The 72,089-nt window shown below is 45.1% G+C and overlaps 2 protein-coding genes across 2 annotated transcripts; one reads left to right on the forward strand and one right to left on the reverse strand.

Moving 5' to 3' along the window:
• Nucleotides 1-8,799: 8,799 nt before the first annotated feature.
• Nucleotides 8,800-37,551, forward strand: SAE1 (SUMO1 activating enzyme subunit 1). The gene is made up of 9 exons (XM_072123293.1): nucleotides 8,800-8,980; nucleotides 14,115-14,226; nucleotides 15,384-15,557; nucleotides 18,523-18,665; nucleotides 24,258-24,357; nucleotides 32,079-32,184; nucleotides 34,224-34,368; nucleotides 37,043-37,112; nucleotides 37,204-37,551. Exons 1-9 carry the CDS (start codon nucleotides 8,889-8,891, stop codon nucleotides 37,294-37,296), a joined length of 1,035 nt encoding a protein of 344 aa, XP_071979394.1. The 5' UTR covers nucleotides 8,800-8,888; the 3' UTR covers nucleotides 37,297-37,551.
• An 11,530-nt stretch (nucleotides 37,552-49,081) lies between these two features.
• On the reverse strand, nucleotides 49,082-54,359 carry BBC3 (BCL2 binding component 3). The gene is made up of 4 exons (XM_072122923.1): nucleotides 54,173-54,359; nucleotides 52,056-52,401; nucleotides 50,769-50,941; nucleotides 49,082-49,663 (listed from the first exon to the last, which is right to left on the reverse strand). The coding sequence occupies exons 2-4, from the start codon at nucleotides 52,384-52,386 to the stop codon at nucleotides 49,547-49,549; spliced, it is 621 nt and encodes a 206-aa protein (XP_071979024.1). The 5' UTR covers nucleotides 52,387-52,401; nucleotides 54,173-54,359; the 3' UTR covers nucleotides 49,082-49,546.
• Nucleotides 54,360-72,089: the final 17,730 nt, after the last annotated feature.

The raw sequence follows: 72,089 nt of genomic DNA on the forward strand, positions 1-72,089 counted from the left end.
CAGGAAGCTTTTGATGTCCCGTACGGTGGATGGGGTAGGCCAGTCGTAGACAGCTGCAATCTTCTCTGGATCTGGCTCAATTCCATGAGCGCTCACCACATGTCCCAGGTACTTGACGCTAGGTTGTAGCAGGTGGCACTTGGATGGCTTGACCTTCAACCCATGTTGGGTCAGGATTTGGAAAACTTCAGCCAGATGGTGGAGGTGGTCTTCATAAGTCTTGGAGTAGATGATGATGTCGTCCAAATATAGCAGGACGGTCTCAAAGTTGCGATGACCCAAACATCTCTCCATCAGCCGTTGAAATGTGCCTGGGGCGTTGCATAGCCCGAACGGCATGTTGTTGAACTCGAACAGGCCCATTGGGGTGGTGAAAGCTGTCTTCTCTCGGTCTTCTGGTGCCATGGCCACTTGCCAGTAGCCACTGGTCAGGTCCAGGGTAGAGAAGTAGGCAGCTGACCCTAGGGCTGCGAGGGATTCCTCGATTCGAGGCAGAGGATAGGCGTCCTTGTGGGTGATATTGTTGATTTTCCTATAGTCAACACAGAATCGAAGGGTTCCATCCTTCTTCTTCACAAGGACCAGCGGGGCAGCCCATGGGCTGCGACTCTCCCGGATAACGTTGGCTGTCTTCATCTCTTGTACCAGCTTCTTCACCTCTTGGTAACGGGCTGGAGGTATGGGCCGATATCGTTCCTTGATAGGAGGATGAGAGCCAGTAGGGATGGTGTGTTGGATCAGAGTAGTCTGCCCAAAATCCAGTGGGTGTTTGCTGAAGGCCTGGTGGTGCTTCATAACGACATCCAGGACACCTTGTACTTGGTCTGCAGGAGTAAAATCGTCGTCTCCAATATTGAGCTCAAGCCACCAGGATTGCTCGGCAGGCTCATCTTCAGCACTTTGCTTCACTTCCAACTGTTGGGAGGCAGACAGAGAGGTTTCCACCAAGTCTTCAGGATGGACACTGAAGAGAGTGGCTACGGCTTGGTACTTTCTCAGATCCACTGGGGAGTCTCCCACATTTAGTAATCGAATGGGTACTTGTCCTCGGGATACAGTGACTAGGCTCCTGGCGGCTAGAATGGGCAGGTCTTCATCAGCTGGTAGAGGTTCTACTATCGCCTGGTAGTCTTGACCTTGGACGCCCATGCAGGCTCGACACCATACTAACGTCTCAGTCCCAGGTTGAAGGCGGACAGGTTGGGGATCCTTGATCCGGGCTCTGCAGATTTCTCCATTAGGGCCAGCAAACTTCTGTTGCGCCGCTAGAACCTGCATAGTCTCTTGAATTACCTTCCGGGAACCGTTGGGCACTGTTGGCAGGGAGTCGTGGAGAGCCTTCAGCACTTCAGGGTAGCAATTGCGGAGGACATTGGTACCCAGTACCAGGGAGAAGTTACCGTTTTCGGGCACACGTGTCACCACTACGCCCTGTCTGGTTAACTCAGTGTCTCCAATGGTTAGCGTGGGCTCCCAGTAGCCGCGGATGGGTACGGATTTTCCGTTCGTAGCAATAATGTTCAAGTAAGCCTTTGGAGGCTGGACTAGGGATGCTTTTCCTCGGCATTTCTCGAAGGCAGCACTCCGGAGGGTGGTCACTTGAGAGCCGGTATCAATTAAGGCCGGTAGGGTAACTCCATCGATGGTTACATGAACCATGGGGCGAGTCCCCACGAACCTGGGCATCCAGTTAGCATCTCGGGGACTTACAAGTTCATCCCTTGGAGGTCGTCCCTTAGCTCCAAGGGTTTGTCGTTTAACTGACGACAATCATTCTCTTCATGCCCATATTTATGGCAGTAGCTGCACCGCTGGCGGGGTTTCTTCTGACTCCAGGTGCTTAACGACTTCGCCTCTTTTGGGCGCTGCTTAGTCGGAGATTCACGAGGAGTAGCTGACCGTACCGGGTTCTCTGGAGGTTTCCTCCTCATAGCGGAGACAGTCACTTCCACCTGGGTCAACCGATCGAGGATTTTATGCAGGGTGTCCGCCAGATTAGAGACCTGTCCTGCTAAGTCAGCAACTTCCGTAGCCGCAGGAGTAGGTGATGTCGACTGCGTTGGATAGCAAGCTAGAGCAGATTCCTCCATTTCCACGGACTCAGGCTCTTTCTGCGGTCCAGTAGGCGGTCGGTCCCCTAATATGTCAATGGCAGTTTCCTTAAACTCAAGGAAGGAGGCCTGGGCATGTTGAGAAGAGATGATCTTTAGTTGACACCTTTGATTTCTATCAACAAGTCCATTAATAAATTGTTCCCTTAAGGTTTGATCAGAGGTTTCAGCGTCTTTGGGCTCAAGGCAGGTGATGGCCTTCCATGTCTCCTGTAGGGTGAGGGCAAAGTCTCGGAGGGACTCTTGGGGCTTCTGTCTTTTCCCGAAGAATTTCTGCTTCAACTCGGAGACAGTACACTTGTCAAAGGTGTTGCGTAGCCTATCAAGAATCTGGACCACATTCTGACACTGTTCTCGGGGCCAAGACTTGACTTCCCGGAGAGCGGGTCCTTTCAACTGCCCGATGAGGATGCCCACTTTCTGTTCCTCTGTGAACGGGAGCAAGGCGAAGGTGGCTAACAACTTGTCCCTGAATTCAGGGAGAGTATGTGCTTCTCCCTCGTAGTAGGGTAACCAGGGGGCCCCCAGATAGTAGGGCATAGTCAGCGGCATCATGGTGGGAGTCCCAGGGGCACTAGCTGTAGCAGGGCTGAAAGGACTCTCTGGAGGACTTAACATGCTCCGGTACCCTGAGGAGGGACCAGGGGACGGGACTTGCGCCAGTCCCGTATCTTCGTCCTGGGCGGACATGACTGGCCTAGCTGAGGGAAGTCTGTAGGGTTACACAATGTCCGTTGCTATGGGCGATGGCTAGAATGGGACGTGGGCACTTTAAGACACAGTCACTATTCCCTGGGAGGTGAGCCAATAACCTAGCGTCGGAAACAATCTCTACCCCCCTTTAACTTCCCCAGCGGTACTCACTCAGGATCAGCCGCGGTGACAGGACAGCTCCGGTACACGAAGGTCTCCGTTCCCGATGTCCGGCATGCAGCAGGGCTCAGTGATGCTCCGCGGTGTTCTCCAGTCGCAGGACACGTGCGCCGGAACTCCGGATGAGGCGCACACTGCTGGCAGGCTTCAGGCGCGGCCTGCGCCGAAATCCAGGATGGCCGATTAACCCTCTTCGTTGCCGGCCGCACACGCTCCAGCTCCTCCTCCACGGTGCTTCGCGCCACTCGCGCAGGGGGCGGAGCCTAGTGACGCCTCTGGAGTTCCCGCCAGTGAAGATTTGGCGGGCTTGAAATACTTGCTGCGCCACACGCCTCTGAGGTAAATGCTTCAGGCGCAGCAGTGCCGGATGTAGCAGAGCTGACACAGTTCTTGCAGGAATTAACCTCTTGAGTGCTGGAGCGGCGCTCGACAGCACATGGCAGCAGTATAAAGTTCAATGTAGAAACACACAAATACTTGGGCCTAAACCCGGATGGCAGCAGGGTTAGGCAGCATAGTCTTTTTCTTAATAAAGTACAGTCTTTAGTGCCAGGATAAGGCACAGAAGTATATATCCTGTGATTCGTGACGCCACTTGCAACATCCCCCACCGGGGCCTAGCCCTTGAGGTGCGGCCTGGAGACAGCCGGGGCCCGCGGTACCGGAGTGGCTGGCGGTTGCGGCCTAAGCACGCTATGGTCACGGTGCTTGGTACGGGGGGAACCGGAGGGCTGTCCTACAGCCTGGCAGGTCTCCAGCAGGGTGGTGTTGGCAAGAAAAGATGAGGGAGAGGCTGCTGTAGCGGATCTCCCTGGGGCAACCCCTTAATGTCCCGAGTGTGAGTCTCTGGGTGATGGACAGGGTGCCGGTGATGAAGGCAGCCGTATTAGCAGGGACCAGACGGAGACAGAAGTTGAAGAAAACAACTTACAGTTCTTTATTTGAACCGCAGGAACCGCAGCAAACGTGCCTTTAACAGGTAGGTATGGTGCCGAGATGTGAGTTGGAGGGAGCCTCAGGAGATAGTTCACCAGCCTGGATGTAGAGGGCAGGCTGGGAGGCAGCTGTGTCCTGGTAGGAAGCTTCAGCTTGTCCTGTAGGGCTTCAGGTATCACCTTCAAAGGTAAGATGATACCCCTTTTCCTCACTACACTAACTCTAGTCTAATGCTCCACTCTTCAGAGGCAGGGGCTAGGCTCTTCCTGCTCTGGTATGGGCTAGACAGAGATTACTCACTCACTCACTCACTGATTCTCCTAGGATTCCACACTAGAATAATCCTGAATCCTTACTAGAATAATCTAGTCTCTAGAACATTCCTGGCCAGAGGTTTTATTACCTCCCTTTGGTCAGGTGGTGGCTGCTCCTCCAATCACATCTCAGCTTACAGAGCACAGGATGTAACACATATCATTGGATAACAGCATCTGGCATTATACAAAATACTTAACTTCTGCCTTGCCAGGCAGGATTCACCACTGCAATACCCCTATGTCCTATCAGGACCATGTAGTGTAAGGTGATTACATGCAGGTGGGACGTATTCGCAAACCCTACCTCGCCATTGCATCGGCGAGGGTGTTGCACATCCCCATAGATTTATACGGCGCCCGGGCTCAGTACGGTGAGCACAATGTCTGCTCACCATTCCCTGCCTGCTAAAAAAGATAAGGCCTCCTCTATACTTAGCCAGAAGAACGGACATTAGAGCATGCGTGTGAGTGAATGTAGCCTGCGGGTAATGCCAGACATGGCGTTTTGAACCCGTTTTTGGTCCGTTTTTAAACAGTCCGCCCAAAAACGATAATTTCTTAATTAAGATAAATGGAAAAACCTGTCAAAAATGGATGCGTTTTCAAAAAATACATCCGTTTTTTGACGGACTGCTTAAAAACGGTCCAAAAATGAGTTCAAAACGCCACGTGTGGCATCACCCTAAGTGCAGTAGCAGGAACACGAATGTAGATGCACGTCACCTCCGGCCTCTAACTAAAAACAAAAGCCATAGGGGCGCATCATCTCCAACCTCTATATACAAACAGACGCCGGTAGTGACAAATGGCGGCGCGAGAGAACGGGAGCGGGGAGAGAGTTATGGGGACTCATCAATAACACATTTCTTTATTCCATTATGTCACGTTTTTGGTCCGTTTTAAAGCATCCGTTTTTGGTCTGTTTAAAAAAGCTTGCGTTTTTAAAACACATCCGTTTTTTGGCCATTTACCATGCATTTGGCTGCTTACGACCTGTTTATCTATTAACCCCTTAGGGCGCGTTCACACGTTGAGCTTTGGTTGCGTTTTCATTGTGTTTTAAAACGCATGACAACAGCTGAGGAGAGGTGATTTGCCTAATTACATTAATATTAAAATTTGTTAACACTATGTTAACGAATGCGTTAACATCATATTTACAGTGTGTTTTGTAAACACAAATGTTAACAGTAATGTAATTAGGCAAATCACCTCTCCTCATCTGTTGTCGTGCCAAACCGCAACTTGTGAACGCGCCCTTAAGGACGCAGGTTTTTTTTCGCTCATTTCTCGCTCTCCACCTTCAAAAATCCATAACTTTTTAATTTTTCCGTGTACAGAGCCCATTTTGATAGATCGAAAGCCACAAAAAGAACAGAGGCATGAAAAATAGATCAAGCAAATAATATCTTTATTAACCCCTTAACGCTCTGCGCCGTAGCTCTACGGCGCAGAGGTATAAGGGATGTATGAAGAGGGCTCACGGGCTGAGTCCTCTTCATACAGAGGTGGGGGTTTTTGCATTTTGCAAAAAACCCCCACCGCTAATAACCGCGGTCGGTGCTTGCACCGATCGCGGCTATTAACCCTCTCAACGGGCGCCGCCATCTTTTTTCCGATCGCTGCGCCCCGAACGTCATCGGGGGCCGGCGATCGGTTACCATGGTAGCCTCGGGTCTTCGTTTGACCCGAGGATACATGGCTTATGCAGGTTCGTTACAATGAGCCAGTGGCTCATTGTAATGTATGACCTGCAAAAATGCCATATATTGCAATACTGTAGTATAGCAGTATATGGTAGGAGCGATCTGACTATCTAGGGTTAATGTACCCTAGATGGTCTAAAAAATAGTGAAAAAAAAAAGAAAAAAAAGTTTAAATAATAAAAAAAATGTATAAAATATTAAAAGTTCAAATCACCCCCCTTTCCCTAGAACGGATATAAAACATAATAAACAGTAAAAATCACAAACATATTAGGTATCGCCGCGTCCCAAAATGCCCGATCTATCAAAATTTAAAAATGGTTACGGCCGGCGGTGACCTCCGAGGCGGGAAATGGCGCCCAAATGTCCGAAATGCGACTTTTACACCTTTTTACATAACATAAAAAATGAAATTAAAAAATGATCAAAATGTCACACAGACCTCAAAATGGTAGCAATTAAAACGTCGCCTCATTTCGCAAAAAACAGAGGCATCAAGCAAATAATATCTTTTTTAATAGAAAAATACACCACAAAACATGCTTAAAAACCTTTAAAAATTGTGAACGAAGTCAGAAATGAACGATATCCTCGGGAAAGTGCTGGACACATAATAATGTGCACTGTTCCCGGAACTTCAGCTCCCCCTACTGGCCACAATATAGTATACAACAATGTACAGAAACAAATATTATAAATGGTGAGCTATTATGTGTCCAGCACTTTCCCGAGGATGTCATTCATTTGTGACTTCGTTCACAATTTTTAAAGGTTTTTAAGCATGTTTTGTGGTGTATTTTTCTATTAATAAAGATATTATTTGCTTGATGCCTCTGTTCTTTTTGTGGCTTTTGATTACATATTTTGGCATGTTTTGATCAGTGGTTATTGTTGGGCAGTGCTGGTCCACCTCTTGTGTATATATTTTGATAGATCGGGCATTTTGGGATGCGATACTTAATGTGTTTGTGATTTTTACTGTTTATTATGTTTTATAACAGCTCTAGGGAAAGGGATTTTATAAATTTTTTATTTTAGAATTTCTTTTTTTCTCACCATTTCTTAGACCCTCTAGGGTACTTTAACCCTAGATGGTCCGATCGTTTGTATTGCAGTATATGGAGTTTTTGCATATGACTAATTATGAGCCACTGACGAATCTGCAGAAACCATGCAGCCTCGGGTCTGATGAAGACCCGAGGCTATTATGGCAACCGATCGCAACCCCCCCCCCCCCCGTGATGTTCGAGGGAGCGACGATTGGAAGAAACATGACACGCCCATGAGGCGCAATGTTGTAAGTGCCGCCGGTGAGCAAAGCGCATCTCTGTTATGAACGGACGCCTAGCGGTACGTGTGACCGCGGCCTAAGGGTGATGCCACACATGGTGTTTTGAAACCGTTTTTGGTCCATTTTTAAGCAATCCGTTTAAAAATGCATGTTTTTTTTTAAACCGCATTCGTTTTTGACAGGTTTTCCGAATTTGTGCAATAAAAAACGGACCAAAATGGTTTCAAAACGCCATGCGTGGGTACGTTCACATGATGCGTTATGTTGCATTTTTTGATGCGTTTTTGACAGCTTCAAAAGGGTTCAGGATTGATCACATGCTGAGGTTACATTGTCTTTCCGCTGCGTTTGAGGCCGCGGTCACACGATCCGCTAGGCGTCCGTTCATAACGCGACGCTAGCGCACAGGGGGCGGTCCTTGGCCCGACCGCACATGCGTTAACAGGGAAACGTATGCGATTGATAAGCCGATCGCATGCGTTTCCCTGTTAACGCATGTCCGTTCGGGCCCGAGGACCGCCCCCTGTGCGCTAGCGTCGCGTTATGAACGGACGCCTAGCGGATTGTGTGACCGCGGCCTGACATGTGATCAAGGCTTAAGCTTTAGGCTGCAGTCACACGTACCGCTAGGCGTCCGTTCCTCGGCCTGAACGCACATGTGTTTCCAGAGAAACGCCTGCGATCGGCTTATCAATCGCATGCGTTTCCCTGGAAACGCATGTGCGTTCGGGCCGAGGACCTCCCCCTGTGCGCTAGCGTCGCGTTATGACGGACGCCTAGCGGTATGTGTGACCGCGGCCTTAAATTAACGCAAAACACCGGCGGCCCGTTCCCGATCGCAGGTGTTTCCATAGAAACGCCGCTGCGATCGGGCCGAGGCCTGCCCCGATGGGCGCGACTTCATCTGCGTTTGCAAGCGCAGACAAAGCGCTACGTGTGGCGCCGGCCTTAGGGCGCATTCACACGTTGCGTTTTGGTTGCGTTTGAAACGCATTACAACAGCTGATGAGAGGTAATTTGCCTAATTACATTACCGTTTGTTAATGCAATGTTAACAAAACGCATGTGTTAACATATTGTTAACGCAGGCGTTAACATTGCGTTTACGATGCGTTTTGTAAATGTTAACAGTAACGTAATTAGGCAAATCACCTCTCCTCAGCTGTTGTATATGCGTTTCAAACTCAATGAAAACGTAGGTCAAAAAGCAATGGGTGAACGCGCCCTTAGGAATGCGTCGAAAACGCATAAAAAACGCGATGCAACGCGCCCTCAGTTATAATATAGACAGCGCAGTACCCAACACTACAGCCAGAGGGCGCCCCCTGCTACGCAGACCAATCAAGAGTAAAACGGGACTAGGCGAGGACTGAAAAAAACGTTGTTTTTTTTTAATACTTAATAGATTATTATAATGTGTGAAAACTGACAAAAATTACCGCTCCCCTGTAAATGAGTAAACTAAGTCATGAACACAGTGTCAGTCTCCGACGACTGTCCAATCCCAGCGCGGCAGCGTGTCACGTGACGCCGAGAGGAAAGGGCGGGAAGCGAAAAAAAAAAGGTCACGCGGTGCGGCCGGCGGGTAGTGACGTAGCTAAGCCCCGCCCTCTGTTGTCGTCCATTCATTCGGTGTGTGAGGACCGGGGAGAAGATGGTGGAGAAGGAGGAGGTGCTGATCAGTGAGGAGGAGGCCGCGCAGTATGACCGACAGATCCGCCTCTGGGGGCTGGAGGCTCAGAAGAGGTGATGCCACACCGGGGGGAGCTTTATCCATTACCATGTATCATGAAGTCAGCCATGATGGAACAGTGACTATGGGAGCAATCACACATCTCTAGAACAGGGGCTGCTCTCCCTTCTATAGGGGTTATGTCACGTGTCCCCCTGCCCCATACACATCTGGGATGAGGGAGGTCCCACTGCTTATTCTATAGAGTAATGGCTGCTGTTCTTCCTGGCCATATACGTTAAATATGATGACTGAGGGCACCCTTGTCCCGTATACAAATCGGTGACCAGCAGCGCCCTGTGAGTAATGTGACGTGGACACCTCTGTTGTATAATATCCATTCCCGTAAACCATGTTATCCATGGTCTCCCTCTTTCTAAAATCAACTTTCAAAATGATGCTAATGAGCCAAAGGGGCTGGGGGGGGGGGTTTGTTACAAAACCCCTCCAGTGAGAAACTTTACAGACTAGAGGGAGAGACAGCAATCCAAATCCTGCACGTTAGTTCATATAATTTGGTGCTCGCAGCCAGAGGTTCTGGTACATGAACCTGTAGTCCGGGACATCGATGGAGGAATTCATTGTGAATCGAAACATTGCGAATCTTATGCCTTCTATGTGAATAAAGCCTTCATTCTTTGGAATTCCTGGTGTGCTGTGGCTTCCTCCATCGATGTCCAAGCTTTACAGACTGTTACACTGTACAGGTGCCACCTCCACCCCCAACCACTGCTTGAGAGACAGTGTAAAAGCCTGTGAAGTTACAGCACAGAGGGGTTATGGTAACACTCCCAGAACCATTTTGGCTCTTTGGCATAAATTTAAAAGTTGATTTTAGAAGGAAGAAGGCCATGGATAATAAATGTAGGATTACCACAGTCACGGTGCCTGGATCTATGAGTGTCCTGGGTTATGATGCAGTTTGTTGCTAGATTTCCTTTAAAGGGGTTGGCCACATATAAGGGTCACTCTTGGTTTATAAAGTTGTCGACAAAACTTGTCGACATCCGCTTTTGGGACTTCCTGCACGTTCCTGTGGACTTAAGCCGGTGACACACGTGGTGCTTTTTTGCATTTTGGGTTTTTGGATAGTGTCTTAACTTTGCGTTTTCTCCCTTCTTTTATCTGCGTTTTCATGGCTCTTTTCAAAGCGGTTGCGTTTGTGGTCTGTGCTTTGAAACGTATGCGATTACATGCACAAGCAGCAGGGAGAACAAGATCAATGCGTTTTTACATAGGGGAGCCGGGGGAGTAGACACTGCACCTAGAGCCATTGCACAGGGGAGCCGGGGGATGTAGACACTGCACCTAGAGCCATTGCACAGGGGAGCCGGGGGATGTAGACACTGCACCTAGAGCCATTGCACAGGGGAGCCGGGGGATGTAGACACTGCACCTAGAGCCATTGCACAGGGGAGCGGGGGGAATAGACACTGCACCTAGAGCCATTGCACAGGGGAGCCGGGGGAGTACACCCTGCACCTAGAGCCATTGCACAGGGGAGCCGGGGGAGTACATCCTGCACCTAGAGCCATTGCACAGGGGAGCCGGGGGAGTAGACACTGCACCTAGAGCCATTGCACAGGGGAGCCGGGGGAGTAGACACTGCACCTAGAGCCATTGCACAGGGGAGCCGGGGGAGTACACCCTGCACCTAGAGCCATTGCACAGGGGAGCCGGGGGATGTAGACACTGCACCTAGAGCCATTGCACAGAGGAGCCGGGGGAGTACATCCTGCACCTAGAGCCATTGCACAGGGGAGCGGGGGGTGTAGACACTGCACCTAGAGCCATTGCACAGGGGAGCCGGGGGAGTAGACACTGCACCTAGAGCCATTGCACAGGGGAGCGGGGGGTGTAGACACTGCACCTAGAGCCATTGCACAGGGGAGCCGGGGGAGTAGACACTGCACCTAGAGCCATTGCACAGGGGAGCCGGGGGAGTAGACACTGCACCTAGAGCCATTGCACAGGGGAGCCGGGGGATGTAGACACTGCACCTAGAGCCATTGCACAGGGGAGCCGGGGGATGTAGACACTGCACCTAGAGCCATTGCACAGGGGAGCGGGGGGAATAGACACTGCACCTAGAGCCATTGCACAGGGGAGCCGGGGGAGTAGACACTGCACCTAGAGCCATTGCACAGGGGAGCCGGGGGAGTAGACACTGCACCTAGAGCCATTGCACAGGGGAGCCGGGGGAGTAGACACTGCACCTAGAGCCATTGCACAGGGGAGCCGGGGGAGTAGACACTGCACCTAGAGCCATTGCACAGGGGAGCCGGGGGAGTACATCCTGCACCTAGAGCCATTGCACAGGGGAGCCGGGGGAGTACATCCTGCACCTAGAGCCATTGCACAGGGGAGCCGGGGGAGTACATCCTGCACCTAGAGCCATTGCACAGGGGAGCCGGGGGAGTAGACACTGCACCTAGAGCCATTGCACAGGGGAGTCGGGGGAGTAGACACTGCACCTAGAGCCATTGCACAGGGGAGCCGGGGGAGTACATCCTGCACCTAGAGCCATTGCACAGGGGAGCCGGGGGAGTACACCCTGCACCTAGAGCCATTGCACAGGGGAGCCGGGGGAGTACATCCTGCACCTAGAGCCATTGCACAGGGGAGCCGGGGGAGTAGACACTGCACCTAGAGCCATTGCACAGGGGAGCCGGGGGAGTAGACACTGCACCTAGAGACATTGCACAGGGGAGCCGGGGGATGTAGACACTGCACCTAGAGCCATTGCACAGGGGAGCCGGGGGAGTACATCCTGCACCTAGAGCCATTGCACAGGGGAGCCGGGGGAGTACATCCTGCACCTAGAGCCATTGCACAGGGGAGCCGGGGGAGTAGACACTGCACCTAGAGCCATTGCACAGGGGAGCCGGGGGAGTAGACACTGCACCTAGAGCCATTGCACAGGGGAGCCGGGGGAGTACATCCTGCACCTAGAGCCATTGCACAGGGGAGCGGGGGGTGTAGACACTGCACCTAGAGCCATTGCACAGGGGAGCGGGGGGTGTAGACACTGCACCTAGAGCCATTGCACAGGGGAGCCGGGGGAGTAGACACTGCACCTAGAGCCATTGCACAGGGGAGCCGGGGGAGTACATCCTGCACCTAGAGCCATTGCACAGGGGAGCCGGGGGAGTACATCCTGCACCTAGAGCCATTGCACAGGGGAGCCGGGGGAGTAGACACTGCACCTAGAGCCATTGCACAGGGGAGCCGGGGGAGTAGACACTGCACCTAGAGCCATTGCACAGGGGAGCCGGGGGAGTACATCCTGCACCTAGAGCCATTGCACAGGGGAGCCGGGGGAGTACATCCTGCACCTAGAGCCATTGCACAGGGGAGCCGGGGGAGTACATCCTGCACCTAGAGCCATTGCACAGGGGAGCCGGGGGAGTAGACACTGCACCTAGAGCCATTGCACAGGGGAGCCGGGGGAGTAGACACTGCACCTAGAGCCATTGCACAGGGGAGCCGGGGGAGTACATCCTGCACCTAGAGCCATTGCACAGGGGAGCGGGGGGTGTAGACACTGCACCTAGAGCCATTGCACAGGGGAGCGGGGGGTGTAGACACTGCACCTAGAGCCATTGCACAGGGGAGCCGGGGGAGTAGACACTGCACCTAGAGCCATTGCACAGGGGAGCCGGGGGAGTACATCCTGCACCTAGAGCCATTGCACAGGGGAGCCGGGGGAGTACATCCTGCACCTAGAGCCATTGCACAGGGGAGCCGGGGGAGTAGACACTGCACCTAGAGCCATTGCACAGGGGAGCCGGGGGTGTAGACACTGCACCTAGAGCCATTGCACAGGGGAGCCGGGGGAGTAGACACTGCACCTAGAGCCATTGCACAGGGGAGCCGGGGGAGTAGACACTGCACCTAGAGCCATTGCACAGGGGAGCCGGGGGAGTAGACACTGCACCTAGAGCCATTGCACAGGGGAGCCGGGGGAGTAGACACTGCACCTAGAGCCATTGCACAGGGGAGCCGGGGGAGTAGACACTGCACCTAGAGCCATTGCACAGGGGAGCGGGGGGTGTAGACACTGCACCTAGAGCCCATGTGCATGGGAGGAGGCGGGGGAGTACATCCTGCACCTAGAGCCATTGCACAGGGGAGCCGGGGGAGTACACCCTGCACCTAGAGCCATTGCACAGGGGAGCGGGGGGTGTAGACACTGCACCTAGAGCCATTGCACAGGGGAGCCGGGGGAGTAGACACTGCACCTAGAGCCATTGCACAGGGGAGCCGGGGGAGTAGACACTGCACCTAGAGCCATTGCACAGGGGAGCCGGGGGAGTAGACACTGCACCTAGAGCCATTGCACAGGGGAGCCGGGGGAGTAGACACTGCACCTAGAGCCATTGCACAGGGGAGCCGGGGGAGTAGACACTGCACCTAGAGCCATTGCACAGGGGAGCCGGGGGAGTAGACACTGCACCTAGAGCCATTGCACAGGGGAGCCGGGGGAGTAGACACTGCACCTAGAGCCATTGCACAGGGGAGCCGGGGGAGTAGACACTGCACCTAGAGCCATTGCACAGGGGAGCGGGGGGTGTAGACACTGCACCTAGAGCCCATGTGCATGGGAGGAGGCGGGGGAGTACATCCTGCACCTAGAGCCATTGCACAGGGGAGCCGGGGGAGTACATCCTGCACCTAGAGCCATTGCACAGGGGAGCCGGGGGAGTACATCCTGCACCTGGAGCCATTGCACAGGGGAGCCGGGGGAGTACATCCTGCACCTAGAGCCATTGCACAGGGGAGCCGGGGGAGTAGACACTGCACCTAGAGCCATTGCACAGGGGAGCCGGGGGAGTAGACACTGCACCTACACCACATGAATGAATTGCTCATTGAATCACTTTGCAGACACTGAACCTGTGGACCACGTATTTATGTTTTCATATGCAGCAAAAATACAATTCGTATCTTTATCTCTCCGTTGCTTGCACTATGATACACTCATTTTTTCCCTTCCATTCTTACAGAAATCTTTTTTTCTTCGTAGTATTTTACAATAGATAACAAATAGTACAACTTCCCACCACCACAAAAAAGTGATCTCTAGCTTGTGGGAATACACTGTGGCATCTGTATTCTGAACCTTTTGTCTTCTCTTCTCCTCCGCAGACTTCGGCAATCTAAGGTTCTCCTGGTTGGGCTGGGAGGACTGGGCGCTGAGGTGGCTAAGAATCTTATCCTGGCCGGAGTGAAGGGGCTGACGTTGATGGATCATAAGCAGGTGGGAGACGTGCGATTTAGTAAGGATGAACTCGTGCGACTGCCTGGATTTTGTGCCTTGCCAAAATGAGTGTCCGCAATCCATAACTTAAAGGAATGGGGTGTTTCTAGGATAATGATATTGATGCCTTGTACATAGAACAAGTCTTCTATGTTGCATTATATAATTTGCCAAAGGGTTTAGACTTAGTGTTATAATGGGACCCCAGTGTGACAACTATGTAATTAGAGAAATTTATAAAGGGGTTGTCTTAAGTGTTTCAGCTTTCCTGTGGCTAGGGTGGTGTCAAGATGATCAATGAGGGTTTGAATTTTTGGATCCCTGATCACAAGAATGAGGGACCCGTAATCATGAAAGGGTGCAGCGTCAGGATGTCCTGCTACTCCTTCCAGTAGTATAGAAGTGCTTGTGAATGATATTGTGTTGCATGCTGACATGTCATCATCCACATCCTATACCTTTTAATCTAAGCCTGCTTACACTGCCAGGGGCTCATTCCCACAGTAAATGAGGTGCAAAGCCCTTGCCACCGTCTTCTGGAACAAGTTGAGCAGTAACTTGGCTCTGGTAGGTTAGTAAATGTATCCTGTTCCTCATGTCCTCCACAAGGGGGCACCCTTAGCTTTTTAGTGATAATTGTACTACTGTAACGGTAGCTGCAACTTGGTGGCACATAAAGCATGAGGAAATTGCACAATCAGCAATTCCCCCAAATGATGTTATTAATGGAAGCCCTCCCAGTAGCAGATCCCAAAAATAGTTTGGGAAGGGAAAACTTAAATTCCTTGCGGCTTCCTGCACATTTATGATATTGTATATTTAGTCCCATAGGCAAAAACTCCCTTAGCGATTCTATGATAGGGTGAATCGTGTATGTAGCTGGAATCTCCATAATCGCCCATCTCTACAGTACATACAGACTGTGCAGATGTTGGTCTTTGTTGGAATATGTTCGTATTAGGCTGCAAAAGATTAAATATAATTAAGTTGCTACCAGAGGTATCTTACAGGTGTCGGGTGTGCAAGTGAATCAGGGAACTGTGAGGAATCACTGTCTGCCCTAATGAGTCTATGATAACATCTAATACGTATACATATTTATGACTATTTGGTGGGCCTTAATGGGTTTTGTCATACATTTTTTTTTTAATCATCAGGTGTCTGGGGAGGATTCACACGCTCAGTTCCTGATTCCCACTGGATCTCTTGGTCGGAACAGGGCAGAAGCTTCCCTAGAGCGGGCGCAGAATCTGAACCCGATGGTAGAGGTGACTGTTAATAAAGACAACATTGAAGAGAAGGAGGAGGACTTCTTCAAGGATTTTGATGCAGTGAGTATAATCTACTAAGGATCAGTGAATAAAACGATGGATTCATTGAAAGGTGTTCTCCTCCATTGATATCACTCTGGGGGACTTTCTGATCCCTTTTCATTCCGTTTTCTTGGGAGGGGGCATGAAGTAATTAAAACAAAAAAATGTATTTATGCAAATTGGGTAAAAAAAAAAATCAGATGTAATAGGGTTATTTTTTATTTTTGTCCCATTACAGCATTAGACTATATGATCCCTTGTAGAATACACTTTGCAGACTCTTTGTTTAACAGCTAATCAGATCAGATTGAGAAGTAAAATGGTAGCCTTGGGGGGGAGCCTTGACCAAGTCCTGGGGGGGGTCTTCGGCCTGGGTATGATAAAGGAACATGATGTCCTGTAAAATAAATGTTAACCTCTCCATCGATGGTACTGTCCAATATAAGGAGTTAAGTGCCCATGGTCTGAATGATTTGCAGCTGTAGTTACCGCGGACACCCTCTGCCCTATGTCGCAGTCTCGGCAAACGTAGATGTAACACAGAGGCTTAAGGAGTTACAGGGTTTGTCAACTTTCAGCAAATACTTGATATTGTTTGTGTAAGGAAAAGTTATACAATTTTCCAATATACTTTTTGTATCAGTTCCTCACAGTTCTGTAGATCTCTGGCACTCTATAGGAAGCTTCTTTGTTTACCTTCAGTGTCGATGTGATGAACATGCAGGTGCATGAACCATTGTCATCACAGAGAGTGACCACATCACATGGACAGATTTCTCTCCACTGGAAGTAAAAATATAAGCTTTTATAGCAGGACAGCAAGCAGAGATCTATAAAACCGTGAGGAATTGATACAGAAAGTATATTGGAAAATTGTATAACTTTTACTTCAACAAATATTTGATATGATTTGTGTAAAGTGGACAACCCCTTTAAGTAGGAGCTGATAAGAAGTATAAAATGTTATATATAACCCGGCCCAGTCCATTCACATTGATAACATCTGCTGTCACTGTGTATTTTTTTTTTTTTGGAAGCTTTACGCTGCTGTCTCCTGCTTGTAAAAGCTAACAGGGAGAAACCTACCATAGGTTTGGGCAGGCTGTAGATATCACTTAAAACACATAAGAGGGTTTTTAAGACTGGTGTTTCCAAAAAGCATTCTTTCCAAAAGCAGTGTTTCCTCCATGTGAACTGGCACACAGAGCCTCTTAGTAGATGTGGGGTCAGTCTCCGTCAGGTTGGACCTGTTTAGACCTGGAAGTCTGATCTGGCAGAGTTTTCTGCTATAGTCTCCGCTCCTTTATTGTAGCAGAGACTATAGTAAATGTCACCTGCCGGATGTTCCGGCTCCTGTCTGCCGGTTGTACAGGCAAAGATGGGAAGATTTTCATGCCAGAAATCTAGAAGAGACAGCATGATAAATCTCCCCATGGTGTTGGGTGACACTAGGCCAACTTGATACCCTTGATACTATGAGATACTATGATACAAGTACACTGTAATAAGATTCTGCCAAGGGCATTATGGGGAAATGTAGGCTACCCTAGGGTATCCTTGTTAAAGGGGAAGACGCAAACACAAATTCGAGGCCTTTACTTCCTTCTGCTACTGGAGTTTTTCTTTAAGGAATACTTTCAGCTGCTCCGACTGCTCAGCACCTGGGTGTATGATATCAGGGCATTGCTATGAATGTCATTTCCTCATATATAAACGTCTAGCGCATGTCAGCCCTTTATAGAAGCAATGAAAAGCTCAATCCGAAGAGTGAGGAAAATAATCATTCTGTGCACGTGCGGTCTCTGTGTATGGAGAGAACAATGGCTGTGGCTTATTGTTAGGAGAGAGCCCCATTTTTCTGAGTCTGCACTGTACGAGTGTTGACAATGATGCCTATCTTAATAATAAAAGCTCCCGCTCCCTTTTTCAGTCTGATGCCAGATTTTTGTGTCTAGTAGGAAGTGGAGAGTAACAACAGGAAGCCACATGGGGGGACAGGGTGAGACTTGTGTTTGTCCGAGTAGTATGAGAAGAGTTTCTTTCTTGACCCTTGCTTCTTAATTGTGTTTTACAATGTACAGACAATAACACTTGAAGACGTGCTCTCACCTTTTATGATCTTTCAGGATCCCACCAATATGTCCAGAGTCCCACAGCCTCTTCTCTCATTAAAGGGGTTATCCATGTTTTAAAAATTACTGAGGGCAGTGCTGGGGCGGGCAATTTAAACATAATAAACATGTACTCACCTCGTCCGGCACTGTCGATGTCCCGCGCCACGGCCGGTGTTCTCTCTGCGCCGGTTTCATTACAAGGGCGCACAGGGAGCTTCCGGGTGGCCGGAAGCTCCCATCCGACACCATCTCCCAGCGCTTACAACGCTGGGAGATGGTGACGGATGGGAGAACCCGGACACATCGCGGACTGGACGCTCCCTGTGCGCGGCTTCCGTGCCCCTGTAAACAAACAGGGGCACGGATCGAAGGGACCGGGCGCGGGACATCGGCAGCTTCGGAGGAGGTAAGTGGATGTTTATTATTTTTAAATAGCCCTCCCCAGCCTGGCCCTCAGTAGTTTTTAAAACCCGGATAACCCCTTTAAAGGGGTTTCCAGAGGTTAAAAAACAAACATGGCTTCTTTCTTTAAAATAACACCATGACCAGTATTGTAGCTCGGCTGTATAGAAATGAATGGAGCTAAGATGCAATATCACCCAAGGACAGAATATGAGATGTTTTTAAAAGAAAGCAGCCATGTTTTTCAACCTGTGGACTACCCCTTTAAGGCTGTAGTCCTCCATGTCTTTTACAGTGCAGTTGCCCATATCTTTAGGAAGAGTCTATAAAATCTTGTCTTGAAATCTTATGGTTTTATTTGGGAGAAAGTGGGGGATGTGTCTACCTTTTATTCTCCCTACAGTTAACCTTTAACCCCTGTCATTTATCAGCCTCTTTTAACGATCTCTCTTCTATTCTATTTCCAGGTATGTCTGACCTCTTGTTCCCGGGATCTGCTAGTGAAGGTGAACAAGATCTGCCACGAAAAAAGCAAAAAGTTCTTCATGGGGGATGTTTTTGGCTATCATGGATACATGTTTGCTGACCTTGGCCAGCACGAGTTTGTTGAGTAAGTTTACGTGACCCCACAATGTGTAAGGCTCATTTTCAATGTGAAGGCAGAGCAATAGTCTGAACAAATGATCAGTCTGGGGTGTATCTAAGACTACCTTTGACTTTTCTATAGGCACCGTATCTAAACCATAGTCACAGATCACAGCATTGCTCTATTGTGTTTTTTTGGCAAATGGGGTAAAAAGCAATGCCAGGTACGAGATCAGTGTATAGATAGATTATCCTCATAAATGTACTCTGATTCCATGACTGTAGAACAGGACACTAATGGAGCAGGGAGGTAGGAAATCATGAATAAGTGAATTATGGGAAGGCAACACCTAAATCACAATTGCAGATAAATAAAAATAAACGTTATTTACCAAACCGGCCATGACAGGAGGGGTGACATACTCTTTAAATGGGTTATGTCAACTTTCTTTGTTACCCACTATCCATAGGAAAGGGGGGGGGGACTGATTGGGGTCCAATGTCTAGAAAACCAGTGATCGGACAAATTTGGCATCCTGTTCTCACCCACTAAATAAAGTGGCGGGATCAGCATGCATCCTGTTCCTTCTTTCATTACTACTAGAGCGCTGTGCTCGGCAGTTTCTGGCACATCCATAGTATTGGAGTGTAGCGACTCATGCTCAGCTTGTCACTTTATTCAATTATTTGTACTGGGCCTCCTGTTCTTGTGATCTGCGGAGGACCCAAAAGTTGTATCCACACAGAACAGATTGTTGTGCTATGGATACAGGAAGCCGTTAAAGTTAGTACAACACTTTTAAAACTCCAAAGCAAATTATTAAGTCCATACAAAACCTTTTGTTATACCCTTTTTTTGCCCTAAAATGCAGAATTTTTTTGTTGTTGTTTGCATCGGAGGCCTTATACTCATAATATCTGTCAGTGAAAATTTCTGTACAGCCTGGGTGTTTAACAGATGGTCTGCCTGGAATGAGATTTACTTTAGGGAATTATATTGGAAGCAGGAGATTAACATTCCCTGGAATATTTCCAGCACCATATCAGAACAGCTATGAGATAACAGGGCCGTGCCTCCGGTCTGTGCTAGAGTCATGTGAACACCAGTCACACCAGGGATCTGCCACTTAAGGCTCAGTTGCTTGTGTGGTGACAGTCTAAAGTAAGGGGAATGCCCCCTCCCACCTAATGGTATTTAAGAAACTGAAAATTTAGCCGCTTAAATGGATTCTGTCTAAGCGGCCGCCTCAAATAGGATGGATAAAGCTCACTGGGGAGTTTTTACCTGTAATTCACCTCTTATTCCTATGTTTGAGCGATGGCGTGTGATACAGCTGTGACTTCTGGGGATCTAAAAGTGATAAGCAGTAGGGATATGCATGTGGAATATCATATTGTACTTTTCGACTTGATAGATTAGTGCACACACGAATTGGAACCCTCCACAGTGGGGCCCATTCATGGATAAAACTTGCTTAAAAATGACCTGTCTCTGAGGTAGCCTGGTTTTCAGCCTCTGCATTGCAAGGATTGAAAAACATGACAGGATTTGCACGAATAATCAGCATGCTGCAGGTTCCCGATGAGCACGTGTGAGCTTACTAGCAGGTGCACTCAGTTTTGAGAAATTTAAATCTTATTAAAGGATTTGCTGTTGGTCGGCGGCTTTATCTCACTTGCTGGTTATTTCTTCTAGGGGATGGAACAGTTTATTATAACCTGGAACACTAGAAATCTTCTTAAAACAAGTTGATAAAATTATGAAAATGAGCTGCAGCAGCTCCGGCCTACGTCAGTGGAAAGCCTCTTGGCTATGGCGGCTGTTAGATTTATGCACACCTCAACTCATTGCAGCCTGGTCCCGTCCGCCGATCCAGCAGACAACCGGTGATGTCCTGATTGACTGGTGGGAACAAGCTGCACTGAACAGAGTAAGGACGTTCAGCTTGCCACTTCATTCAATTAGTTGTAATGGGACCCCTTTGTGATCTGTGGGGGGCTCCAGAAAATGGAACATCCTATGGATAAGGGACAACACCTTTGAAAGTCCATAGCAAATTGTTTAAATGTCCATACAAAGTCTTTTGTTTTTATCTCTTTTTATTACCTAAATTGCAGAATTTTGCAGGGTGGAGGTGTAAATAAACAGCAGTGCCGAGCCATGAGGAACTCCGGTGACTCTCACTAATTTGCATAATTTTAGAAACTTGTTTTCGGAAAATTTGTGCCATTTAAGGATATAATAAAAACGGTTCCAGTGGCCTAGAAGATATAACCAGCAAGTGAGTTAGGGCAGTCTACCATAAGTGAATCTGATGGCAGATGTCATTTCATTGTCAATGTCCTATCCATAGGATGGGGCATATATATCTGATTGGACGGGGCTCAACTTCTGGGACCCCCCAACGAACATCAGAACACGGATCCCATTCACCACAATTGTGTAAAGCGGCAGGTGGAGCATGTCATCTCGGTCCCTTCAGTCCATTGCCGAGCACAATGCTCATTTATCTCCTGCAAACTCATTCACTGCCTGTGATAATGCCGGAGATAGGCGTGTGCTGTGCTCCGCAATTTCTGCATTCCCATAGAATTAAACAGAGCTGCTGGAGACCTTCCTGATATCCATTTACAGTCAATTATTGGGAACTGGACCCTCACCAATCACAACAGTTTTCAAAACTATTGGTGTCTGTTCATGATTGTTGGGGGAACCAGCAGTCATGTGGATAAAAATAACAAAAAATGTACAATCATGAGTGTCAAAATAACTTTTGTAAACCCCTTCCCTTTTTGGTTAAAGGGCTTGTCCTGTGTAGAAGTTCCCTATACAACATTCTTATGCTCTATTAGAAATGAAACCTCTTCAACTCCTAAGCTGCCACCTTGCTGCAAAGACCGTGATGGGAAAATATGCAGTTTCTTTTAGTGTCCCAAAAGGGTTAATCTCCTAGAAGCCCTTCATTGTTTTAGTACATGAGGCGACTGACTTCTTGTGCCCTGTGATGTGCCTGGTTATCACCTCTCCCTGTGATTATTGACACCTTCAAAACAAATAAGATTCTGATAATTTATTCCCCAGCGAATGATTGAGACATCAGGAGAGCGTCTAACGGAGGCCACGGGCCTGATGTGATCAGAGCCCATCGTAGGTTTATGGCTTATTTGCCTGCCTGTTGATGTCTTTGTTGTCCTTCCGTTTATTTTTTTATTTTTGGCCGCATCTGCAAAAAAAACCCTGGATGTTTAACATTGGTTAGAAAATGTAACATCTCATCAGTGATAAAGAACATGCATACCCAGAGGTCGCGATAACGCCTCTACACGCGTCATAGACGCGTTTAGAGGCTGATTTACTCCCCCAAAAAATCACCAAGCGTATTAATACGCTTGGTGATTTTCCTGTGAGCTGCCGCTTCCAAGCGGTGACGCTGCCGGCTGCGATCCTGCAAGATATTCTCTGCAGGATCGCAGCGCTGAGTGGCTGGAGGCAGGACAGGGAGGGACTTCCAGCTCACCGTCCGTGCCTCTCCCGCGGGGAGCCGAGCGAGTGGTGGGGGCGGAGCCGAGCGAGTGGTGGGGGCGGAGCCGAGCGAGTGGTGGGGGCGGAGCCGAGCGAGTGGTGGGGGCGGAGCCGAGCGAGTGGTGAGAGATGGAGGAGCCAAGCGAGGGGTAGAGGAGGGTTTTCTGTTGCCGGGGCTGTGCTCCTGATCTGTGTGCGATCGTGCACACAGCCAGTAACAGGATCGTGCTGTCTATGTGACAGCCCGATCGTGTAATGTGACAGGGGACTGATAATAATCGGTCCCCTGTCACAGCAGCCCCTGTATACAGTGAGAGGCTGCAGGGAAGGTGCTATGCATCCTCTCTGCATGTCTCTGTATACAGATCACTGATGACAGTGATCCAATGGGCTCTTACCATTAGATCACTGTTATCTGTCATCTATATAAAAGAAAAGCAGGGAACACATATATTATGTGTTCCTCCCTAAATGTGCCCCTGTATAAAAAAAAAAAAAAAAAAAAAAAAAAAGGGTTATGTTCCCAAACCGCAGAAACCTAATTAAATAAAATTTCAGCAGCATCAGCCCCGGACTGGTCTGGGGGCCGCCGTCAGCCATAGTCCGCTGGGTAGACATACACAAACGTGTGCCCGCCAGGCAGGCGTACGTTCTGCACCATGGAGAGGAGGAGGAGGTGACCCCGACCCTCTCCATTGAAATGCATTGGGTACTGGCCGTAACACGGGGAAAGACATGTCATTTTCCCGTGTACTGAGCGGTATCACTCTGTGTGGCCATCTATTGGGGACATATGTACAGCCACAAGCTTGTGGTTTTACATACGCCCCCATACGGTAGTGTGAATGTAGCCTGAGGGCGCTGTACCACGTTGCGTTTGCAAACACAGACAAAACCGCGCCCACCGGGGCGGTCAGCGGTCCGATAGCATCGGCGTTTCTATGGAAACGCCTGCGATCGGGAACGAGCCGCCGGTGTATTGCATTAATTTAACGCAAAACACAGGCGGCTCGTACCCGATCGCAGACGTTTCCACAGAAACGTCGATGCGATCGGACCGCGGACCGCCCCGGTGGGCACGGTTTTGTCTGCGTTTGCAAACGCAACGTGGGACAGCGCCCTAAGGGTGAGGTTATTACATACGTTTTCAAACGCATCACAACAGCTGAGAAGAGATTTGCCTAATTATATTGCTGTCCACATTGCGTTGATGCATGTGTTTTGTTAACACAATATTGACAGCAATGTAATTATGCAAATCTCTTCTCAGCTGTTCTTGTTTGAAAACGCCATGTGTGAACACACCATAAAAATGTTGTGCACCACTCGTTTAATACATACCTGCTATTTGAAGGAGCATTCACACGATGCGTTGCGTTTTTTGACGCATTCCAAAGGCTTCAACCTTGATCACATGTTAAAGTAACATTGCGTTTCCATTGCATTTGTGTTACTCCACGCAGTGTTACTTCAACATGTGAAGCCTTTGGATGCGTCAAAAACGCATAAAAAACGTGTGCATGCTCCCTAAAGGGGTTTTCCCACAAATTCAAATTAGACCCTATCCCGTGGATAGGGTCTAACTTGAATTTGTGGGAAAACCCTTTTAAGCACAGAAAACAGGAGCTGTAACTTTTTCCTTGTATTAATAGATGTCTCTTAACACTATATATACGCCTGGGAGTTATACATTTATTAGTGAAAATTTCGTACTCCTCCTGGGTTAAAAATACTCCTCAAAAATTGTGAGAGGAGTATTATTACCCTTCTGGAAAAATGTTAGTGCGACCTCTGTGCATACCCATAGACACATTATATTACCTTTCTTGATCTGCATCCATGAAAAATTAGTAGGTCATGCTTCAACACTTTTTTTTTCTTGGGGGCAGGATCAGTGGAAAATTACTAAAATGTGAAAACACCCACTGAAAACAGTGCATCTGTGTAAAAACACTGAACCACGGACATGAAAATCACCTGTTGTATGGAGCATATCCCTCTATATTGATCTCATACTTTACAAAACCTCTTTATATAATCCTGGCTTTTATTCCTGAATTTCTAAATAAAAATAAAATCCTGATAACATTTTAGAGAGAAAACCAAAGTGACCAAGACCAGCCCGGAGTCTGAAGACGGCCCAGAGGCCAAAAAGCCCAAAATAGATGCTACGGAAAGCACCATGATCAAAAAGGTAAATGTCCGAGTGATGTCTGTCCACAGAAGGCTCCGGTCCCTGTGATCCTGCGTATTAGTGGAGTTGGTTTTCAGTGTTGGTCCATGCAGTTTTTTTTTTTGTGTTTGAATATGAATCATTAAAGGGGTTGTGCAGGTCCATAGTTCTGGTCCATTATGCTTTAAACAGGTAGAAGCCACTCAAAAACACACATTGGGGGAATGGTAGTTGCATCACTTTTTTGCAATTTTCTTTTTAAATTTTTTTTGCCTGTGCACACTTTATTCATGTGAAACCAGATGTTCAAGAATTGTGCACAAATACAGCCTGGTCCTTCAGTGTCATAGTAAATACTTTAAGGAAAGCTACCATCAAAATCAAGCATGGTAAACCAGGGTCTGATGTGCGAAGGATCCCCCTCCCACTTTCCTTTTGGATGCGTTTAAAAACACCACGTGGGAAGGTGCCCTGCACAGGGCCGGGAGGAGGTGGAGTGAGCGCTCGTCACTCCGTCCATAGGCAGAAGAGTCCTATACTTGGCATCTCTGCCGCCAGTCACGGTGTGGTGATGCACCATGTGATCATGACACCGGGACCTTCTATGGGGGGGCCGTGATCTGGTCGCAAAGAGGAAATGACATGTTAACATGATTTTAACATAGCGTTCACGCATGCATTTTGTAAACGCAATGTTGACATCGGTGTAATCGTGCAAATCTTCTCTTCTCAGCTGTTGTGTGAACACACCCTTAGTTTGTATAAAGACTGTAGTAAGATGACTGCCTTCTCACCAGCCTGGCCTGTGGTTGGTGTCACTGAAGGTGAAACCTATAAAAATGGCTGACCAAGCTGAAAATATCTTTGCCATTAAGGGGTTAAGATTGTTATATTGTCAGTTTTTTATCCTCAGGTAATGAAGGTATCTATATTATAGTCCTCTAGTGGTGACCTGGAAACTATGGGTCTAGTATGCGGGGTCGTCCTATATAACCTGCCTGCAGCTCTGTCTATAGACTCTTTGGAAGTTTCTGATCTGATTATGTAATCTCCGCTGCCGAGGACAGAGCCGCCCCTCGCATTAATTTATTCCTCTCTGACATCAATTAGGACGCCTTAGGTGCTCGCAAACGCTTAAGTGTTGCAAATGGGAGTTCATTTTTTACTTGACAGACTTCACAAAGTGACATATTTAAATTAGAAAACGGCTTGGGGGATGTGTGATCCTATTCCCTGCTGGTGAGCGAATGCGCAGCCTGGAAGAATACAGCAGCGTCTGAACATTTTGCAATTTAGCTTCTTGTCTCAGCGGAGCCTTCACTCCCCAGATACTCGCGCACTTGAAAAGACTGACACAGCGGCGGAGCGCAGCGCATTCACCTGTGTTATTGCTGGAGTCCAGCTTGGGGATTTTCAGGGGTGACATCATTATTAAATCTAGAGGGGCGGGCACAGCACCCGTATTGTCTTACACAATGTTTGCGGAGTATAATGGAAGCTGCTGAAGGGAGTTTTGAAGGTGTTTATTTTTTTTTTACTTAAACATTATTATTTACCTCCTTAATCTGTTTTATATATACACCTTAAGAAAATAGTTTTACAAAATGAAAGTTCCTCATGTACTCCCTTTATGGTGTTCTAGAGAGGTCAGCTTCCCGTGTTTTCATAGTATGGATAAAGGGTTTTTTGTCACAGTCAGTCTGTCTGTATACAGAGGTCAGAAGTGACATCCCAACCACAGCACAAACTCCTGCTGTAGCTGTCACACTATGGCTGATGCATCACTGCGGACCGGGACTTATGGCTTAGCGGGAGCAGAAAGAGAGCAGGACACTTATAAATCCAGGCACCGAGAATCTGGTATCTTATATTTGTTATCCTTGGCCTCCATTCTTTTAAAATCCACATTAATAATTATTATAATGAGCCTGGAGGGCTCTGTTGGGTGTATCCAGAGTCCCTCCGTGCTGCAGATTCACAAGCTATTACAATGAGTAAGACTGCTCTCTTCCCTCTGGCTGTGTAATGTAACGGCAGCAGGGGGAGGGGAGACCTGTTCTGCTCATTATAACAGCAAGTGTAAAGACCTCACTGAGGGGCTCTGAAAACACTCCCCCTGAGCTCTCGTGGTCATTAACATAATTTTAAAAGTTGGTGTTAGAAGGAAGGAGGCCTCGGATAAGAAATATAAGAAGATACCACAGTTACGGTGTCTGGATCTATGAGTAAGTGTCCCTGGTTTATCAGGATGAACTTACATGGTCATGTAATGCTGTGCTGAGACATAATGGGATTGATGGCAAAGTACAGAGGAAGATTGTTAGGGCTCAGCTTCTTGTATATTTCATTTTAGATGAACTTTATATTTTGCTAGCGACTGGAAAGGGGGCTCCTGGCCGCCAGACATACATAAAATGCATCGAAAGTGGAAAAAAAATATACATATTTTATTCCCTGACAACCCCTTTAAATGTTCATCTCATGATATGCTGAGACGAGAATAATTTATTTTAGATGAGGCTGCACTGCAAAAAAGGAAGCGCCGTATTTTGAAATGCAGTCGGGTGGGATGCAGGGGACCAACTTCTGTTGCCTTTGGGGGTCATATTTAATGGAATTTTTGCTTGATACTTACTTTTTGGTTCAATGTTAATTCATTAATTCAATTTAATTATTTTTTTTGAGTATGCAGACCTACGCATCTGTGTGTGTTGATAAAACAAACAAACCTAATGGATTTAATCCCTGCAGTCATCCGTTTTTGGTTTGTTTTTTTTTTGTTTTTTTTTATCCCCCATTTTTGTAGAGATTTACTTTTTGAGATGCAGAGGATTCGCAGAAGAAAGTTAAAGTGCAGTATCAGACTACATTTGACTTGTCTGTTGGCGTTGGGATCCAGGATAAATGATATATTTATGATTAGTGACAGTCTGAGATCTAGGACTCCAGGCATCTGTTCACATTGGGGACCCTAGTTGACCACCACTATATTTAAAGGGGTTGTTGACTTGCAGCAAATAATTATGGTTTGTGTAAGTAAAAGTTATACAATTTTCCAATATACTTTGTATCAGTTCCTTGCCGTATTCAAGATCTCTGCTTTCTTTCCTTCTATAGAAAGGTTCTCTGTTTCCTTTCAGCTCCTCAAACTCTGTCCATAGACGCGCAGGTGCACAAGCCGCTATTATCATTATTCTGTGATATAACGGCTGATCACAAGACCATGGACAGATTTCTATCCAGTGGAAGTAAACGTAGAAGCTTCCTATAGCAGGACAGCAAGCAGAGATTGTGAGAAATTTATATAGAAAGTATATTGAAAAATAACTTTTTATTACACATACAATATCAATTATTTGCTGCAAGTGGACAGCCCCTTTAAGCCCCTCCACATTGGGGGACTTGGGATTAGTGAGTCTGCACCCATTGTGTGGATAGGGCCATCATTGTCTTTGTGTTGATCAGAATTTCAGACCTGCAACTCGCTAGTGCAGTGGGGTTTTGGGCAGATCTATCCTCCCAGAGTTTCAGAACAAGACAGGACCCGTTGGGGAGAAGTGTTGTGTTTTGGAAGTAAGCAGCCATGTCCCCTGGAAGTTGTCCCAAGTGTGATTGTTATTCCATATCCACAGGATTGCGGAAACGGACTCGCGCAGTGTGAACATGGGTCCAGTTTTCGCCCAACGTGTATACACACTACATACTATAGCTGGGGTTAATCCAGCAACCCCTGCTGGGACCCCCAAATAATTTTAGCCCTTAACCACGTAACAATCAAAATTCATACTACCCCTTTAACCTCTGCTGCTTTAAAGGGAACACCGCAGCCTCTTGGCATCTGGGATTAGTCTCCTCCTTCATCCATGGAATAACAGGGAATTCCCTCATGCGGATTCCCAGACGTGTTATAACCTGTACAAAACTTTTTTTTTTAATACATTTCTTCTGGAAACTGATACATTGTCTTGTATTGATTTTCCCATTGTTATTGTATATTCCTATCATAAGGTGTAATTATGACTACCCATTGCCCGTCTCCTGGTGAAAAGGTTCATTTGTTCTTAATCTTGACCTTCATCTTGGGAGCGTCATTAGCGCTGACATGGATTCACCTTTCCCCCGTCAGACGGATTCTGTGTCGGCCTCCGGGCTACTGTCATCTACAATCCGGCTTCAGTAGACCTGCTGTTTGCTGATGCAGAGACTTGTAAGACTTTCATAGGTCGCGCCGATCCCAACTATTACATCAGTCAAAAGGTCAGACTACCTGGGGGCCGAGAGTGACGGGGAACAGAGGGGGATTTGTGTATCTGTAGGGATTATGGCAGCGCAGGTCGGGAAAAGTCGCATCAAATATGAAAGGAAAGTTGAACTGATCTGAAAAGATGATTAGGGATTTCTTTTCTTGGTTGATCCTTGAGCGATGCTCTGATAATTCTGCTGATTTGTGCAGTTATGGGGATTTCCCACTTTACCATTGACTTGAGTATTATGTGTCCTAAGGCGGGGTCTGATCTGCGGGGTCACTGTTAAAGTGAAGTTGTATTCAATATAATATGGCGCAATACTTTTGTGTATATTGTATGAACAATCGGACCCTCCTAGGGTGCTTTAATTAAAAAAAAAAAAAATTTTGTTGAGGGAAATAAAAGTACATGTGGTCCCCTACTTAAGGACACCCGACTTACAGACGACTCATAGTTACAGACGGACCCCTCTGCCCACTGTGACCTCTGGTGAAGATCTCTGGATGCTTTACTATAGTCCCAGACTGCAATGATCAGCTGTAAGGTGTCTGTAATGAAGCTTTATTGATAATCCTTGATCCAATTACATCAAAAAAAATTTGAACTCCAATTGTCACTGGGGCAAAAAAAAAAATTTGTCTGGATCTACAATTATAAAATATACAATTCCGACTTACATACAAATTCAACTTAAGAACAAACCTACGGACCCTATCTTGTACATAACCCGGGGAATGCCTGTAATAAAAAGGTACAAAAACAGAATAAAATAAACTATAAAAAATTAACTTATTCCATAAACATCCCACACACCCCCTTTTTTTTTTTTTTGGAAAAACCACAATGGGGCAGATTTACTTACCCGGTCCTGTAGCGATCCCGCTGTGCGCTGATTCGGGTCTGCCGCGATTCGCTTGTGCACCCGAGTTCCTGCATCCGTTGCTTCTGCGCCGAGGTCCGCCGGAGTTCACCTGCTTCTTTCCGGTGCTTGTCTTGCGACACAATTCTAAATGTTAAATCCCGTGCGTTGTCCGACGGCCTTTCCCCCTCCCATTTCTGGCGCATGCAAACTGGCGCCGATGCGCCAAAATTCGATCACGTGCGCCTAATTCCGGGGCAATTCGCCACAAAAAGGAAATCGTCAGGAAACCCGACGAAAATGCGCTCGGCTGACCCTTAGTAAATGAGCCCCATTGTCTCACTTCTTTACAGGTTCTATTTTTATTGTTTTCAGTCTACTGTCCAGATGTAACCTCCCTTTTATTATTTGTTTCACTATGATCATTTATATAGTTTTGGATATATTTTAAAGGAAATCTGCATTTAAAATGCATCGTGATAAACCGGGGACACTTAGTCATAGATCCAGGCATTGCGCTTGTGGTATCTTCTTATGTTTGTTATCCATGGATTCCTTCCTACTAAAATCTACTTTAAAAATTTTGCTAATGAGTCAGAAGGGTTACCAGAACCCTTCCGTCCTGCAGAATCACAGGCACTTATACGATTTCGCACATCCCTTTCCGCTTCCTCAGCAGTCCCCCCCCCCCTTTCTCCGCCTGATGTAATATCACAAAGTGGGAGGGGGAAGTTCTCCTTGCACACTGTAACAACCTGTGAATCTGCAACACTGAAGGGCTCTGTAACACCCCCAAGAGCCCTCATCCGCATGATTTTAGGAGGGAAGCCATGGATAACAAAGCTACCTGAGGCATTTAAATCCTGGCTACGTGTGGGTGCCGCCATTTTGGATCTGATTGCGTGGCTCATTGTACTGAATACTGTGCAAAAATGCAGTGTACCGTTGTATTGCAGTATATGGTAGGAACAATCTAGGGTTAATTTACCCTAAAGGGTCTAAGAAATGGCAATAATAAAAACCCCAAAAGTTGGGGGGGGGGGGTGGAATTATATTTAAAAAAAAACGAAAAATTCAAATCACCCAACTTTCCCTAGAACTGATATAAATAAACAGTAAAAATCATAAATATATCAGGTATCGCTGCATCCCAAAATGTCCGATCGCTCAAAATATAATAACGGGTATTCCCGGAGTTTAACCCCATAACGGAAAACGCCTAAAGTCGAAAAATACCACTTTTTTGCCATTTTAGAAAAATATAAATCGTAGCATTGAAACCGTCCTCAAAAGTTGCAAAAAAAAAAGACACCACCCACAGCTCCGTACACCAAAGTATGATAAAGGTATTAGCGCCTTTTTTTGTACAGGTTTTATTTTTTGTAAATTGTTTGAAAACATTATAAAACCAAATTTGTTATCCCCGTGATCGCACCAACGCAAAGAATAAAGGAGACATGTCATTCGGGGAGCACAGTGAAAGACTTAAAAATCCAAGACCACAATACAGCGCAAATACGGGTTTTTTCCTGCTTCCCAGCACACGACATGGAATAATAAATGCCATCTCTACAAAGTGCAATTTGTTACACAGAAAACAGGCCGTCACACAGATCTGTACATGGAAAAATAAAAGTGGATTTTTGAATGTGGGGAGTGAAAAATGAAACCGCAATAACGAAAAAAGGGCCTCGTCAGGAAGGGGTTAATTTCTGATTTAAATGCCCTTTCAGAAAATTCCCTGTTAGGTTGCTGAGGAACAGGGATAGTCTCACTTTTAGGTTCCCGCTGTATTGGGGCGCGTTCCCACGGTGCATTTTGGTTTTGTTTTCACAGCTGAGGAGAGGTGATTTGCCTAATAACATTAACCCTTGTGTTTACAAAACCCATCATAAATGGGATTTTAACAATGTGTTTTGTTGGCGCCATGTTATCACATGCATTAACGCATTAATTGGGCAACTCTCCTCTCCTTGGCCGTTGTAATGCGTTTCAAATCGCAATGAACGCACCGTGTGACCGCACCCTCTGGCTGATCACCTCTTTTAGTTCAACAGTACCTGGCACATTCACACGTTACATGGATCACCCCTAGATTGAATCGGGGACAGTGTAATATTTAGTTGAGGAGCAGCGCCACCACAGGAAAAACTAAACCCTTGGTGCCAGTTTTTCCCATTGATTGTGAGGGATACAACACTTCCTATGCCCATGGGAGGCTTCTAATAGTAAGCAGTTTATCCATAGGACCAACCCCATTAGTAAAATCGTGAATGTTATCATTGCATCGACAAACGGCATAAGCCCCTGTTGTTCCGTCCAGGAATTTATCAGAGTTGTCAAAAAGTAATCCTATCCGAATAAAGTTGGCAAAAAAACAAAGTATTTTAAGAAAGTAGAGCACAATGTCCTCGCAGCGAGAACGCTCAGTCTCATTATCCACAAGTGACATTGCACCGGCCCCAATCAATGTTCCTCTTGCTGTCTAAATGTTTTAAAGAGCAGAGAAGGGGGGGAAGTAGCGATAGGGAGGGGGGCGGCTGCTTAAAAATGACAGCTCAACTTTTCCCGAGGAAACCGTTCCCAACGCGCCTCAAAACTTCTCCGCTTTTTTTTTTTTTTTTTGTCCTTGTCAGAAAATCGAGTTCTGCCAGCTGAAGGACGCCCTGGAAATCGACTGGAGCAGCGAGAAAGCCAAAGCCGCGCTGAAGAAAACGCCCGCCGACTACTTCCTCCTGCAAGGTAAAGTGCTAGAACTTTTCTTAAAGGTGTTGTGTTATCAATGTACACGTAGAGTGCTCTGATGTTTTTGGCACCCAATAGACTTCTTCAATGTCCCTCATCTGCAGCAGTGATACTGCGTGTCGCCCCCCTGCACCAGCCCCACGATCAATCAGTGGTCCTAGAGTCATTCAGCTGTTTGGAATGTGAAGAATTTTGCTAGAATAAAAGAATTTCCCAAACACTGGCTATTTAAAGGGATCCTGAGTGAAGAACGCACCACCTACTAGCACTGTAATTTTGTGGGATCAGCCTATAATAGGTATATTCTGGGTCCATCCTTAAAGGGGTATACCAACAAAGACAAGTTTCTTACATGTACTCAGGATAGCAAAACTACACATTCTCTAATTCACTGTTAGTAACAAAAATGCAGCATAAGTCCAAATTGTCTCTATCAGTCCTGCTGTACATAATTTCAGTTGCCCCTAGACACGACCCTGTAACCTCTGCCGGTCGGCCTCTGTGTAATCATGAATCTCTCATCTCTTTCTATGTGTCAGTGTACACCTGTACCCTGATAATGTAACCACATTGTCACCCCACCGAACTAGATGAATAATAAAGGGGCACATTTACTAAGGGTCCGTGGACTGCATTTGCTTCGGGTTTCCCGACTATTTCCGTTTTGCGCCGCATTTAATGGGTTTTTGTCGCACGCATAACGTATTGCCACAATGGCACCGGCTGGCCGTCGGATGATCCGATGGATTCGGACAAACCGCAGGATTTAACTTTAAAATTGTGTTGCATATAATGCACTTACATGTACCGGGATCAGGGAAGCGACACATGCAGGATATCAGGCGCACGCGCCTCGGGGATCGCGCAGGTACAGGTAAGTAAATGTGCCCCCACTGTGTCTGCTTAGAGGCCCCGCCCACACCCTGGGATTTTGCACTGAGCAGCCAAGGGAGTGATGGGAGCTAAAGCAGTAATAAAACTGAGTAGCATTGTAAAGTAAGGGGTTAAAATGATCTTTATTGTGTAAACATCACTAGGGGATGTTAGAATTTTCTTTTATGGGAAAACCCCTTTAATCTCTGAGATTCCTGGTTTCTGCACGTTCTGGATCCCCCGATGTTATCTTCTGTTTTAACGTTTGTCCATATTTATAAAACTTCCTTCCTGCTGCCGTCTGCTGGGCCCACTCCACCCCCACGTGGCAACCGGACACCAGTGCGGAGCTGGAGGGTGTCCTTGTGTTTTGCGGGTGTGGTGTGCACCTGCTCTGCTATTCTGAGCTGTGACCTGCAGGAGGGGTCCGGGGTGACGGCACATTCCTCACGATCCTGAGCCGCGCTCCTTGGACATCTACCAGAAGTTCAGGCGTTTTGTGCCCTTAGTGTGGGGTCCCTCTAAGACACTCTAATGACTTTTACAACAAAAGATGCATAAACTAAGAAGGTTATTATGTGCAACACAAATCTAGACTGTCCTTCGAATGCTGCCTTTTTGTTGTCAGTTGCTTGTGACCAGCAGAGGGCAGCGCAGACACGGATGATGGCAGCACCCGCTCCCTCCAGTCTCCCCTGTGTCTGTCTCTGCACGGTCTGTGTTTTCTGATCCGCTATAATGAAGAAGCCGCTCTCCTGCGTGTCATCCACTTTTATCACTACCATCTTTCATCTGGCTCGCGTTTACATACGAATATGTAAATTTCGCATCAGTCAGACACTAATTGGAGCACAGGGGGAGGGATCACAGCCAGTCTGGGATAGGTGTCATCATATAGACATGGTAACATGCAGGCCTGGGTGTATTTGGGACCATCCAGGGGGGATCAGCTATAATGAATAGAGGAGTGGGTTGTTGTGAGATGTAATACCGTAGCCTTTCATGTGGAACCCACTCCAGATACTTGATATATTTCTGCTTTATCACCCTTGTCAGCGCGGTCTGGCAGCCCCTATTGCTCCGACACAAACAATCCGTATGATCAAGTCCAGGGATCTTGCAGTCCAAATCCAAATACTATAGAAATCCATGTTTCTCCACAGTCATAATGAAGTTCCGCACTGACAAGGGAAGAGACCCTGAGCCCAGCACTTACTCCGAGGACTGTGAGGCGCTGCTTCAGATCCGCAACGACCTGCTGGACTCGTTGGGAGTGAACCCTGACATGCTGACAGATGACTTTGCAAGGTAACCCTGCGCTATGTTATAAATCAATCTTATGAAACTTATCAGGCTGACCCAGTACAGTGCAGTACTTGTAGGTCCATGAACCCCGGGTCTGTGTTACTGAGTTACTTTCTTCTGGATCCTCGGATATTCTCTAGATCACAACACAAAGGGGGAGATTTATCATCAAGTTTCTGAGGTAAATCTTGTCTAGTTGCTCATGGAAACCAATCAGAGCTCAGCTTTAATTTTATAAATGGCTGTGGGAGAATGAAAGCTGAGCTTTGATTGGTTGCCATGGGAAAATAGAACAGCTCTGCTCTAAGAGACTTATGATAAATCTCCCCCAAAGAGTAGGATTTATCAGAGGTAAAACTATTCTAGTTGTCCAGGGCAACCAAAACCAATCGGAGCTCAGCTTTCATTTCAGCTCTGATTGGTGTCACTGGGAAGAATAGTTTTACCTCAGACAGTTCTGATAAATCTCCCCCACTAGTGTCCTAGTACATTAAGTCCAAACATTTCACCCCATCCATTAATTTTGAAAACTGGACACATGAGAGGTCTAGAGAGGTCCCATTATTGGTTGCCCGTAGACCGGAGAGATTGGACTCATTAGTTCTTGGTGTCGATTACAGCGTTAAAATTGTCTGATTAGTGCGGGACACAGGTTCTGATGGCTACCAGAAGAAAACAAAAACCTCAAAAACAAAGTAAAGGAATTTTCTCTGAAGTTAAAGCGGATGATCCCCCTTTTATAGTCTATCCTGTACTGTTTTAGATGGGGCCCCAGCAAGTGTAAAATTGACAACCTGTTTTCACCTTTCTTCAGCGCCGGTCGCAGTTTGTGTACATTAGGTCAGTCAACATCAACAGTGGGTGCATGCTATCGACTCCGCATCCCCATTGTGCTTCTGAGGTGCTTGTAGGTTCTTTTACACCCCATGAGGCCCATACACCCTATGGACAACCCTTTTAATATCCTATTAGTGGTGAACTGGTTCCTGTGCCCACTTCAAAATAATAAAAACTTTTATACTTGCCTTGGTCCGGAGATGCCGCACAGTAATTGTGTCGCACTAAACCTTGACTTCACTGCACATGCGCTTGGGTACGGCGCTGGTGTAGGGATTTGAGTTCATTGCATTACTTAGCAGGCACAGGGAGCACCAAAGATGGGTCCAATGTGCCTCATCGGACCCATCCCTAGGTAAGTATAACAGGGTGTGACAGAATGACTAGCTAAAGGGCATTCTGGGACAATTAACCACCATAAGGACCTGTGGGGGTGGCTTAGTGTCCCAAGTCGCCCCCTAACAGGTTCCTTCAGCTAAGCCTGATATCCCATAACATGAGACATGTAATTATTTTTATGCTTTTTGAAAGCTCTGTATTAAAAATGTACTGATCTTCCGCGCAGTGTAATATTGTCGGATGATAATAACGCCACATATAATCACATAGGGTCTCATCATCCCATCTGTGAGCCCTTTGCCACATGCGGCGTCCGCATGGCATCACTCACATCTAAAGTAGTAGTTACTGTGTCCAGCCGTGCGTGTGTAACATCCACAACACTGACGAGACTAATGTCTGGATAGGTGGAGGGCATAGCACAGTACAGGGCTTCCTTTTAAAGGGAACCTGCCATTTAAATTTACCCAACCAAAATAAATACTTGTATGATAAAAAAAACATCATTGCCCTTATCCCTAAATGTTTCCTTTCTATGGCTACAATGTTTAAAAAAAAAAATATCAGTTTGTAATCTTGTATGTAACTTGCCTCATGTGAGTCCATTGATATTAATGGAGTCGTGCATATTACATTTTACTTGCATTGCCCTGCCTCCTTGTTCCTGTTTGACAGGTCTCACTGTTAGGACATGCTGCTGTATGGAACTAGTAGTTAGGGACCATCTGCCAATATTCAACTACAGACCTAATCAGCTCTGTTTACATATCATTAGGGATAAATATATACCGTATTTAAGTGTTAAAGGGTTTTACAGGGTGGCTTGCTGGAATATGAGCTAATTCACATCATTGAGCACTTCATGACATGACCAGGGTGATGGTCTAGTGCAGGGGTAGGGAACCTATGGCTCGGGAGCCAGATATGGCTCTTTTGTTGGCTGCATCTGGCTCTTAGACAGCTGTGGCTACCTATCTACTTGGGGGCATGTGCTGTGGCTACCTATATACTGGGGGACATGTGCTATGACTACCTATCTGGTAGCCGCAGGTCTTTATAGGAACCCGGAAAGTGAGCAGCGGCGCACTGGCGTGCTGGCCAGCCGGTACGGGAGCCGGAGAGTGGTGGGTTGAATGAGCTCGGAAAGGGGCACCGCCACAGAGAGTGACACGGGTGTGCTTGCGATTCGAGACCTAGATCGCAGGGGCACACATGACACGGGGACTACCTATCTACTGGTGAGCATGTACATATGCTAAGGCTCTTATGGAATAACATTTTAAAATATGTGGCGTTCATGGCTCTCTCAGCCAAAAAGGTTCCTGACCCCTGGTCTAGTGCATTAGTGCGTGTAATACATACATACCTGGTGGTCTGGTGCAGTGTAGTGAGGTTCATGCATACGTGTCTGGTGGTCTGGTGCAGTGTAGTGAGTGTGATTCATGATTCACTGGTGGCAGGGTATGGGATCATACATTGATATTTCTTTTCTCTTCCACAGCTTTTGTTTTTCGGAGATGGCTCCCGTCTGTGCGGTTGTAGGTGGCGTCCTGGGCCAGGAATTAGTCAAGGTAGATATTTCCTATTTCTGATCTCTACCCTTTGTGGTGTCCCAGATGGGTTACTCACCACCATGTCTTATATGTTTCCCCTCATGTACAGGCCCTTTCCCAGCGAGACGCACCACATAACAACTTCTTCTTCTTTGACGGACTGAAGAGCAGCGGCATCGTTGACTGTTTGAGCGCCAAATAACGGAGGTTGATCATCCTGGTTATGTATTGGAGGGTTAGTGGGTTTGTGACATTTGGACCAATATGACTGCACTTTGCAGATTCAGTAATCGCCGCTTCTGGCGTAACCATCTAAAAGAACAGAGAACCGATATAAAGTCATGTGACTCGTCTTTACGACGCAGAATGAGGATTACACCGCTCCATGCAAACTGAATGCAAAATAGTATTCTGACTTCAATAGGAAACCAGAATATAAATGTCACATGACCTGCTTTTTTTTTTTATAAACTTGTTAAATGTATTTTTGCGGTTCAGACCTTTTTTTGTTTTTTTTCAATAAAAAAAAAAAAACTTTGATAAAATTGCAATGTCGAGTCTATATACCTTGGTTTTATGTAACAGCCATAGTTTAAAATAATGCAGTTATTAGAAGGAATAAAAAATTCCAACGAGTAACAATTAGTAACAAAAGTACTTCCTTATTTCTTCCATAAATATTAAAAGGGGTGCTGATTATAGAATTCCCCTGCTTAATTGATCATCAGTAAGTGTGACCACCTCTAGAAAAGTAGTAGTTTTGCTATAACATATTGTTGCATAGCAACACAGTTCCAAGGAGGAAAACTGTTGGAGAAACTTTTGTTGCTTTTCAGTCTGAGGATTATATATGGTTTTACAAAATAAGTTCATCATGCTATGGGGAAAGATTTGACAACCTTCCTAGGAGTGGACAGACCAAGCAAATTTGCCACAAGGTCAGAATGTGCAATGCTCAGAGATATTGCAAAAGAGCTACATGTTAGATTTTTACATGCCTCAGCTGGCATGCTATATGTCCACGTTTAAGACCGTATAATTTACAGATGAAACTAATACTAAATAAACACATCTTTGAAAACTATAATTCCTATACTGTAACTCCCCATGCCTGTAAAGTTCCACAGTCCATCCATAAAGTGGATTAAACATCTATGCAAATTACCCCAGTTGAGTCCTATCATCCTCTTTTGCTTTTGAGCCGAGTCCAGTTTATTCATGTACTTCCAGTACAGCCACGCCTCTAGCTTATTCCTCCTCCCTCAGGAATGAGAGAAGCTGTGTGTGACTTGTTGAAGAGAATTCCTGAGGGAGGGGTGGATGAGGAGGTTGAGAGACTGCTCGTGGAAGAGAATTCCTGAGGGAGGGGTGAATGAGGCGGTTGAGAGACTGCTCATGGAAGAGAATTCCTGAGGGAGGGGTGAATGAGGAGGTTGAGAGACTGCTCGTGGAAGAGAATTCCTGAGGGATGGGTGAATATCACCGCTTATTGTTCTTCAGCCCGTCACACACAGCCAGCATCTCTCTGAATCCTGTGGAAGGGAGGAATGAGGTAGCAGAGCAAGGTTGACTGGGCTGAAGAGAAAGCAGTCACGGCTGAGCTGGATAAACATAAATCAAGATGGTGAGTCAACTTTACAAATGGAGAGGAACAATATAGGGATAGTTGTACTGTATAATGTCAGTTTTCAAAGATATTTTTAGTGCGTGTGGGTTAGTTAAACTGACAGGTTCCGTTTGAATGAAATTGAGAGACGCTATGGTCTCTAATTAGTCATATGATGCTCTGCTGGGGCATCATGGGATTAATATCAATCTAAATAAACATTACGATGAGGTCTTTGTAAGCTAAAAGAGCACTGCAAAAAGTGATTGCAGGTGGAAAATTGTTTCCACTGGAGATCTTTTAAGAGCTGACGTGCGCATGATCTTTATAACCCTCAACTTAACACTGCAGTCCGGTAACTAGAAAATAGCACGTTATATCCTGCTCTGCTGTCCGAGGCGGCAATGCTGAGATATGTCGAGTTTGTATAGGGCAGGGGGCCAACAGGAATGTCAGATGTTCCCAGCATACAGTAAAAGGAGTCAGTTTAGCTCCACACTCAATGTAGTGGCCAGTGCCTGAAACTGCAGCTGAATTTCCCAGAGAAGAGAGACTGCTAGACTTGGACTTCAGTCTCTGTACTGGGAACACCTGACAGATCTAATGCTATGGATAGGTCATCAATATCTTATAGGTGGAACACCCCTTTTAAGCTGGCAGCAGTGGTTCAGCATTGCTATAGCTATAGCCTGCACATATATGGTTGTGTATCTCGTGATCTATGCATTGATTGCAGTCTCAAAAACATCTACTGACGGATTAGGAAATTACTGAATTAAGAAGAAGAAACTGCAGTTTGTAACGATCTAAACGTCTTCTCTCCCCAGAAGGGGCAGACACATTTTAGATAAAATCTGCTCTCTGTCTGGCTGAACAATGGGTAGAGACGGAAGGAATAAATCTGTGCAAGCGCTGCCACAACTTCTGAGAAAGACAATTGCCTGTCATGTATGATAATGTGAATCTATGTAATCTGGGTGCTCAGTCTGTCCAGTTGGATCAGTCAGAATCATATTGGGGGTGACACCCGAAACACTAGGAATCTGCTGAATGTCCAAATGTGGTTTAAAGGTAATCTGTCAGCAGTTCTGACTATACACTACAAGTTTAGGGGTTAGTTTTGGAGATCTGTATGACCATAACTTTGTGTGTGCTGTTAGCAGCAGCAGAACTATGAAAGTGTATTTATGTTCCAGGATTGTAACTGGTTTTTTAGCGCTCTGGTTCACTAGTGTGTGAGCCCCTCCCCTTTTGCCAGCTTATGACTAACAACAGCTACTCAGGGGTGGGAGGCTCCGCAATGAAGAGAGCTGACACACCAGTGTTTTAAGTTCAGCTACAATCCTGGAATAGAAATGTATTATTCAGTTCTGCTGCTACTAACACACACGTTAATGAAAAACTATATGCAAATATGGCTCATTTGTTAATTGTAGATAAGGCAAAATTGCCGAAAAATTGCACTAAAAACCACCAGTCCCGTCCATTACAAGTGCACGTCACGTCACGACAATGACTTGTGCATGTCCTCATGTCCTTATGATTCTTGCACTTGGTACTTGCCTATTATCTAGAATGTTATCCTCTAGCTATACAATTCCTAGTGCAGTCCCTTATTCAGCTGTGTGGGCGTGGCCTATAACAAGTCTGTGAAACCAGGGGAAGCAGTGTCTGGTATAGCAGTGTGGACTTCCTCTATACCTACTGGTTAAATGCTAAAAATCCATCATTGGCCAAAGGGGTTGTCCAGGATTGGAAATGGGATATAATAGGAATAGGATACTAACTGGCCACTAGAGAGTTGTGACTAGGAAATTTACATATGGCTGACTCCATTACCGCCTTTGGAGTCCTGGAATCATGGCAGCCAAAGAAATAAGGAGCAAGTATACGATTTGACGCCATGATACCTCATTGCCACTTAGAAATGGCTGCTGCATTGTTCCTAGGAAATTTTCCGAATCCCCCAACCGTACATAATAGTCAGGCTATGTAAGGTTAAACAATCCTTATGTCTTCCATGTGTGACTCACTGTTCTCTCGAAAGACAGGTTAATTCTGCTCCTTCGTTTAGTTGCAAAGACGTAGGCGGGTTGTCTGCCGCGGGAACATTATGCCTCGCCTGGTAATTTCCATATTGTCTAGCAGTGCTGGTTATGTGCTTAGCGCAGCGCCGATGGCGTCTTGAAGATGGCGGTTGTGACAGATATTCCTATTGCATGTTTTGGTCGCCATATTGTCAAGGTAGAAAGTGGTATTTAAGTAGCTGAAGTCTCAGTCTAGATAAATGTACTGTATTTTCTGTGACGGTTGAGGAAAACGGTGGAAGAAACGATAAATGTAGTTGAGAGCCCGGTGCCTCTTCTCCTAAGTGCATTTCTGAAGGATTACATAGGGCGTTCTTTCAAAAACAGCGCCACACCTGTCCATAGGTTGTGTCTGGTATTGCAACAAGGGTCCTTTGAATTGTATGGGGCTAAGTTGCAACTCTGGTAGTTCCTGTCCACCCTTCTGTAGTTTATATCTGCAAAACTAACAAAAAAATATTACTATAAAACTCATAGGACTCTTAAGGTAAAATTCTAGGAGTCCTGCTTTCCCCGCCCACACACAGTGATTGGCCAATTTTCTTGTATTCAAATAAAATTCAAAACTTCTAAACTGCCCTCTTCTTATTTCTTAAATTTCCTGGTTGTCAGACAAATGGCTGCAGAAGGAGACTCCCCCTCTTCCTGTAACGGGAATCAAGCCCCACCTACCTGTAAAACTCCACCCCTTGGCGGTCACTTAAACAGGAAGTTAACGGACAGAAATTAACCCTTTTTGACAAAGAAACTTCTAGAAATCCTGTCAGTGTTGATCTGGATATCTGACTCTAAAACAAACCAGGAAGTGATGGCACAGACAGTTAATGTTTAGTAAATGTGTGAATACGCCGCTTGTGTGATTTACTGTACATCTTGTGGAGGGAAAATTGCTGATAACTGAGGTTTCATCGTGAGGATAGTCACAAACAGGAAGGACCTGTCATAGTCCTCCGGCGCTGAGCTTTAACCGCCGTGTTCCCAGTGACTGCAAAACAGGAATTCAGTCCTCACAGCCGAGGCTCAGAGTCCGGCCCTGTCTCCATGGACTCCACAGACGGGGGGCTTATAGGAACTCACTGGTTATAATTACCTCATAATCTTCATATTTCTTACATCCATAATAAAATCCATTATTGGTTATACAGTCGGTGCGGAAAGTAATCAGACCCTTTTACATTTTTTACTCTTTGTTTCATTGCAGCCAATTGATAAGATCAAAAAAGTTAATTTTTTTGCTCATTAAGGCTAATTGAATGAACAAGAGAAACTGAAATTATCACATGGTGATAAATATTCAGCCCCTGGTGATAAGTAATCAGACCCTTCGCTCAGTATTGAGTAGAAGCAGCTTTGGAGCTAGTACAGCCTGGAGTCTTCATGGGAAGATGCAACAAGTTCCTCGCCCCTGGATTTGGGGATCCCCTGCCTCTTCCTTGCAGATCCTCTCCAGTTCCCTCAAGTTGGATGGTGAACGTTGGTGGAAGCCATTTTCTGGTCTCTTCAGAGGAGCTTTATCGGGTTTAGGTTGGGGCTCTGGCTGGACCAGTCAGGAATGGTCACAGAGAGGCCTCTGCTTTGTTATTTTAGCTGTGTGCTTAGGGTCACTTTCTTGTTGGAAGGTGAACCTCCGGCCCAATCAGAGGTCCAGAGCATCTGGAAGAGGTTTTCATCCAGTATATCTCTGTACTTCCGCCGCATTTAGCCCTGACCGGTGGAGGCTGCAGTGAAAGGTGACTTTGTGAAATTTCTCCCATCTCCCACTTTGGGTTTTTCTTTACCTCTTTTACAAGGCTCGTCTCCCACTATCTCTTACTTTGGCTGGACATCCAGATCAAGGAAAATTTGTGGTTTTCTCAAACTTCTTCCATTTAAGCATTATAGAGGCCACTGTGCTCTTAGGAACATTGAGTGCTGCAGAAATTGTTTTGTAACCTTGGCCAGATGTGTGTCTTGCTGCAGAAATTGTTTTGTAACCTTGGCCAGATGTGTGCCTTGCCACAATTATGACTCTGATCCCCCTGGTCAGTTCCTTAGACCTCATGATTCTCAATGTGTTGTGACATGCACTGTGAGCTCTGAAGTCTTTTATAGACAGGTGTGCGCCTTTCCTAATCAATTCCAACCAGTTTAATTAAACACAGCGGGACTCCAATGAAGGAATAGAACCATCTCAAGGAGGATCAGAAGGAAATGGACAGCATGTGATTAACAACAAAGTGTCTGAATACTTATGACCATGTGATGTTTTAGTTTTTCTTCTTTAATAAATTATCAAAAACATCTACATTTCTGTTTGTTTTCTGTCAATTTGGGGGCAGAGTGTAGATGAATGAACAAAAAAAAACAAACTTTTTTGATCTTACCAATTGGCTGCAAGGAAAAATGAGAAAAAAAAAGAGTGAAAAATGTAAAGGGGTCTGAATACTTTCTGAACCAGCCCCCCAAACTGTGATCTATTATTTCTCTGAATATGATAATTCGTAGGTATTTTGAATTCCTGGAAAACCCCTTTTAATAATATCCCACCAACCAACTAAAATGAAAAATTAATTAATTAAAATTATTTGTTTTGTATTGTGTAAAAACAATAAAATATCTGATTTTAAAACATGTCTTATCTTTCTCCCGGTTATGGGATGGTACGGTGCCGCACGTGTGCAGCACCGTACTGCTTCCATATGGCGGCATGCGCCCATTGCCGTCTATGGGGGACGTATATAAGTCCCCCATACGGTCGTTTGTATATAGCCAAAGACATAGGCGCAATAATGAGTCAGATAACACAGAAGTTCTATGGAGGAGGGAGGGGGAGTAGTGAGTCACAGCGGCTAGGTTCTTACATGGGAGGAAATCAACAACTGCAAATGACAGATGAACATTGTAAAGAAGAGAGCTGCTGCAAAATAAAGATTACAAGTCACATAAGGACCAGTAACAGTAACCACATCATGTTCTGCACTAATATCCTTCGAGGTGGACAGTTGCACTTTATGTATCGTGTTTGTCATTGTTTTTATAGCAGCGTGTACACAACGACACAATGACAGATGTAGTGCGGCGGCTTGAGTCACCGATAACCCTGTCATCTGAGCTGGGTCAGGGAGCGCGAAACAAGGAATCTGACTTCCTGGGTCATTGAGGACAGCGAGTTGTTATGTTATGTTACGTCTGACTCTCTCTGGAACAATAGGGACTTGCACACTCAGAGGCCATTTCAGTACAAGTGTCCTATGGGAATGGCAGGCCAGCTGCAAGGGGACAATTATTATTATCTGACATGTGGGTGCAGATCCCACCTGGAGCTTAGTCCTGTGACGTTTCCGGTGATGTTTATTGTGGAATTTTACTGGTTTCCATCAAATGCCACCCACTCAGACTTGTAATATATTCCAGTACATTGTATGTATAGATTAGAGGCTTATTCACCAACACTAGGCCTCATGGCATCCTAGTAACTAACCACCAGGTTAGAAAAAGACATCAGTCCATCATGTCCGACCTATTATTTCTACATGATACAGGGCTGATCCAGTGGAAGGCAAACATCCCGCAATGCTGATGCCAAGTGGCCCAGAGCAGGGAAAAATTCCAGAATCATTCCCTTGATCAACAGAAACATAGGGGAAGATTTATCAGAAGTGTCTGAAGTAAAACTGTTCTAGTTGCCCTTAGAAACCAATCAGATCTCAGCTTCAATTTCATAAACAGCTGTGGGAAAATGAAAGCTGAGCTTTGATTGCTTGTCATGAGCAACTGGATCTGTTCTGCTCTCAGACACTTCTAATACATCTCCCCTATAGATTGTAACTTTTGGCGAGCAGGCTCCGCACTACAATTCTTTCATCTGATTATGTTATTACTCTGTAATATAATGTAATCTGTACAGCGCTGCAGAATATGATGGTGCTATATAAATAAAGATTTATTATTGCTTACGTTTTATGCAATTCTACAGCATGAGTGAAGGTAGAAAATAAATCTTGGAGATGAGAATGTTGTAAATAACCTGTAAATTTGGAATCTTTTCCATTTTCTTTTTCCGTGATTGTCAATTGAACAAAATAATAGAGCAATGCATATTATGATTAGTATAGGTAATAAAGAGTGGCTGGACCAATATGCAAGCTCTTATACTCTTGTGTCAGCCCCTCATCCTTATAGAGTTAGACTGTAAGCTCTTGTATCATCCCCTCATCCTCATAGACTGTAAGCTCTTGTATCATCCCCTCATCCTCATAGACTGTAAGCTCTTGTATCATCCCCTCATCCTCATAGACTGTAAGCTCTTGTGTCACCCCCTCATCCTCATAGACTGTAAGCTCTTGTGTCACCCCCTCATCCTCATAGACTGTAAGCTCTTGTGTCACCCCTCATCCTCATACACTGTAAGCTCTTGTGTCGCCCCCTCAGCCTCATAGACTGTAAGCTCTTGTGTCACCCCCTCATCCTCATAGACTGTAAGCTCTTGTATCATCCCCTCATCCTCATAGACTGTAAGCTCTTGTGTCACCCCCTCATCCTCATAGACTGTAAGCTCTTGTGTCACCCCCTCATCCTCATAGACTGTAAGCTCTTGTGTCACCCCCTCATCCTCATAGACTGTAAGCTCTTGTGTCACCCCCTCATCCTGTTCCATATGACTGTTTGTACTCTATAATGTAATATTATATTTGTGCTGTACATCCCCCTGCATAGGCACTGAGGTCAGGAATATGTATCTGAATTTATCCCTTTATTCATCATCATCAGCTGGAAAGGAAAGCAATGTGAATAATGAGCTCACAGAATGACTGTGCATTACATGTCATAGCCACTTGATTTGCAAGGATAGTTGTAATGCCAGAAAGAGCCGGTGCCTCGGGTACTTGACTTCTTCCACAAGTTTTCTACTCCTGGCATCTAAAAATGCAAAATTGAATAAAGAGTATAACTATTTCAACAGCAAGTGAACTACTTATTTTCGCATGACTCTTCTAGAAAGTAGGGAAAGTGGGAGTCTTTACTGTAACTGCAATGAGACTACGGAACTTGATGGCAGAATATTGTGATGGTTCATACACAATACATGTTGAAAAGGGAATAAAAGTCTTCCTTGCAGAAAAAAAAAAAAAGTATCACACTTTGGTAAAGTTTTTGGTTGTTGGCATATTGATCTAGTTTTTTATTCTGCCATAATATAGTCAGGAACCCACCACCACTATTGACCAACATACCTCACTACTGGAGTGGTGAAAGAGGGACTAAACGTGTGGCGTGCATAGTGGAAATTTTCTTTCCTATGCCACACCTTTTTCCCAGCTCCTTACCTTACCTCCATGCAGGATAATTCCCTTTAGTGCCACCCCCACCCCATCTCCTCCTCAAATTGTGTTCCCCCAGCTTCACGTCATACAGTGTTTCCCAGCACCTTCCCCTCATATTGTGGACCCCCACAATGCTGTGCACCACCTCCAGTTCCTGTTCATACTGTGCCTCCAGAAGCTCCGAATAATACGGTGCCCCCTAGTAGCTTCAGGTCATATGGTGCCCCTCCCCCAGTAGCTCCCCCATAATACCGTGTCCCACCTCACCTCCTGGTTATTGCCTAGTAAAAAAAAAAAAAAAAATAAGAAAAAATAATGATAATAAGGAATGTATTGAGGACCCTAAACTCCAGCTGTATAAAAGGAATGCTTGTGGTCAAGTGGTGTCAAACAGCCTGCTGCTTCCCTTTAAAGGGGTTGTCCGTAACTTGAAAAACATGGCTGCTAGCTTTCAAGAACAGCACCACACCTGACCATTGTTTGTGCCGATGTTGCAACTCCGCTGCATAGAGATGAATGGAGCCAAGTTGCAATACCAGCACAAACAATGGTTAGGGGTGGCACTATTTTTGGAAGAAAGTAGCCAACCTTTGGACAACCCCTTTAAATGGATTTGTATTGTCAGTGATCAACAGTTTCTTTAGTGGCCCAATCAGGTTCCCCTTTCACATGTAGGTCACCACCGGCCGGCTTAAATTAAAGAACATCATCCAATAAATATAATTCAGATCCAAATTTTATTGAAAAGAAATACAAAATCCATGTACAAAAAGAACGCAATCACAAAATGTACAGAACAGAAAAAAGGAAAACAAAAAAAGGATGTTTCCATTTCACAGATGTACAGTATTTACATATGTAACAGCCCCTTGAGTGAGAAGTCCCCCGGATTCTGCCCTGACGGGGGGACAGATACAGCTCTCGATTTGTGGGTTAGTGGAAGGAATCGCTGTGAAATATGACAGATTATTGTACGGATTATGCGTGTGACCTACCAAGAAATAAATATACTCGTCTCCGATTCTTTCAGCCTCTGCTGTAAACAAAAATATAGAGAACATTTCATAAACTGTACAAATAAAAATAAAATTTCAATATTTTTTTTTTTTAACCTTAAAGTGATTTTTTCTTTAGAATAATCTTATTAAAATCTGCCACTGGTACATGGTGTGAAATATGGGACCTGAAGCTGGAATAAGCCTACAGGGGGCGCCATATCATGCACAGTGAGACTACAACGTATCTGGGGGAGATGGGGGGGCTGGAAGCTGAAGATATTGCTGAGATATGTGGGAAACTAAACCTTATAGCTGCAGAAAGAGAACTTCACCTCCGTCGTGACCGTATAATAGATCTAGCCCTTCATTTTAAACCCGAAAATTTGGCCGCAGAATGACGACTACATAAGATTATTCGCAGACGTTAAGTTAGAACTTCGGACGAGGCAGGAAGTGCAATTTGTGAAAAGGACTTAGGCATCTTTATATCCTGTAGTTTTTGAAAGGTCTGTAGGGATTGGGGATCCCTTTAAGTGGTCATACGAAGATCAGTAGGGAGACCCATAAAGCCAGTGCAACTAAAAAAAACGTAATGGTTCTCTATACGAACCAATCAGATTGCTGCTTATTATTAGATTAGTTTAAAAGATCAACCCAATTGGTAGCCTCAGGCGACATATCTTATTCCTCTTGCACTGGTTTTAATAAATCTGTTTTCAAGTTGGACTCCAGTTCAAACCAATGTCCACCCATCATGCAGCATGGCACCGGCGTCCAATCACAGCCAGAACAAAAAAAAAGTTAAAATCCAAACAGATCACAGCTGTAATCTAATCAAAAAAATGGTTGCTATGGACACCAACTTTAGTTTTTGTCTGGAATGAAACAAGGCCTCAGATGCAAACCAAACTGAGTGCTACCAGGAACAACAGACAATTTTAGAATTACTCAATTTCCTCCTTGTGGAGGAAAAAAAATAAAATAAATTATTGGGTTAATCGGACCTTAAAGAGCACTTTAACCCCAATAGATCTGTAAACACAGGTCCAGTTTCCCCATAATAACCAATCAGAGCTTAGCTTTAGTTGATTCAGTGCAGTTCACAAAATGAAAGCTCGACTCTGATTGGTCGCTATAGAAAAAAGGCCTGTTCTGATATGCGAGACTCGGGGTGCCCCCTCAGAAAACACAGAGATATTAAGATGCCTGTTACCTTAGCCCTACACAGAAAACTGACAGTGCAAGTGAGGCAGACGGCGGATGATTCCCCATCCTTGGTCCTCACACATAAGCACACGTTAAAAATAAAGAAAAACATGTACTTTAAAAATTTTCCCTTTAAGTAAGGCCGGAGGCAAAAATATATCCTTCCTCAAGGAGAAAGCACAAAAAGAAAAAAAAAATTACCTCAAAATTCTCATTTCCTTTGAGATTGAAAAATTCTTACAACCCCCCCCCCCAAAAAAAACAAAAAACACCCCATAAATTACCAAAGTATAAAATAAATAAATGAACTGTATTCGTTCCCCCCCCCCCCCTATTTTTACAGTTAACTCTTTGTTTTCCCTGGAAGATAAATATTCTCTTCTTCCATGATCGGCAAAAAAAAATTAAACGCGATCTTTCTGTCATAGGAAAGGATATGAAAAAAAAAAAAAAAAATTCGGTATCAAAGCTTCGCAGGGACTAAACGTCAGGCATCGGAACTTGGCGGAGAAATAAGTTTAAGTGCTATCGGGACGCAGGTTAGTAGAGAGTGGCGACATGCTGAGCTCTATGTATATGAAATTAGGAGTCTTGGGCCAATCGAAGCATGCAAAAAGGAGGGCCAGCAAGATTTGTGTATGGCTTGTCTAGATTTCCACAATTTGGCTACAAGGGCAGTTTAGTATGGCTCAGAAAATGACCCTTTCCAGCCACAGACAGTGAGTGCATTAGGAGGGGGGTTAGCACCAGACTGGCATCGCCCCTGGCTACAAATTCTTCCATGTACTCAGTAGAAACTTTTTTTTTATTTTTCTAAGAATGTGCCATAGTTTTGTTTCATCCGAAACTCTTCAAAAACGCCTTCATTTCATCCACATTCCCAATATTCGCCATTGTGACAGCCATCTTACAATGTCTTAACTGAAGAACACCCATTAGATTTCCACACAAAAAGTCTGCCAGTGATAGGAAGATAAGGCATTTACCATATCCACCATGTCCTTATCGACGCCGGCCACCGCCGACGCCTCCCGCAGGTCAAAACTGATATCTGAGGCGTCTGGCGATATCGCTGGAAGAGTCGTGGACTCGTGAAATTCATTGTCTTGACGCCCAATGGACTTCAGCATGGTACTGTCCCTGGAGACTCTCTACAAGTCTCTCGACTTCCGACCCGCAGAAGTCAAATCCGTGTAGGCATTGGAGAAATCCCCAATTCTTTGTACCAGTAGTCCACATGGCACAAGATGCCTTAGTTCTGCGGTAAAATGTCCACAAGAGGATTGTACAAGGCAGCCACGATCTCTGAGATCATTTGGGTGAGATGCCATCGCAGAGGACCCCACCACTGCCTCTGTCCATCTTGCCTCTGGAATAAAAGGAAAAAAACAGATGGTTATCAATCAAGAAAACTTACTACCAACATAACGCATAGTACTTTCCCCAAAAAGGCGTCTTCCATATAATTTCATTGTAATGACCCGATATGACCATAAGAGGGCGCAATGTCTCCGTTTTATATTTCCAGCCATGTTTAGGGTTATCTAGCGCGCGCAATAGTCGCGCTCCATCTATGAATTATACCCATTATTTCAATAGAGTCAAAAAATGATTTCACCCCCCCCCCCTTCCTTCTCCCTCAGCACTTGTTCAGGAAGTGCTGAGGGAGCACAGGGGAGGGAGAAACAGTGTAAAAGCCTATGAAGCTAGATCACAGAGGAGGTTAGGGTGGTCCCTTAGGCTCATTAGCATCATTTTGAAAGTTGATTTTAGAAGGAAGGAGGCCATGGATAACAACTATAAGATTCCCACAGTCCCGGTGCCTGGATCTATGAGTAATGTCCCTGGTTTATCAGGATGGATTTTGATGGTAGATTTCCTTTAACACCATCATGTAATGTGCTTATGATAGCGGTGCCAAGCAATCATTTTAGGTTTTACTAAACAGCAGGACTATTGTTATTTTATAGCTTTACCTAACCCCCCCCCCCCGACCTCGGGGCAAAGTGTGCCCTAAGGCAACGTCTGCAACTTAACCCATTTTTTGCAATACTCATCCAGGTCCCTGACTATGTGGATTAACAGGTTTAGTCATTGCGGGAGGAGATAAATAAGACAGATGGTGGCGGCGCTGGGAGGAGCCAGGATCCCGGCAGGCGTCTGAGTCATGGGTTAAATATAGTAACACGTATAAAAAGGAGGAAGAGCGGCCGGAGCCCAGCACACGCTGAATACACAGCACAAAGGGAAGACGCAGGGTGATGGCTTGTGCCGCGGTGGAGGATTACATGTACTGCGCGAGTACAATATGGGTGCTATGTGAAAGGCTCCTGCATCTAAAGACTGGGGGGGGGGGGGGGGGGGAAGGGGGAATTATTAACCCTGCAATGCCCAACTCCATAAAGTTTCAAGCTCCCTAAACAAGTACATGACAATACACTGGCATCATAATTCAACATGAAAGTGACACTTACCCTCTGCAGATACCGTTCATTCATTTGGTCTCCAATCCTGCGCAGACGGAGGGCGATCTCCCGTTCTATGGGCACTTCTCCCGCCAAGGGGCGATCAACTTGGGCGTCATTCTGATTAGAGACAGATGTGTCCATCCCCACCCTGGAGTGGTCATGGGTTGTGTGCCTGAGAGCTGGGGAAACAGAGGGCATAGGCTTAGTTTTTGAGGCATATCACTTTTAATTTCTTTTTGCAAAATTAAAGGGGGTCTCTACTTTTAGAATAGAATAGACTATTGTAGGAGCTGGGATTGCTCGATTAAAACAGACTGATGTAGATGCTATATGGGCTGTTGCAACAAATGATGCACAATATAGTAAAATAAATAAATTGCTTCCATCTGGGAATAAAGACAATTTCACGGATTCCATATAGCTCCATGACCTCACCATGGAAGTTACACGATATGTCCTCATACATCAGATTATATAGGGAAAATCCAGACACAGCTCATTGCCTGCTGATGCAACCTATACATCAACTAACCCCCCTTTTCCCCTCCACATACACATAGACAGGCTGGACATAAAGGAGCGGGCGATATCAAAGACTGTTATACGTTTCATTTCAGCACATGACCCGTACCAGTGTATCCATGAAACCAACACTTCCAGACATGCTGGACCTGTGCCAGGGTGTCATGACTGGTCTCGGGAGAACTGGCACCCGGCCAGATGTGCAGCTTCGTAAACAGGAAGAATAAGGAACATGTGCAGAAAAACTCATTCGGTAAATAGGAGTGAAAAGCTGGACTAATACGGGGAAGACAGAGATAAGAGACGTCCGAGATGCCTTTAAAGCGCGGCATGCCAGGTGACCAGAGCAATGTCCACAATGACAGTACAGGGTTAGAGAGGGGAGTAATGCTTCCAAAAACCACAAAAAGTGAGAGATAAATCTAATACAGTCAGATACTGCAAAGCTGGAAGCAGTAGGTGGCGCTCCAAATACCATCCTACGAGAAGCTGGGTTCAAAGAGCTTGCAATCTGTGTACGGATGCTAAACAGGTATCAACACGACTGTCCTAGTAAAAGTAACACACTGATCTCTTTGAATAAGGAAATAGGTGGCAAGGCAAGTCAGGACATGTATATTTATATATATCAGAACCTCTAAGTGTAGCAGAGCCGAATTTTGTGCAACAAACCCCCCCCCCCCCACCTCCCCAGAACTGCATGGAAATTATCCCAGGCCACTGGACAAACTCAGCTACATAACAATGTACATGTATGATCATTGGACCTACCGTAGGCAGTGGTTTCTCCTGTGCTAAAGGATTCTGGGTAAGAACAATGTCTCCGACTACAGGGGGTTGAGGAAGGTTCGGGGTCGTAACGGTTAACCATTTCAAGTCTGTCCTGGATGTGGTTCTCGCTGGGCATGGGGCATCTCGGGCACACAGGTGATAAGGGGAGGGCGGTGGGGGCAGCGGGATGGCTCACGGGCAGGTTCTGTTCACAGATCGTAGAAGAGGAGGCTTCGCAGGCACTGACGTCATTGGGGAAAGAACGGCCAGCTTCTGCCCGAATATTTCCCACGGGCTCAGAGGTACTCCCATCATGAAGTGGTCTCGCCATTTTTGCAATCGTAATCTGTTGAAATAGGAAAAAAAAAAAAGCACTTTAACAAATTTCTTAATGTAAACGCAAAGATCCAAATAAAATATTATATACACATCACATGATAAAAAAATATATATATTTAAAGAAAAAAAAATCCCCAAATTATACTTAAGGCACATTATCTGATTAACACCTGTGCCGCCGATCGGCAAGTCACACGCGAGGTGCAGCGTCTTCGTTTATCTGCAGCTGCCATAGTGTTCGCTAGGGGGCGCTCTCGCCTCCTTACTGTCACTGTTTGTAAACAAATCTTACAGACTGGTGTGTAAAAATCCTTATATGACCCAGCGTGTGTCGGACGCTCTTAAGGAAACGAGACAAGGGTTTTCATCAAAACAGTCCCGGAGCTTCTTCCCTACTCCCCGCCGTGACTACCGGTAGCCTGACAACGCAACGGTGATAAGAAACAGGTGACCGCCGCTACCCCTAGTGTCAGGACAATGCACTTGTTTTCCAAGGAGGGGTCTGTAGGATAAGACGCAGAGGGTTTCTATATACATTAGATTCCCACAGTGCCATGTGATAACGCGTTACATTCCTGGACAGTCTGCACATTCTGATCTCTCGTGTGTGACAGCCAGCTGTCACTCGGATTCCTCTCGCCGGCCGCTATAACACAGGACAAATCACGGAGCATAGCCCTTGGCTTGCCGGTGGCTGCTGCACCCTCCACGTGCTCGCTCTATAGGATGGCACGAGAGGCTGGCACACATGCCCAGCCGGCACATAAAAAAAATAATCGTCTATATACTCAGTAGCATCAAGGAGCATCTATAAGAAGGTGCTAGATCTGCCGTGCAACACAATAGGGACCTGGAGCCGGGGACAGGTGGAGGGGTTCACTGCAAGACTGGCAGGAGGAACGAGACAACTTCACAGTCAGGTGCACGGGAAAACCCCTGCAGAACATGTCAGGGCAGAGGCACCGGACCACAGGGCAGAGACGTCTACATATAGAACAACATATAACATATAAATAATAAATGCATCCTATATATCCCACCCACAAGACCATACAATGAAATGTAAACAGTTAACAGCACCCATGTAAACACCCCAAAAATCACAAAGCTAGATGTACACCAGGACACCCCAGCACCCCATCTAGGGGCAGTGTACAGAGAGCAGCCCAGGACTAGACTCAAGTCTAGGATTTAGCCGGCATCAGGAGAAATCCATAAGGTGCAGCATGACTGAAGAGACATCCTTATGGGTGCAAAAACAGAGACCCAAAGGGTGCAAGAAAGCAACAGGAGAGAATCTTAGGGTGCAAGAAAGCACAGGAGAGAATCTTAGGGTGCAAGAAAGCACAGGAGAGAATCTTAGGGTGCAAGAAGGAAAGATTGAGATCCTTGGGGTCCAGGGATGGGATATAAAGATCATTAGGGTGTAAGGAGGTGATATAGACAACTACTGGGTGCAAGATGGGAGACGTTGAGATCCTTGGGGTGCAAGAAGATTTTTAATGTGCAGAGAGATCCTGGGGGGTAAGTTAAGGATAATATATAGGGGTTCACTAATAATAAATATGTCTTGGGGTACAGAAAGGCAGATACAGAAATCTTTGGGGTGCTACAAGGGATTAAGGTGATTAAAGGGGTGCACAAGGTAACATGGGGTGCAGGAGAGGATGCTGCTGTTATCTGGGTGCAGAAAGGGAAGTTATGGGGGGAGATGTTGGGGTGCTGGCTATTGGGGTGTCCTCCTCCGGCAGGCAGTGGGGGTAGTTAGAGGCACTTACCCGTGTCAGGGCTGTGACATGGGCTGTGTGGTGGTGGTCGCAGGGCAGCTCCTCCCGCAGGCAGCACGGAGGCTCCGTACACAACACTCGCAGAGTTACACTGAAGCAGCATTGCTCGCCAAACAGCGCCAACTTGGACAAGCTCCGCCCGCTTAGAGCAGGAGATCCGAGGCCCCGCCCAGCGCCCGGCCCGCCACTCAACCCCTGCAGGCCCCGCCCACCATAACATCAACATGTTGGGACATGCAGAGATTCTACACATTGAGAGCCGGCGGTGCAGGGGTTAACCGCCATCCGGAGGAGGGGGACGGGGAGGGACTTAACCCCTCGCACGCCTGCGGTGACTTCATCCCGGCGCTTCACCCGCTAATGACATTCTAGTATTGCCGCATTTATTCTGTAATCCGCTAATCCCGACCATTACTTGCGTCATGACTTGTTTTAGTCGTAGTCGTAGTCGGACGGAAACTTTTGCACATCTTTTTGTATAAGTGTGTTCCTCTATTACTCCTCCTGTCAGACCTGGGCATAGACCATATAAAGTAATGACCTGACTGCTTGTGCCCATCCTGTTTCTACGCAGTAAATGTTATAAAATTTTATTGGCAAATACAAATTACTAGTCACGGGGCGGCTCAAAAACCTAATTTTTAGGGTGACTTCCTGACTCTGGAGATCGCATTGAGCTTTTTTGGGACTTTTCGCTGCTAAAAAGTCTCACAATGCTATTTCCGGCTGATTCATGACTTGGGACTTTTGCAAAGTCCTATAAAAAGTCTCCTAGTTACTCCAGTCCCAAGTATGTGGTGGGACTTTTTTATGCATTTTGAGACTTTTTGGGGATTTTTTGAAAAAAATAAAAATCCCAGACAGAAAGTAGACCATAAGAACATTTATTAACCCCCGTACCGCTAAAGCCACTTTTCACCTTCCTGACAAGGCCCATTTTTTTCAAATCTGCCCTGTGTCACTATAAGGCCGGGGCCACACGTGGCGTTTTGAACCCGTTTTTGGACCGTTTTTTAAGCAATACGTTAAAAATCGCATGAATTTTTTGAAAACGCTTCAGTTTTTGACCGGTTTTACCAATTATCTTGTTTAAAATGGGTCAAAAACGGATGCATTTTCGAAAAACGCATGCGTTTTTTTAACAGACTGCTTGAAAAACGGTCCAAAGATGGGTTCAGAACGCCACATGTGCCGCCTGCCTAAGTGGTTATGAGGGGTTGGAACCCTTCAACATATCAAAGTAATTTTGAAATAGTTTTCTCGCGACACTTTGTACTTCATGTTAGTTGAAAATTTTTTGTATGTTTTTCGTTTATTTATAAAAAAACAGATATTTGGTGTGTATTTGGAAAAATTCGCGATTTTCGAAATTAAAAATGTTCTACTTCTTCAACACTTAAAAATAACAGCAAAAAGATAACTAACAGTTACCGAATGTCTGCTTCATGTCTCCATGGTTATTTATATGCATCCTCTCATTTTTATAAGATATTCTGGGGATTTTCACATTTTCATAAAAAAACGTTATCGAGCGACCTGCTCAGATTTCAACTCACTTTGAGCGGCCTAAATAATTGTAAAATCCCATAAATTACCCCTTTAATTGCTTTACAGGGGTTAAAACAAAATCGGGTGAAATTTTTAAATTTCCGTGCAAATTCTCGTTGGATAAAATACCACAACGGTCCATAAAGTTTGATACGCAATTTCTCCCGAGTACGTAAATCCCCCATATGTGGTGGTAACTGCTGTATGGGCACACGCCAGGGCATCGAAAGGGAAGCTGCGCCATTCAGAGCAGATTATGCATTGTCATTTTATAATGGCTATACAATCTTTATTTTTTTGGCAGTTTGGACATATAAGGGCTTATTCTCTGCGACACTTTACAAATACTTAATTTAAGTGGGTCTGTAGCTTATTGATGCGATTTTATTAACTCTTGAACGTATGGAGGAAAAGAAAATGGACAATATTGGTTTCCTTTCTTTTTGTATTGCTTTGGAGCCCTTCACCGTACCATAAAAACAACATATTGGGGGCCAATTATCATACACTGGCTCTCGTTTGCCAGCCTATGATTGCCCCGCCGCATATTCACAGAGGGATAGATCAAGAGGCGGAAGCAAGTGCACCGGCGCGGGGACAGTAACGCCCCGTGCCGGCCTACTCCCTGGCGCCCGCTCCATCACGCCCCCACTTGCCTGAGGTGGTGCAGAGGGCTAATTATAAGTTTTTTTGAATATATTTCTACAATTTTACTGAAGAAAAACTAATAAAGAGAAAATCTCATTTATTTTCATATGGCCATCTTTTCGGAGCTATAACTTTAATATTTTTTGGTTGACGGAGCTGGTTTAGGGCTTATTTTTTACGTGTTGAGTTGTCCATTTCAGTGGCAGCATTTTTGCACACATAACTTTGATCACTTGATGGAACATTTTTGTAAAGTGATTTTTTGAAAAATATACATTTTTGGCAAGTTTTTGGGGTTTTGTTTTTAGGGCGCTGACCGAGCGGGTCCAATAATGTTACTGATTTATCGTACAGATTGTTACAGATACCAAATATGTGGGGGGGTTTTCATGATTTTTTGTACTTGATTAGGTATGTATAGTGAATGATGGTGTTTAGGGGACTTTCACTTTATTTAATTAATTCTTTTTACTAAAAAGTGTTTGTCAAGCAAAATGCTTAGAACACAGATGTACTACAGTGTGTTACAGCCGCAGAGGAGCACGCAGCCCCGGGCCATTGACAGACCCTGGGGCTGCTATCGGTGCAATAGATACCCCTGGTAAGCGCAGCGGGGGGTCCAAATCAGTAGACATGGCCCTTACATGCCACGGTTGTGTGTGACCACAGCGTGTAAGGGGTTAAAACCCATGATCTGCGGAATTGTCAATCGTGGGTGCTAGCAGTGGGTGTCGGCTACAATATACAGCTGACACCCACAGCTTCTGGCACCGCCGCCGTTCGTCCGCCAATGCCAGAAGGGGGACATAGTACTACGTCACGATCCGGCAAGTCCCTGTCGCCCGTGAAGTAGTACTACGTCCAATGTCGAAAGGGGGTTGAAGGGCCAAAACCAGTTTAATGAATCTAATGGGAAGTGGAGATCCAAAATTAGACATAGAGCTGTCCCAAGGAGCCGCCTTTTGTTCCCTCTGGAGGTAAACCAGAGATGTCGGACAGCGTGTTACTATGGAGGGATGTCTGAATCTCCATGTGAACTTCAACTTACGGTCACCTGGATGTTGTGAATGCTGAGAGTTGTTGCTCTACACCCCAGTAGGAGACCACGTGGGTCAAAAGATGAATTATTTATGAAAGGGTCCATCATTCTTTTTTATGATGGAAATCAAATTTACCCTCAAAAGCTCCAAACTAAATTCTTATCTCCTGGTTACAGAGCAGTTCATAATAACATGATGTTCTAGGACCACCACTGATCATAAGAAGGGGGGAACCTGTCTATGGGATTACCGGAAAATCTCACAGTCCAACAGAAAGTCAATGGAGAGACACTGGGAGGAACCGGACTTCCGTCCTCACAATCAGTCAGGTCCCAGTCCTATGTTTTAGGAGGAACATGGAATTCTTCACACCTTTACTACACAAAAACAATGGATATGTGATTTATCAGCCAGTTCCTTTACTCTATAGGTCCCATAGCAACTGCTCGCCTTACCTGTATACCAAGTGTGCCCTTGTTGATCTGATAACCTTAGTTGACCCCTATGTACAGACGGTCTATAGCACCGCATGTTCTCTAAACTCCTTATATATCACAAGTTTGTCCTTAACTTTGGGTCGAAGAGAGTTCACAATGTCTCCTCCATAACAATCTATGTATAAATTACCCGGATCAGTTCTTTGATCCTTCCCCGGATTAATCCCAGTATTATAATCTGCTGCTCTGGTTTGCTACTTGTTCCTGTAATCCCGCTCCGGTTGAATACTTGTTATTTTATCCCAGTCTTGGTTTAATACTTGTTACTATAATCCAACCCTGTTACTGTAATCCAGTCCTAGTTTAATACTTGTTACTATAATCCCACCCTGTTACTGTAATCCAGGGCTAGTTAATACTCATCTTGCTAATACAAGTTTAATGCTTCTTCCTGCGATCTTGTATGGGTTAATATTTTGTAGTATAACCCCCATCATTGCGGTGTGATACTAGTCGCATAGACCTCGCCTGGTTTAGTACTTGTTACCATGATGTTGTTTTGGTTCGTTACTTTGGGAGCTAGATGGGGAATGGGTTAACTGGAAGTGTCTCCAGGAGATGCTGATGAACGCTGTATCCTGGATGGTTGCAGCGCTCTCTCCTCACTGGTCCTCCGACTCTTTGCAGTGTTGTCATTGGTTGTTTCTGCGTCTCCATTCACATGGCTGGGACCAATCGGCTCCTTGTATCGTGTAGCTGCTGCATGAGCGGCGCGGGGACTGCCAGGGAACTGAGAGCAGAAGAGGGCAGATCCTGGCTCTGCTCAGCAGCAGCATCCAAACCATGTTCCAAATCTGCTGCAGAACACACAGCGTCAGGCCATGTGCTGCTGTTTCTGTACTATTCATAGAATATCCTGATTCCATAATAGCTTGTTCCCAGCCGAGGGGAAGTGGGAAGGATGGTCACACTGCTACTTATTAGAGAAAAAAAAGTTCCGTATTACATTGTACTTTACAGAAGTATTACAGAACCTTTGTGTCATCTGCTATGTGCCATGTCCTACCCTAAGAGTTACCCGTGTGTGTGTGTTGCAAGCACAAGATTGTATAATACTGCACCCTAAGGCACGTGTATACCTATAGCATTACCGCATTATGATCTCTCGTGACACATTGATTATCTGGGTGCACTTTTTCTTCTGAATTATACGCCGTGTAATAGGGCGCGGTGGTGCACGTCTGTTTCCTACAGAATGGCACAGATTACTGCACTAAGGGGAATATATAGATGGATGTCTAATTAGTGGATGATGGACCTGTAGTACCAAGCACAGCCTTACTTGTATGGATGGCGCTATGCATGGCTCGATTCAGAGGGGGAAAAAAATGAGGATCACACCTTGACTGAACATAATACCCCTTCACCCAGATGCAGCTATATCCTCCTATACCCCCTATAGGTCTGTTTCTTAATACCCTGAATACACATCTTAAAAGTACCCCTGATATAGCTAGAGTCTCCTGCCCCGTGAGTGATTAAAAAGGTACCAAGAGTTTCATTTTGTTTGTAATCTAGCAATGGAAGACTAGTAGAGTAGCCATATGTCTTAATAATTCCTTTATTTATACAGCACACACAGATTACACAGCGCTGCACAGAGTTTGCCAAATCAGTCCCTGTCCCCAATGGGGCTCACAATCTAATCACCTACCAGTATGTTTTGGAGCGTGGGAGGAAACCGGAGGACCCGGAGGAAACCCACGGAAACAAGGAGAGAACATACAAACTCTTCACAGATGTTGACCCTGGGACTTAAACTAAGGTCCCCAGCGCTGCGAGGCTGTAATGCTAACCACTAACCCACCGTGCCACGCCATTGACCCAAGAGCTGATGCTCTAACCAGTCAATAGATGTAGATCAAACAACAGCTATTCCTTTATTTGTGGCAGTGACTAATACTGATATTCAACAAAGAAAACTGTCAAATTGAAGCTTTGTTCTTTCCCTGAACATCCAATACATCTTAGAAGGTCATCCAGTAGATCAACCTTTTTGCAGATATGAGTAGTCCACTGTCTGTATATAAGCAGTAACAATGTTTCTGGCCATGATGTGATTGTCATCTCTCTCATCTCTGCAGTCTCTGTCTGTGAATTTGTGGTCCTCTCTGAGCTGGAGGTTGGAGACCTAGCTGCTGTGACTCACTTCTCCCCCTCCTCTCTTTATAGACTTCTCTGTACAGTAATCTAACGCCATGGTAAGCTGCTGTTCCTCATGCTAGCGAGTCTGAATACAGCAGAGATTTGAAAAAAAGCATCTAAGATAAGCAAGAAGATGATAAGAGCCTTAGCATCATTTTGTTCAGATAAGATGACTTTGTAAAGATTCTTATATCTACTTGTACTGTACTACTAATTTATGCAAAGTTTGTTACTGAACATTTAAACCGACCATATGCATTAGTTACCATAATTTCCACAGTAACCTATAGAATAAATGTACAGATATATCACAGTAAATTTTATTTACATCAAGAATGTAAAATTCTTGGTCAGTTGAAATTGATTGTTCACATAAACCACAAACCTTTACGTCCTTTATCACCTGTCAATAACCCCAGATGGTAATCTGCCTTATGGATGTCATTCCTCAACTGACGATGAATGCAAATTAAGACCTAAGACGTTGCTTTCATTAATGGGGTGTTCTTATCTCAGCATTCATATTTCATTTAATTCATCTACCATATATATACTTTTCTTAAATCGGATTTTATGTAAAAAAAAAATGTTCCTGTGTGAAGATAACTTCCCATAAATGTACCCATGTTGTTACTTTAGAAACGAGATGTCCTTGGATATGACCACACTGCACTCAGCGATGGTCAATCACGAGCTATTGAGGTCGGACCGCTGACCTGTAATCATTACAGCAGTAGGGCTGTGGGACATACAGTAACTCCTGGCTACTTCACATGCAAATACTTTCCTATCTTAGTAATCACTCCAGCAGAGGTGGTCGTATCCAAGCGCAACAATCTACTTATATAGGAATTATCTTCACACAGGTACATTTTTTAAAATAACAATTTAAGAAAATAAATGTGGCAAATGAATTAAATTAAATGCCAATGTCAGACGAGAATATCCCTTTAAGTGAGTCTGTACCTCACAGAGCGTAGCGTGACTACTCTACCACGTGGCCATGGAGTGCAAAATGTGGGAGAACAAAACAACAAAAACAAGCGCGACCCTGCTACTTCACAAAATGAATCATACTACAGAAACTTTCTATTTTCTGATGTGTGTTGCGGAAGGCCTAAAATAAGAAATTGCATGCATAAAGGAAACACAAAAAAGGTGTCAAAGTTAAAGCTTGTACGAAATTCAAATCTGACTTCTGTATTAAAGGGGCTGTTCAAGGTTAAAAAAAATGGGGGTTCTTTCTTCCCGGTCTGCAGATTGTGTTAGGATATTGCAGCTCAGATCCATTGTAATACCATACTTATCCTGTAGAGAAAGGTGGGCGCTGTTTTTAGAAAATATGTTTTTTTGAGAAATCAGACATGTTTTTCTATTCATGACCCATCATCTAATGATGTGCGGTCAATTATTATTTAGTGGAAACATTTGAATTGGTTATTGTTATCAAATTTTAGTAGGATGTAAAATTAAAACCAAAAAGTAGTTGTAGGTAAAATTGAATGAGTATCCCAAAATCTGTGAATGTTTGAAGTTCTCATCAGATTTCACAAAAAATACTGGATAAATGACTGTAGCATGCTTTACTACCTTGTCCAGTATAAAAGGGCACTGTGATGGAAATCCGATGTGAAGCCAGAGAAGAAGTGGGCCCCCTGTCCTTTCCACTATCTATGTCCCTTCCTACCTGGCGGCCATGTGCTAAATCGCTGGGTGGTGGTCCCAACCCTGGGTACATGCAGAGAATAGTAAGACACACTAACAAGAGAGACAGACAAATAAGATCAGACAAATCGAGTCAAAACCCAGATGACGATGAGATACAAAATCGTAAGACTATTGAATAGTCAAAGGTACAAGCAAAAGTCAGTATCACAGCAAAAGCACAGATAGTATATTAACCACCAGAGACAGAAGACTTGTCTAACAAGCACTGAATGAAGTCACAGGTGAGTTCAAATGGAGTGCCTGGATCTCCCCCAGCAGCTGGTGGGTTCAGCCATTCGTTACTCCAACTTGTACCTGTGACACACCTCCAACTTCAGAGAGAAAGCAAGATGTCAATCACCCCGCCCTCTGCAGAACATACACCTGGGTGTGGTACTCATCTAGAAGAACTTAAACTACAAATAGAAGCCTCTGGAGTTCTGACTCACTCTATCAGATTGACTTTTGGTGTCCGCCGTGTGATGGATCTGCCATAGTTTTCAAGATTGGTCTTAGATGCACCGCCCAGCTCTACACTCACTAGGAGCTCCGGGCAACATGAGGAAGACCTGATGTGGTCCTAAAATACCTCCAACTAACAAGGGCTTGGACCTTCTGTAAGAACAATATGATGGAAAGTTTGGTGGTATCTACCGAACATTCAGGGTGGTGAAGTGGCCTTTGGTCACTTCCCATGTGCAATATCTGAAACTGACTTTATGGAGGAGGAAAATCTGTCCTGGTCATAGGAATGAAAAAACTGTTACATAAAATTCCCAAAAACACAAAACGTGACATGTAGGAGTCTTCATTCTGGAGAGCATTTCATATCAGCATCAGAAGTAACATTTTAGTGGAGATACTCTGAAAAGAAAAGAAAAGAAGTGGTAAAGTTGATGCCTATAGAGATTAGTTTGGAACATGACAAAACATATATTGTATGTAGCCCCTTAGGCCTCAGGAAGGGGGCCTTAAGCCAAGTTAGTTTAGCTTTCCTTCTTAATAAGAAGGTGGAGGAACTGGCTCAGAGGTGAAGGGATTAGAAGAAGGTAGAAGGTAGTGCGGACAAATTCTGTACCCTCCAAGCTCGGGATTGAGGAATATGTCCATTAGGCTCTGAGACTCATACATTGTGGTTGTTTGCTATGGGCACATGGATGATTAGTAATTTACACTGTTGATACATTATTAAGATCTGACCACAAATGACACAGTGATAATTTTCTAGCATCTTTAATAGACTCTCTACAATGTCCTCCAAAGCAATGCCTGAGGTGTAGACAGACTCTGGTTTCCAGGCTTTCTCTTGTGGGCACACAACCCTGAGCTAATGAGCTCCTGCTGTTCGGTGCCAAGTTTCTGTGGGTTTTTCGGTGATTAGTCCTAGCGTAGGTCAAGTCTAAGTGTGGAAAAGATCTGATGTGAAAATACCATCACATCGCGTTGCTTTGGGAAGCTGATAGAGAAGACACGGAGCTGAAACGTTTGACATAGTCTTATCTTTCAAGTAAAGATCTGATATTGCCAAGGCGGCTTCTGCTACGATGGGAAATTCACCGAGCCTCTCACCCACCTCTAAGTGTCTTCTAATAAGGGAGCAGGGTCACTGTGACCCAACCCAGACACTGACATTTTTCTTCAATTCGTTCTATTAAGAACATTACAGACTCTTATCAGTTTCATTTAGATAACAAACTGAACTACTTGAGATTCATTTTCAGATCACTTCATCAGAAGTATCAGCTAGGTCAAATGTGAATGTTCTTGGCTCTCGAAAATTTGCAAATCCTATACAAAATCAGGCCGGGTGTAATATTTAAAGAGTCTGATGGCCCATGGAGAAGATGGAAAATGACTGGTCTACTGAAGGTATGGATATCCTTGTCGTAACTAGGAGAGACAGGGCTGTTTGAGACTTCTGAATGCCCCCCCCCCTTTCCCCTTAAAAAAACATTTACATATTTGTATGCTCACACATCTGAGTTACAATCACACACATTTATACACTCATATATACAGATTTATATACATACACATAAAGCATATAAATACCATATACACACATACAGCATAAAAATACATACAGTATATACATACATATATCATATACAGGCAGTCCCCGGGTTACGTACAAGATAGGGTCCGGAGGTTTGTTCTTAAGTTGAATTTGTATGTAAGTCGAAACTGTATATTTTATAATTGTAGATCCAGACAAAAAAAAAATTTTGGCCCCAGTGACAATTGGAGTTTGAACATTTTTTGCTGTAATGGGACCAAGGATTATCAATAAAGCTTCATTACAGACACCTTACAGCTGATTATTGCTATCTGGGACTATAGTAAAGCATTCAGAAAGCTTCACCAGAGATCAGAGAGGTCTGTCTGTAACTATGGGTTGTCTGTAAGTCGGGTGGCCTTAAGTAGGGGACCGCCTGTACACTCATAAATACAGTGCCATACACATAAACTTACATACTGTATATACACTCATACATACAGTACTATATACTCCCATGCAGCATATAAACAGACACAGCATATACACATATGCACAAAGATACAGCAAATGCACACATACAATACAGCATATACACACGTACAGTATATAAACACCATAAACACATACAGCATATACACACCCAAAACACAAAATGCCAGGGCCCCTAGACACTGTGGGCCCCAGAGCAGCAGCTATGGCTGTTACCCCTGTAGTTACCCACCTGTTTAAGGGCGAATACTGAAACTTTCAAGTTCTAAGAAAAGACTCCCTAGAATTATTTAATGAAGAGTTGAAATGACTTATAAAACATGGAGTCACAGGAGGAGACTGGTCCTTTCTCAGTTTGAAGTTTATAAATTGAGAGATGAAAACTATCAAATACAGAACTACAAGGGGCAAAACAAGAGCTGAAAAGCAGAATAGTAGAATAATTACTGCAAAAAGAAAACCACACATCACTTACCGTATGTTATGGCAGGGAGATGGGTAAAAATTGGGGGCAAAGTGAAAGGGGGAGAAGAAGCCTTATAGGGGAGGCTTTAAATTGGTCCATATTGGCTAAAGAGATATAAAAATAATGGTGGTGGTGGGGGTGGGTGGGTTGTAAATTATCAAAATGCACAAGAATTCTAATGTGAATTGTGGCAAACAACACATTTACTGTAACCCTATCCATATGCACAGTACAGAATCTGTACTGAAAACCTGCAGCAATCTGAATTGACTCCTGAATAGGATTAGGGATAACAATAACCTGGCTGAGCCATTCACAGGCGATGGATTGCATCTCTGACTGACTGCCACCTGACCATCTCTCATTGTTTGTTGACATCTGTACACATTGGAGAGCACTGACCACTGTGCTAACCCCCCCCCACCCATCCTTAAAGGCAAGATTAAAGAGATGGAGGGGGGGATGCGTCTGGACCAGTGGGGGGTCATACATCACCAACTTCCTATAGCAATGAATAGAAAACAGGTGTGAGATGGTATAGTAGAAAAATAGCTCTAAATAAGATTAGAATACAATGTATGGGTGCCATGTACATTTATAGTATGACTTTAATTTGTATGCATGGTCTATCGAGTGTATCACACCACATACATAATATTAAAACATCTCAGTCAAATTCCATAATGTGTCCCCAGATTAGGGCAAATATGGAATTTTTGTTGCCGATTTTGCTAAGCAATTATGGATTCCCAAGTAATGGGGCATAAGATTTACACCCAAGGCTAACCCATAGTAATCTATATTAGCAACATAGTGGTACTTCTGAAGCTGGTGCCAATTTTTAAGCTCCAAAAACATAGCTATTGGTGCAAATTTTGGAGCAGTAAGGACTCCCTCCATGAGATCCACTCGAAAATAGGTGCTTTTCGTTAAAGGGAGGACATTTCAATTGCTTTTAATTTTGAAGTTGATTGTTTTCCGTATCAAAATCCTTCATGTGAACTAGACCTAAGGGCTCTTTCATATTGGCTTTGTTTTTCACATCCGCGGTTCAGCGATTTACACGGATAACTCCAAATGCCCTATTTTTTTCACTATGGGTCAGAAAAAAAGAACTATGAAAGATTTTTTCACTGATGAGGTTGAAAAACCAGGTGTGATGTTTTCAAAGCAATGTTAAACCTTTTTTTTTTGCGGACACGGAGACAAAACTGACACAACAGAAACAAAACGCAACGGATGTGCTGTAGCTGAGCACCAACACCAACGTAAAAGAATCCTAAGGCTACATTCTCACCAAGGCCGGCAATCGGAGCCTGGAGCGATACGGTGTAGCACACTTGCGCCACCGTACCACTCCCTACATAGTGAAAAGATAGGGCATGCCCTATCTTTCCCCGTGTTACGGCGCCGTGCATCACTATGGAGAGGGCAGGGGTCATCACTCCTCCTCTCCATTGCGGCAAACAAAAGAAAAAAAGATTATGAAAAGTTGCAAAAATTTGCACAAATTTGTTGCCTGTTATTTTCTGCAACTCTTTGGGAGCAGTTACTGTTGTCCAGAAACATTGTGGACATTCCGCACTGATTCTTACAGCATACAAATTGTGGTTAATGTTGCAGTTTTAAGCAGCGGCGTCTAGGAACGCCTCCTTTACATTTGAAACAAACAAACACAAAAGTTTTTTTACTGCAGTGTGTGCCTGGGATCTATACAAATCCCATCCACTACGCTGCTAATGTAGATCCCTTTGGGATCACCGCAGACGTCTTTGTGTGCTGCCTCCTGTAAACTGCTGGTTTGTGAAATTCCGGGTATTTGGAGTCCAATAATCAAGAAAGTCCGATAATCCAGCAAATAAAAATTTGAATCTATTCCAATAATTAAGTGCCTTTTTACCTAAAGCTTGTATAGAAACGTGTGTTTAGTAGAATACGATGTTGCCTAGAACAGAATATCTATAGAGATGCACAGATACTCAGGAGACCTCTTCACGTCTTATATGACCTCATCCTATACTGGGCTCCAAAGTAACATTTCCCTATAGTAATGAGCAGCATTCTCTTACAGCAGATGAAGGGTTAAGATGAGGGACCGTGGGGCTGGGAGCCTTATAATGTATTACTGTGGCAGAAGGCAATGGCTCTGGGAAATTCCCTACAAGAACATGTCCTGACATACACTTCCCGTGCACCTGCTATGGATCGCCGTCCATCCCGATGTCTAAGATGCATCTTCACCCTGAACTTCCATGATGCCACCCCCAGAATTCACAACATAGAGGGCGCAAGTTGTTACCCACACATACGGTTTAGTAAACTTCACCAATATATTGTGTAACAAAAGAGATGAACGGGATTAGGACTAAATGATAAGACTGTGAATACACAATGCCAGGAGATTCTGGTAAGCATCAGATATATATCAATGGAGATCCAATGACAAATCTATACAGGCGGTCCCCTACTTAAGGACACCCAACTCACAGACGACCCCCTACTTACAGACGGACCCCTCTACCCACTGTGACCTCTGGTGAAGCTCTCTGAATGCTTTACTTTAGTCCCCGGCTGCAATGATCAGCTGTAAGGTGTGTGTAATGAAGCTTTATTGATAATCCTTGGTCCAATTACTGCAAAAACTCCAATTTTGAAACTCCAATTGGCACCGAGGCAAAAATTTTTTTTTGTCTGTAACAACAATTATAAAATATACAGTTCCGACTTACTTACAAATTCAATTTAAGAGCAAAACAATGGACCCTATCTTGTATGTAACCCGGGGACTGTCTGTATAGCAACTACAATGACCAATAACACATAAATAAAATTTATTGAAACCAGCATAGAACCCACCACACATAAAAACATATTTATACGGAATATCATTTAAGCAACATTAAGTTTTTTTTTAGCACCAATAATCTTGATTTTTCATCCCAAAGTTTTGGAAATTGCCTTAGAGGAGAAATATAATTTAACATGGAAGCAAAGGAAACTGTGTAACGTAATGGAAGTAAAATTTACATTGACTCTTAGTAAACAAATATTCTATACATTACAGATAATAAAAGGGGAAGCGGTAGATGTCATGTTGGGACAGCTGGCCATACACAAGATCTAGGTCTTCCAAATTGGGACCGACAGGACCGGCTAATCATCTGATGTATATGAAGGTCTCTCAACCATCCTCCATCAAAGGACAAATAGATCAGACATGGTAGATGCAGAAAATAACTGGTTTCAGGGGTGTCTGGTAGTAGGTTATTCACTTTTCCCTTTGAAATAAACTTGCATGCTCGGCTGAGCTTGCATGTTCATGGTCAAACGATGGTTGGCCAAATGGACATGTGTATGTGCTTTTACGTTGGTCAATCCACTGGCCTCAACCTAACAAAGTTGAGGCCAGTTATCGGTTGCAGCAGTCATGTGCCAGTGACCCAATGGGGTTTATTTACTAAGGGTCCCACGAATCGCACTTTCTCCGGCTTTTAGAAATTTTCGGGTTTTTCGCCGCTGTGACAGATATAGATAGAAGGGGATTGTGTCACACACGATCGGATTTTGGCGCCGACTTTCATGCGACAGAAATCGGGGGGCGGGCAGTCAGACGATCCGACTGATTCGGACAGAGCACGGGATTTAACTTTAAAATTGTGCTGCAATACAATGCACTTACATGCACCGCGAAGAAGAAGGTGACCTCCGGCGGACCTGAGCGGGGAAGTGACACATGCAGGAAATTGGGCGCACGATCTTTGTGAATTGCAGCAAAGCTTATTTTCGTCAGACAACGCCCAGCAGGGATTGCAACAGGACCAGGTAAGTAAATGTGCCCCAATGTGACAGCAGCCTCTGTGTGCAATCAGAGACCAGTGGTGATGGAGCGGAGGAGAGGTAAGTTGTTTTATATGAGGCCCTGCTATGTACCAAATTCTCTTCATCCTGGAGCAAAATCTGTGAAATTAGTTACATTCCATTTTTTCTGCTGCGAGGATTCATTTAACTAAGAGCCCTCACGGGTGTGACAATCAGCCATTTTTTGGGGGATATTTACGAACAAATAAATCAAACCAGGCACAATGGGGCACATTTGTTATTTTTGTCCCAGGATCTGTTTCCTCTGATCACGAATCGTGCAGGTTTTTAGATTGTGATTTTAGATGGTGTCGCAATGGCTTAATAATTTGGTGCAGTGCAGGAAGGTGTCTGAAATGACCCTCAACATTCGTGAATGTGTTAAAGAAAGTGGTGGACTTGCTATTTGTGGGTCTAAGTGTGCGACCCAAATGGCGCCAGGAAAAGGTGTTGATAAACTAGCAGTATAGGAAAGTTTCTGGATTCAAATGCAGCGCCCAATTGTGCGACTTAAAAAAGGCGTGAGTGTCGGAAAAAAAGTTAAACTGTGGTGTGGATGTATAATGAATATGGTACAGCAACATAAAAAAGCCACCAAAAAACTGTTGCGATGCCAATAATAAATGCCCAAGGCCGGACTTGTGAAAAATCTGCAGAAAAGTGGGCAAACTGGGCATTTTGGACAGAACATTGTCCCATAAATTGGTATCTTAATGTTAAAGGGGTTGTCCGAGTTTTGAAAAAAAACTATAGGTGGCCGGGAGCGTGCTGCTTAAAACAATAAAGATGTACTTACCTTCCGGTGCCCTCCGGTATCCAGCGCTGCTGTCGCTCCGGTCCGGGCGCCATGTAAACAAACATGGCCGCCGGAGCAGCGCTGCATTCAGCTTCCGGCCGGACCCGACAACCTTCCGGCCCCCATACACAATGCTGTGTATAGGGACGGATAGGCGTACCCGGCCACGGCCGGCCGGAAGCTGAATGCAGCGCTACTCCGGCGGCCATGTTTGTTTACATGGCGCCCAGACTGGAGCAACAGCAGTGCTGGATACGGGAGGGCACCGGGAGGTAAGTACATCTTTATTGTTTTAAGCAGCCCGCTCCCGGCCACCTATAGTTTTTTTTCGGAACTCTCGGACAATCCATTTAAGAGGTATGCAAGGCTATTATAGAGGCCCATCATACTGGTCACCAGCAGTAGACTGAGAGGGGATTTAATGTGTATAAATGTTGCTTCATAAAGTAATTTTTACTACATTTTTCAATAGACCCCTGCACGTGAACATGTTTTTCGCGGATCTGTGTGGAGGATCTTGAAGACTCAGAGCCGGTCCAATTCTTGCCCGTGTATGCGGCTTGAACCTTCCCATAGAAGTCTATAGGAATTTGAAAAATACGGATGTCACAAAGGTGTCATAAGCTTGTGGTCCGCATTTGCGGATCATGTGACCATTTAAGGGAATGCAAGAAGCTTGGGACATTATTTGCCAGCCATCCTTTTTTTTTTATAAGGACGACACACAGAGTGTGTCAGATATGCAGCTCGGAAACTGATTGATGCACGTAATGTAAAAACGGACCATGGATCTGTTGTTTGTGACCCCAGAACAGCACACATTACACCCATTGGGGCACATTTACTTACCCGTCCGGAGGAGTTCACAGAAAGTGCATTGTCCGACAATTATGCGCTAAGATTTTGCGCCCAATATCCTGCATGTGTCGCTTCCCTGCTCAGGTCCGAAAGAGTTCACCTTCTTCTTCCTGGTGCATTTAAGTGCTTGATCTTGTGAAAAAATTTAAAAGTTTAATCCCGCGCTCAGTCCGAATCAGTCGGATCGTCCGACGGCACCCCCCCTAATTTCTGTCACATGAAAGCCAGCGCAGCCGTGCAAAACTGAAAACATTGGATAATCCAACGGAGGTGCGTCCACGGACCCTCAGTAAATAAGGCCCATTATATCAGTTCCTAGCCATGTTACCTTCAAACTCTCAAAGGGGTTGGAAACTTTACCTCAGATTTTTGTAATATGTGTGTAAGTGTGGCAAGGGGGTGGGGGGCTTCTGCTTTATTGATGTAAAGTGAAGCTTTCTGTCCTTTACCTCATGAATAATCGCCCTGTCAGGGCCTTATGATAGTATTAATAAGTATAAGATTAAGGTGGCCGGGCGATTGATCATATTCAGTTAGAGATCACATGACCCTCCATTTGCCGCCATTTTATGGTCACGAATCTCTGGTTGATGAGGTAAAAGACAGAAGGCTTAGCAAAAAAGCTTAGCAGAACTATTAATAGATGTATAGTAATGAATTACCTAATATCCTGCCCACCACACATTACAAAAAACAAGGTAAAGTAGCCAACCCCTTCGAAGAAAGCTCCATCACACACATTGCGGCACATTTACTTACCCGGTCCCTGCGCGATCCCCGATCCGGACTGTCCAACGAGGATGAACTCTACCGCGATTCATGAAGATCGTGCGCCTGATATCTTACATGTGTCGCTTCCCCGATCAGGTCCGCCGGAGTTCACCTTCTTCTTCCCGGTGTATGTAAGTGGATGGCTTGCGACACAATTTTTAAGTAAAATCCTGCGGTTTGTCCGAATCCGTCGGATCGTCCAATGGCCTGCCCCCCGATTTGTGTTGCATGAAAGCCATTGCACCAAAATCTGTTTGCGTGCGCCAAAAAACCCTTTTAAATACCTATCCCAGCAGTGCAAAACGGAAATCGTCAGGATGTCCGACAAAAGTGCGGTCCGTGGGGCCCTTAGTAAATGAGCCCCAGTGTGCGGCTGGCATGTGTGCACTTGACTAGATGGTCGCTATGGCTTCCACTGTTATGAGGCTGGGGCCAGTTGTTAATGTTGGGGTTCGCTGGTACTTTTTTTGGGGTGCTAATACTACTGGACCGTAATGGGGGCACTGTTGCTAGCTGGCACACTCCTCTAAGCTGGCATTGGACACCCAGCGCATCATATATTCCTTCTTATCTCTTCCATCTGCAAAATTTGGGCGGTGATAACTTATCTCAGTGTTTGGCCAAGAAACTAAAATCCTGTCTACCAGAAATAGCCCGGGCACGTGTCTGCAGCAGAATCTCATTTCATTAGATGCTGGCTGCAAGGCCATGCTGGGAGTTGTAGTTCTACATCAGCTAGAGAAGCACAGGTCACACAGAACCCTGTATATTCTAGTCATGATGTAGCTGACTGATGATACACCCAGGTATCTCTGTCCACTGTATCACCCCATCCCATCAGATAATAGGATTACGTGTACCCCAAGGGCACGAGGCTGACACCACCGCAGAGATAACCAAGAAATCAATACTTATTACAATTATCCTGCTGCCGCACAAAGTCCTTTTAATTACTTTACTGTTACTCGCTGTCTGATCAGTCGCTGTAAGGGCGGCCATAGGCTCAAGATCCTCACACAAGGCTCCAATAAAGGTGAAGCGTCATCTCACCGGACATGGTTGTTTTATTTAATATTTCCTCATCAA

The sequence above is a fragment of the Engystomops pustulosus genome, chromosome 9 (assembly GCF_040894005.1).
Source record: "Engystomops pustulosus chromosome 9, aEngPut4.maternal, whole genome shotgun sequence".
NCBI lineage: Eukaryota > Metazoa > Chordata > Amphibia > Anura > Leptodactylidae > Engystomops > Engystomops pustulosus.

Bases quoted from the DNA above. Each gene is read 5' to 3' on its own strand.
- SAE1 (XM_072123293.1), top strand. From the start codon at position 8,889: ATGGTGGAGAAGGAGGAGGTGCTGATCAGTGAGGAGGAGGCCGCGCAG. The intron at 14,227-15,383 runs GTGGGAGACGTG...TTTAATCATCAG, and splicing joins CGTTGATGGATCATAAGCAG to GTGTCTGGGGAGGATTCACA. The intron at 34,369-37,042 runs GTAACCCTGCGC...TCTCTTCCACAG, and splicing joins CTGACAGATGACTTTGCAAG to CTTTTGTTTTTCGGAGATGG.
- BBC3 (XM_072122923.1), bottom strand. From the start codon at position 52,386: ATGGCGAGACCACTTCATGATGGGAGTACCTCTGAGCCCGTGGGAAAT. The intron at 50,942-52,055 runs GTAGGTCCAATG...CTGTTTCCCCAG, and splicing joins AGGAGAAACCACTGCCTACG to CTCTCAGGCACACAACCCAT. The intron at 49,664-50,768 runs GTAAGTGTCACT...CTTTTATTCCAG, and splicing joins ATGAACGGTATCTGCAGAGG to AGGCAAGATGGACAGAGGCA.